We start from the raw sequence: 72,089 nt of genomic DNA on the forward strand, positions 1-72,089 counted from the left end.
ATAATTAACCAAATTGAAAATGATATTATTAAGAACAACAGTTACACCATATGACTTTGACAAAGTGCCATAATAACTTCCTTTTTGAGAGTAACAGAACATTTTGAGTTATTATCATGCGTGAAATGAATCTTAAAAGCTATCTAAGGCGAGAACGCTGTTAAATTTAGCAGAAACGAATGCGGGTGTTTCTGCTGTCGGTGGCGCCATATGACAGCGGGGAGGAATCTGACGTACCATCTCAGACTGATATATAAAAGTTAATAATTATTTTTATTATATTTTCGTTTTATATCATAAAGAAGGCTTATCTAATCTGCGCGTCTATTGCGCCTAATTTCAGATAGAAATGTATAATTTCACAAACTTTTGTTTCAATTGAAAGCTTAAAAATGTATTGGCCTTCAGTGATTGAAAGAAAATAATAGAAGCGTTGAAATGGTTCTCAGGAGGAGACTCGTTTCCTCTCCGCAGGTTAAAGTCAATCACTCCAAAGTTTTGCCCAATTTTCCGGGTGGGCCGCATTTTGGATTAAGTTTCACATTTCTATAAGCGATTCCTAGGATTATAAAGGAACCTTTCTAGTAGCCAACTGATATTAGTTAAATTTATTTTTCAGTTACATTTTCCAAAGTATGTGCAAAATTCAATGATGTACTCGAGATACGGAGAAGATTATTTAACGAAAATCAGCCAAGGAAATAACGCTCTTTTGACTTATGCAAGGATAATTCAAATGGACATTGCAAAACGAAACTTAACTGCAGAGATTTATATGATCCAAGAAAAGATACAAATCAATTTTCCTTGTATCGCTTTTCGAAAAGGATTCCACAATTTCTCCAAATTTAATGAAATGTGTGTTTACTTTCCTTTTTAAGAGTAAAATGATTTCAAGTATATTATTAACTTTTAAAATATATTTACGTTTTAATTCTTAATACATTTTCCATATCAGTCATACTTTGGCAAAGAAATCAAGAACCAATTTTTTACCTTGAATTTTTTAATTTAATTAATTTTTTATTGTTCCGCAGGGTAAATCGTCTACGTGAGACCGGCATATTTGAAAAATTGGATACCGAAATGATGCTTGAATATTTGGTGCAGATAAAACAGATACTCTCTGGAGCCGAAACATCAGGTTACATTAACTGCCACAACATATATCGTCTATTTCTTATTTATTTCACATTTACGATGTCTTATGTTCTGTATTGTGTCTTAACTTTGATGTATAAAAAATACCGAATGAGATAAATTCAAAAAGCATCCTCACTTTTAATATATTATTGATAATTATAAAAATATTGTTAAATGACGCGCTATTTATTTCTTAAAAGATTAGGCTGAATATAGAATATTTCTATGGATGTCGTGTTATAGATTCCACTGTAAGGAAAATGCTGCTACATAAAATAACAAGGTTAATTCTACAAAATAGATATTTAAACTATCAAATGAATATTATTTTTTGATTTTGAAAATGCAATCGGGTATTTACAAGGCCAAATCAAATATGACTTGGAGGCCTTTGGCGAGAGACGTCCAGCTTTAAGACCAACTAGCAAAACTTAAAATTAAATAAAAAAAATAAAAAGACACTATCAACTTATTAAAACAACTCGACAATACAAAAATTTCAAATAATTTAAATAATGTATCTATCTCTTTCGGTGTGATATAAAATAAGCTCCTTCAGGGAAATTAAGAGAAGTTATTTCTAGTTCTAACATTTGATGGTTTGATTTTCTTAGTATTATAACCCTGTGTTGTGTGCGACAGTAGAAAATAATTGTATTTATACAAAGTTAAAATAAAACGTCATTTACTAATTAGCTGGTAAATATTTAAAATATGTAGCGGTAAAAATACAAGTAGCGGCGGCATTAAATTGTTTATTATCAATATTTTAAACTATTCTTTTCGGGAGTGAAATGATTATCAACTAATTAGTTGCTGCAGTGTTTGCCTTAAACATTAGACAGAAAACTTTTCATGAAAAGATTAGAGCATATCAAACATGTAAACATTTATTTATAGTGTGATAAGAACGATTTATTTCATTGTATTAATGTTAACTTGATCTTTTTTCCTTATTCATTAATGTGGGCGTTCCATTTGAGCCTCTTATCCAAAATTAAGCCCAAACACTTAGTTCGTTTACATCTCTTATTTTAATATCGTAAATGTAAATTCCTAAAAATGTAAAATTACAAAATAAAGTTTAAATTCTGTTATATGACTGATATTTTATAACCAATGATAAAAACATTTAGATAAGTCTTTAAATTAACGGAAGTTCTTTATTACCTTGCTTATTATTAGTATTAATTGTTCTTTTTTTAAATTTATAATATATCGGGATTTCGTGTTTTATTTTAATAATTTAGTAGAGGATTTCAAATATTGCAACTTTTATTTTGACCAAAAACTAATACGGCGACCCTTCGGGCCCTTCTGCTTGTCAACGCTATAAAGAGAAAAGACCACCTTCCTTAACATTTTTAACTTATTCATGTCAATTTATTCTTTAAAATTGTTTAATTTATAGATTAAATTAAATATGATTTCATTTAAACGCGGTTGTGGTCAGGAATCGAACCCAACTCCTATTTTTAGCAAGCGGATATGTAACATCTACGTAAGAGGGTTTTAATTATATACAACGATATTGAGACAAGCACCCTTAGATAAATTTCGTGTTCCTTTATGTTTTTTTAAACTTATTAACGTCAAATTATTCTTTAATTTTTTATAAAATAAATAAACATTCTTAGCAGGTGGCTTTTACAGCTGCGCCATTGACTTCCTCGTCTTCAAATTGACAAACCATAAAGGAATAACAGAAGATGTTTAAATTTGCCACGCTATTTAAAACCGTATGACAGGCAGGTGACGCTAGCATCTCCTTTCGAAATAAACTTACATAACCCAAAGGCAGAGTTGTCCCTCCTGTTATTTCTCCATGGACAAACTCTTCCGAGGAGAGGTAATATTACGGCCATGGCCGACTTGTTAAGAAACACATGGTAGTTTTAATTACGTACACATCACCTCAGCGCGGGGGTTGGAAACCCGTGCCGGCGTCACGCGGGGGACACGCTTCGCTGTAAAAATTAGGGTCTTAAACTACTCATAACCCTCAATTTTTATTTTTATTTGAGACCAAAGTAGCTTGAATAACAAAAGAATATCGATAGAAAAGTAATTTTTTTTTGAAAACATATTTTAAATTTAAAACATTATTCAGTAAATGTTTTTAGGAATTTGATCAAGTCTATTGGTTTGGCAGTTTAATACTTTTCTGACGCTACGGTAAGACGCAATCCAGCCTTACAACAAAATAGAAGACTGCTTACCTAATTTTAAAATCTATGGCCGCTTCAGATTTCTATTTCACGAATTTTTACTTTCGAACTCTTAATTTACTTTTACTTATCTTCTCGTCGTCTTTGAACTTAGATATTATTTACAGGGCCAAGTGGTTGAGAAAATGTTACTTTTGGCAACAGATAATTTAAGGTTAATATTGCGCGCTAAATTGAAAATAAACATTTGGTTTTAATTTATCGATAGGGTGATTGAGAAACCGTTTTTTTTTGTGTATTTCTTTACGGTGAAGTTAGTTAAGGATAAGTGCGCTATTTATGTTATCATTGAAAGCTCCTGAAAACTCAGGGCTAAAATTAAATAATACACGATTTTCCTTTGCAAAATAGCGATTCTTCGCCAAATTAACAGAAAGGGGGCGTGGTTTCGGAAAATCGCGAGCTTCACGCCAAATCGGTGTGCAGAGACATCGCGATCGCAAAATAAACAGGAATACGTTCTGTTTATTTTGCAAGAGGTCTACGGCAGTCGCTAGCCGCCGCAAAGCTCGCTAAAACAATGGCGGGTTGTGGTACGCAAAGAACTCGGAAAATAAATTGAGAAGTAAACGCTATTTACCTACTTTAATAAGAAAAATAATACAACAGGGTAGGTCAGAATCTTTTAAATTATTAAAATTTGAGTTACTAGCTCATTATCCCTTTCCAAAAAAATGTTTTTGTTAAATTATTGTCAGAGTCAAGGCCTAATTACAATCATGATGTACGAAACAGAAAAATAAGCCAGCCACTCTTAGCAATTTTACAGGTAAGAATAAATTATAATAGGGAAATTTATCCATTACTACTTTGGGTGTTTTCTAAGCCTTGGTTTATTTATAGATCCTTATTTGCTGGTAGTGTATGCAATGGGTTTTAACTAATTAATGAGTAATGACATGGTGAATTTGTTCAGTGTATCAAAGATCTTTAGCTATCAACCAGCGTTTATACCAATTCATCTACCGAGAAGAAACCTTTCCTCAGGTAGACTAGGAGTTGCGATAAAAGATGTATTGGAATTTCAAGTTTATTTGGCATGCATCAAGAGCTTACCGAGCCAATTTCATGTATTACCCGAGGGGTCGGACACTTGAAATTATTTTGTACAAGAATTTTGTAGAGATTTTGGGATTTCAATGTTAATTTACCATAGAGTTAAAATATTTTGCGATTTTAGACAAAGTACGGGATTTTTGTAAATGTCCGACCCCTCGGTATTACCTTAAAAGTGTTTGTCAGTTAATTCTACACGCTTATATCATTTGTTACAATTTATACCTGGACTAGGCTATGTAAATACCAGATAATTAAAAAACAACTTATATCAAAAAGCAGGACCATTGTTTTACGTGTGATCAATATAGGATATTTCGCTAGAAATTGCTTTAGACAATTACCAATTTTTGTACACTCGTGAAATTGCTGTTTTTTATTTATTGATGTATGTTATAACTAGATTTATTTTATTTGCTATCAGCTAAGTTTTGAAATAAATATTTTCCTAAAAACCAAATGATACGGCTCATTTTCTAACGGAAAATCATTTTCGGAAAATGTTGGCTTATAATAGTAATGAATCTTATTTTCATTCGTTACTTTATTGGTGTACCAACCATATTATAAAAATATATTTTTAAAATGACAAAACCATTAGATTGGTTGCATTTACTACAGTTTAATAAATAATAATAGTAAGGAAATTATATAATCAGAAGGAACCAATTTCTATGCACTATTTTATAGCTTTAAAAAAAATTGGATAACCTCTCATTCTTCAGAAACTGATTTGCTTTCCCTTCGTGGCTATATTATATAAATATATTTTTTAAAATAACGGATTTAACTAAAAAAATTATAAAACCTAATAATATAATTAGAGTAAGAAAATTATTAATTAGAAGAGGCAGGATTTCATCATCAAAATGCAAGCCAACCATAACCACGGGATAGCTTTTTGCGTCAAAAATGAAGCTCTCTTATTGGTCCGTGACTTGGGTATAAAAATTCGAAAAAATAACAGCGTCGCCGATTAACAGGAATCGCTAAAACGTCTCTGCACCGCGATTTCGATTGCGAGGATCTCAAAATTAACAGCTCGCTAAATCTGAATCGCTAAATTGCGATCCTGTTAAAAATAACAGGAATCGCAAAACGCGTCTGCACCGGGCCCTTATTTGTTGTACGTTTAACGTTAATAGGGAAAATAATTATCAGCTAGGCTAATATCCAACTCGTCATCTAGGGACTTTTCAAAGCAAATAATTCAGGTGGCCGGGTTACGATGCGTAGGAGGGTGGTGGCAAACCCTTCATGCCACGCGAGCCCATTTGACACATGAGTATCATTGTACGTCCAAATTTTATACGAATATAGAATATAAAGGGCTTCGTCAGAAATAGTGGGTCGAGGATGAGGACAAGATGCTTGAAGAAAAGGACGGGAGGGGGTTAGGCTTCCGTTTTAGTGTTGTTGAAACTCCGACGGCCTGAACGATAATAGTAAAATTCAGAAGGATCGTTGAATAAGGGATATTAGTGATGAATTTCAAAGCTGGATAAAGAGCACAGTAGTTAGTCACAAACGGGATTAAGTCTTGGCGACTTCGAGAAGCAAACTGTGGAAAGGCCCATAGAACTCCGAGTTGGGACCAGTATAACAAATAAAATACATTAATTCCCTTAAATTTAATTTTTTACGCATTTAAATACCAATAAAAGACCGTAAGGTTTTGTCTTGCAATTTGGGCCTGAAATTGGTATGTATCTATAAAATAGGTTAATTAAAAATTTCCGGTATTACACACGTTTTGTAATAAAATAATTGATTGTTTCTTTTGAAAATAAATTTGCAGAAAACAAACTTAATAAATGTTGTAAAGATAACGGTAATTATAGTTAGTGTTTTGGCTCTTTTTTTTTAGGTCACTCAGATCGTTTCTTTAAATTAAAAAAAAACTATTTAACAAGATTGTTTAAAGTGATCCAGCTAAGAGCCGACTTATTTGAAAAAAGCAGCATTGTATTAACGATATTTCTAACTTTTGTTGTGTCAACCATTCAATTTATTGGACGTACTTAATAAATAAATCGAAAGAAATAAAATTACTTTTCAAGATCTACTGAGCCTTTCGCTCTCGCCGTAAAACTTGGATTAAGAAATGAATAGCAGCCGAAATTGCCAAAAATTGGGGGAATAGGAGGGCATCACGAGGCAGACTAAGACATTGGGGGAAAGTATTTCCGTATGCAAACTTTCCGCTGTTCTGCTCAATTTAACAACCGTTTATTTCAATATTTTGGTATAAACATTTGTTGGTGACTACGTGCGTTTTTGAAACCTAAGCTTAAACTGGGGCCGCTGCACTTTTGCTGCTAGGAATAAAAAAATTGAGATCTTGTGTACTTCTTACTTGTTTTATAGATATGTTCCCTCTGAAATACGGAAAACAATTTTTCTTTTGCCAAATCATAACTAAAAAATTTAAATTTTACAGCAGATTTTCACATGGTCACCTGTTTTCAAAGTGGCTAGCTGAATTAAGATTTTTTTCTTAAGTATTGGTCTAGCTTATTTTTTTAATAATGCACTAGCAAAAATGTGTTCGCATTTTTCGACAATTAAAGTAAGGTACTTTATTTAAAATCCATTAAATGGTATCCAGAGAATTGAAATATTTTTTTTTCCAAAATAGTGAATAAATTTAAGAAGACCGTCCAGCTGTGGATTTTCATGCAGAAAATGTTATTTGGGCAAAACTGTAAAAAGTACATAATAAGGATGGACCAACAGCTTCACCCTCACACATTTAAAGGCACGACAAATCTTATGCAATACAAAGACAAATAGGTCTTCAATAATAAAATAAAAACTAACTTTTCGTACATTTCATTCTCCACCATTATTCCCCTATTTGGATTACTCTGGCTACGAAACGCGTTTTGATTTTTTTATGATAAGGGCTAGCTTCTCTTTTTGGTTAAGTAAGAAGCACGCCAGATTACACGCGTGGTACGGAGGAGCTCCAATTAGAGCGAAATTCTGCTTATTTTAATTCGTTTCTTACGCGAAGATCATTTGGGGCCAAATCTCGCGTTTTCATTTTCTGCATTCCTTCAGTTAAGAATATTATCAAAGATAACTTAGAATCTGGCGGCAATACACTCTTTTCCGTGCCTTTATTTAACCCTTCTTACTTGCCTCCCGCTCGTCGGCCATTGCCTCTGCCCTCAGCGGGGAGTCTAGTATCTGTAATGGAGGATGGGGCTGAAAAGGGGAAAACCAAACATGGACGTGCCCAGGAACATACCTCGAAAAAGACTGTATTGGAATAAAGAAAAATCTTCACATGACATCTTTTTAAGAAAATATTAATATCTACCCCTGCGGAATTTTCTTTGACAAATAAGTTTGAACATGAAAATCAGTTTGGTTCATTTACTTGTTATATTTTACCTTAATATTACTTCCTAAAAATTATATTGCTTATTTTTTTGTTGCCTGTTTGGTTGGCTTGCATTCTCGGAACAATTTATTTAAATTTTTACGTTCGAGTTTAACACAAATTTAAAAATGTGTTCTCTCAGTATTATTTTAAATATTAATATTTTCTAAAATTAATTTTTCTGATTTCTCAAAGTCAAATATTTCCAATACTTTTTGATTATAAATATGGCACCGATAAACTTTCTATTTGATTTATCTGAAACCATGACCATTAATAACTGAAATACCATTTGAGAGAAAATTTATAATCGTAACTGATGGATAAAAAGTGTGCATTTAATCAAAATAATATGTTTGTACACTCTGTTTGAAAAGTCTTCGACAGCTGAAATTTTTGCCCTCTTTTTAATTCTGCTAGAAAACTATAATAGATAGCTCGATGAAACCAATTGCAACTTTTATTTATTTTCCAATATCTTTCGTTATTTATCGGTTTCGTCCGCCAAAAATTAATAGTTTGGCGGGAACCGTCAAAACTCATTTTTGACACCTTTTTAAATATTGGTTCTACGGCACTGACTCGCCCGTTTTTGAATTAACAGTTGTCGGTTCATATTTAGAAAGTGGAAAAATTATCCCTCTACAACCAACGGTCGAGAAGTTATCGCGTTTCCAAACTTTCGTCGAAACTAGGAAACACCTAAAATGCATCAAGCGATTATAAATAACGCAACTTCGACGAAAATTTGGAAACGCGATAACTTCTCAACCGTTGGTTGTAGAGGGATAATTTTTCCACTTTCTAAATATGAACCGACCACTGTGAATTCAAAAACGGGCGAGTCAGTGCCGTAGAACCAATATTTAAAAAGGTGTCAAAAATGAGTTTTGACGGTTCCCGCCAAACTATTAATTTTTGGCGGACGAAACCGATAAATAACGAAAGATATTGGAAAATAAATAAAAGTTGCAATTGGTTTCATCGAGCTATCTATTATAGTTTTCTAGCAGAATTAAAAAGAGGAAAAAATTTCAGCTGTCGAAGACTTTTCAAACAGAGTGTACTTAAATTATCAATTTTCAATAGGCCCATGAGAATAGTGTGGGGGGTCGCAATTTCAAGACTGTAGATGGCAGCCCTGCCCTTGGACGGAACATCCGCTATCTCGCTGCAGACGAAAAAAACAAGGCTTAACAGCGATGCATCTTGCATTGCCTACTTAACAATTTAAAAATATTCTACTAGTTTTAAACTAATGGCATAAATTAAAAGGTATGAGTTGATTAAAGTAAGAAAATTTTCTGAAAGTTAATTACTTATTTGTCATTTTTAGACTGATTTCTAGCTGTGACAAAGAGTCAATATCAAAACAAACCATAACGCCACGTCTAAAGGTTGTTGTATAATTTTTTTGATTTACCACGTGTAAGGTGAATTGTTTTATCTAACGTTATATTTTGGTTGTAAATTTTATAGTTTTATAATGGATCGTCCCAAAGCTTCCACATCGAGACTTAAACTAGTTTCAAGATCTCCGTGCTCACCACTTTCGCAGAATATCCAAAGTGACCCAGGAGATGTCGTTATTTACCCTATAGTCGGTTATTCAAGTACACTAGAAACAGTGCCACGTATAACAGAAGATAATATATTATCGTACAAAGAATCTAAAACAAATAAGCAACGTCCATATAAACGTAGTCTCAAATTTCTGACTGAAGGATACATTGACCCACAGTTTCAAATGTTTGTGGTTTCTCTAACAATGAATTATATAAGTATCTTACTGGTTTTTTCCATTGATACGTAGAAGGCAGAATCTCGCTTTTGTTATGGGTAAATGCTATCGAAGCATGAAAAAAACTGGGAGACCGTACCTTGTAATGGCTGCAATTAAACCAAATGGGGTCATCAAAGAAACAGTTTGCGAATGCAAAGCTGGGAAAGGTTGATGTTGCAATCATGCTATTGCTCAACTCAAATTAATAGCTCTACTGCAAAAATCTGGGTACGAAGTAGCACCTCCTAGTCTGGCTAGCACAGGGTTACCACAAACATGGAAACGTCCCAGAGGTAAAACCATAGCAACATTCATCCCCTAAAGAAGGGAAAAATTGGAAAAAAATGGAATCCAAACTTTTTGAAGCAAGACGTTTTGGTTATCAATCAAAAGATGAAGAAAAACAAGCAATGGAAAGATTGAAAGCTGATCTTTAAAAAGTAGCTGTCACGAATAATGTTCCATAAATGGTGGTGCACGATGATTAACCGTGGGTTTAAACTCAAATGGGCGAAGCTTCACAACGCTCTTATTCGTCGTATCAATTAAGCTTCACTGAAAGTGGATTGAAGTAATTCACTCGCTGTTGCCTGGTGATAAAGAAAATTTAAAAAGCAATGGTGTTATACCAGAAGTATTTATTCCAACTTTTAACTTCGATAAATGTTACAAAGCGAATGGAACATATTTTCCACTATCTATGGCCCAGGATAAAATTTTTCAAAAGGTAGTTTTTTTGATTGAAATGGCCACCTATTATGAGAAAAATCCTCGCTCCCAGAGAAATTGCCAATTATGGCATTCTTTACATGAGAACCGTATCACATCATCTAGTTTCGGAAAGATAGTAAAGAGGAAAAGCGAGTGGAGCGATACAGCTCTTAAGACCTTCCTAAATCCCCCCGATTTGACAAGAGTACGTGCGGTACAATATGGAATTAAAAATAAGGACCTTGCTATTTTAAAATACGAAAAAGCAATGAAAGACCTTGGCCACCACATAGTTACTTCCCATAGTGGAATTTTCATACCACAAACTAAACCTTGGATGGGAACTTCACCAGATCTCTCGGTTTAGTAGAAGTTAAATGCCCTTATTTAAATCTAGGTGATTTACCCAGTCAAGCATGCAACGATCCTGCCTTTTATATCGATCTTTTTGACGGGAAACCCCATTTAAAATTCAACCATGATTACTATCACCAGGTCATCGGTTAGTTGGTGCGACTTTGTAGTCTATTTCCCAAAAGGAATTATTATTAGCAGAATAAAATTTTACCCAATATTCTGGAACAATAATATGGTTTCGAAGTTGGATAATTTCTATTTTAATGAATTACTATTTGCAATAGAAATAAGTCAATCCTGAAATAGAACTATAGTAGATCTCTATATATAGGGTAAATAAAGCTTTATTTTGAAAAGTTTTTTACTTTTTGAAAATTCAAAACTCAATGCACAAACTCTTATTGGTTTAAAAAACTCCATACACAAATTAGCTAAAATAAGTTGTAACTTTTGCAGAAATTTGTTATATATCAACAATATATTTTAACAATTCCACTTATCCTATCCGCAACTTCAAGAAAAAAGTTAAAAAACCAAAAATAGTTTGGCAAATTAGCTATTTTTCTCTGTTTCGCTAAATTAAGTTGTAACTTTTGTAGAAATTATTTATATATCAACTCGTTTAGGTAATTTTTTTTCAATTCCACTCATCCTATCCCCAACTTCAAGAAAAAAAGTTAAAAAACCAAAAATAGTTTGGCAAATTAGCTAGTTGTTGGGCAATACGACAAATCCGGCAAATAACCCAAACACAGTCTATCCAAAATAGCCTAAAAGTTTTAGAACAACCGAAATGGGTTAAAATTAACTTAAATTGGGTCGAAATAAATTTAACCCAACCATTTTTAGCGTGCAGATCCTTAAAAAATTTGGAGTAAAATATTTTGATAGAGGGAGCTGATAAAGCTTACCCAGGGCCTGAAAATCCTAGCGCTGCCCCTGGTTTACACTATCTTAAAAGCTCTGAACCGTGTTTTCTTCGGCATATTTGATATTTGGAGCCTGATAGTTTGATAGAACTGCACATATTGTCCACAATTCGTTGATTACTGGAGAAAGACTAATTGGAATAGTTCGGTCAAATATATGATAACACCTAATTCTTTGAATTCTTCTCTCCACATGAATCCGAAAAGCAGCAATTTTTTGGGTCTCTTCAACCTCTTTCTCAGAAAACTGATCTGTTTGCCAAGAAACGGTGGAATATTAAGTTTTAATCCTTCTGTCGCCAACATTTCTTCAATGAGGAATCCTTTGTTGGCCATTATTGAATCATTTTCAGAAAAGCTTAAATTTAAAAAACCACTGTGCACGTTGAGGTAATTCTTTATCGGATATTGAACCCGTATAAAGATTAGATACTGAAGATACATTTCCACTTGGTGTAATACCAAGGAGATCTTTATACGTAGTTGGAGACTTATAATTTGAGTACGTTCCCGACTGTAAAACTAGCGAACTGGATGTTTGTCACTTGAATTCAGTTGCATCTAGAATCGTCCTCGTAGTTGGATATAGTTTTTCAAATTATTTAGGCATTGTTTTGTCTATGGCTTCTCTTGTAGGCCAAATGTAAAGAGCAAACGCAAGATGATTTTAGGAGTGTCTCTTCAGTTCTAAGAATATTTTTCAGCCAGACCTACATTTTGGGTGGATATAGTATGGTAGCTTACCTGTTGAAATAAAATGTATGTTTACTAACTTTAGTTAAGCCTAGGACTAAAATGGTAAAGTGCCATGGTGTTATATACCTTTTTTCCTTGGCTATCTTTAATTGTTTTCTGATAACATAGTTGTTGGCTTGATAAGAGAAAAAAAGGGAAAAAAACGGAGTGACGTCGACCTCTGTACTATTTGTTTCGTTTATTTTTTATCTACAACATTTTTGTATATATAAATCAAATCTTTTAATCGTTTGATGGTTCAGTTGCTAATAAATCTTTGTCTTGAGTAGTCAGCTTTGGTATTATTATTTCTCCAACAGGTTATGGGCTCAGTACTTGACTAAGTGTTTTATGCTGTTAGGCTTAGCTCAGTTATTAGGTTAGCGCCCCTCCAGTCTTCAAGACGCATTGTCATTCAATGGCTTCAAACGGAGAACCGCGGCTACTGGTTAGCAAGCTCAACAGCATTAATTATCAACTCTGGAAATTCAAGATCAAGATGCTCCTCTCTCGAGACAACCTTTGGGAGGTAGTGGACACCGTCAAACCGGCTACCAATGTTCCAACGGATTGGGATAAAAGAGATCGCCAAGCTCAAGCAGCAATTGCGCTAGCAGTAGAAGACGACCAGCTCGTTCACATTGTCAACAAAACAACGGCGAGAGATATGTGGCTTACTTTGCAGACACTTCATGAACAAGCAAACATGACGAGCAAGCTATTTCTTCTCAGACGACTTCATTCAATGAGGTTGAAGAACGAACAAACAATGCAACAACATATCTCTACTATGCTCGAAATTGTGGAACGTCTTCGAGGAATAGGAGAAAATGTAAAGGATAGCTACGTCGCCTGCATGCTATTGTGTAGCTTACCCGATTCATATGATACGTTGGTTACCGCCCTGGAGGTTCGACCAGAAATTGATCTCACACTTGAATTCGTACGTGCAAAGCTAATTGACGAGTATAACCGGAGGATGGAAAGCTCCCACAAACCAGATGCGAAGCAGGAGGAATCAGCACTGAGTATAGCGGATAACAAACCGAAGACGGACACAGTCGTTTGTTCTAATTGTGGAAAGCTTGGTCATTTTCGTCGCGACTGTTGGTTCTTGATTGGAAAGAAGAACCAACGGCCATCTGGGAAGCGTCAATCAAATCAATCCGGAAAACAAAGACAAAATCAAAGTCAATCTGTTAAGTCTGGTAGAGAGCAACAAAAATCAAAAAATGCCACCGGTAACAGCCGATAATTTTCTGCATTTAAAGTATCGAAGAGGAGTTCATCGGATGCGTGGTACGTTGACTCTGGAGCAACAAGCCACATGTGTAGCGACGAAACATTCTTCGTACACTTGGAGTCTACGACAGAGAAAATATATCTGGCTGACGACTCGGAGATAGTAGCAGAAGGAGTGGGACATGGTATATTACAGTGTATCGGGCCAGAAGGCGATACTCGAGATATCTTAGCCAAGGAGGTCCTGTACGTGCCGTCGCTTGGTGGAAGCCTACTTTCAGTTCATAAGCTAGCGAAATCAGGTCACAAAGTGCTCTTCGAAGGCGACAACTGTACTATTATGGAAGGAAGTCGTATTGTAGCAGTTGCAGAGATGGATGGTCTTCTTTATCGGTTGAAGCACAAGTCAACTGTCAAAGCTGCGGTTGGGCAGATACACGAAGACTGCCTTCATCTTTGGCACCGCAGGCTTGGTCACCGAGATCCAGTCGCAGTAAAGAAGTTGGTTGAAGACAATCTCGCCACTGGTATCAAGATGTGCAAATGTCCAGTTAAAATCCATTGTGAGTGCTGCATCAAAAGTAAAATGGCGGCTAATCCGTACCCAAAAACCACCGACAGCAAGAGTCAAAAACCGATGGATCTTATACATTCCGATGTCTGTGGGCCTATGAAGACAGCGACTGTGAGCGGTAACCGGTATCTACTGACATTCATTGATGATTTCTCCAGATTCACTCACGTCTACCTGATAAAGAAAAAAAGTGACATGCTTACCTGCTTCAAAGAATTCATCGCCTTTACGAGTAATCGATTCCAGAGAAATCCAGTGGTACTCCGGTCTGACAATGGCGGTGAATATGTCGGCCAAGACGTTGAGGACTTTCTCAAGAGAGAAGGCATCCAGCACCAGATGACCATTCCGTACTCCCCACAACAAAATGGTGTTGCGGAACGAAAGAACCGATCTCTGGTGGAAATGGCAAAATGCATGCTTTCAGACGCCAATCTCGACGAACACTATTGGGGAGAAGCCATCATGACTGCCAACTGTCTCCAGAATCGCTTACCTACTTCTGTTTTGGACAAGACACCCTTTGAAATGTGGAATGGTTCAAAACCGAAGATTGGCCATGTTCGTGTTTTTGGAAGCAAGGCTTATGCATACATACCAAAAGAGAAGCGTTCTTAATGGGAAGACCGCGCCGTAGAAGGGATCCTGGTTGGCTATGGTACCGCTTCGAAGGGTTACCGTATTCTCAATCCGGCAACAAGGAAGATTTTCATGAGTCGTAGTGTCAAATTCAATGAGGGAGCTTGCAATAGCGTACCAACGCCAAAGGATGCATTCATGTCTGAACCAGAAGGGGATAAGAGTAGTACCGAAATTCCGACTGATGACCTCGTTGATAGCGCCGAAAAAAACGATTTTGATGAGACGACGAGTCCCGAGTCCAATGACGACAGCGGTCAATCTGATCAAGAACCGCGATGTTCCAAAAGGCGTAACAAGGGCATACCTCCAAAAAGGTTAACTTATAAAGTTACAACGACACTCTCAAGAGAGCCGTCATCCTGGGAGGAAGTGCAAACCATGCCCAACAGTGAAAAATTCAAATGGGTGTCAGCAGCTAAGGAAGAGATTCAATCCTTGCGAGAACGAGAAACATTGAAACTCACTCCCCTACCCCAAGGGCGGAAAGCCGTGGGTTGCAAATGGATCTTTAAGACCAAATTCGATCAACATGGCAACCTCGAAAGGTATAAAGCAAGACTTGTCGCTAAGGGTTACACACAAAAATTTGGAGAGGATTATGACGAAACGTTTGCGCCAGTCGTGAAATATGAAACCGTTCGCACCTTCCTCAGAGTTGCTGCTGCTAGACGAATGCATGTTCGTCAATTTGATGTTAAAACCGCGTTCTTGTATGGAACCATCACGGAAGACTTGTATATGGAACAACCTCCAGGATTTGTGGAAGCTGGGAGTGAAGACTTGGTATGCAAACTTCAGCGAAGTATCTATGGACTCAAACAAGCGGCAAGAGCATGGAATCAAACAGCAAATCGAGTTGTACTTGATCAAGGCTTTAAGAAGAGTAAGGCTGATCCTTGTTTATATAGCAAACAAATGAAGAATGGAACCTGGACGTACATATTATTATATGCCGACGATCTGCTTGTTGCCAATGAATCACCCAAAGTCATCGATGCCCTCCAAAGCAATCTCAACCTTCATTTCGAGATCAAAGACCTGGGCAACGTCTCCTATTACCTTGGTCTACAGGTCGAGAGAGCGGATGACGGGAGTTACAGGATCCACCAGTCTTGCAAGGTCAAACACATGCTTGATGATTTCGGCATGAAAGATGCCAAGCCTTCCAGGACTCCTATGGACCCTGAGTATCTGAAGATGATCGGAGAAGGCGACCTACTGCCGAATAACACGCTCTACAGAAAGGCGATCGGAACCCTGCTACATTTATCAACTATAACCAGACCTGATATTGCCGATGCAGTCGGGGTCCTATGCAGACGAGTATCAAAACCGAGAGAGCGTGATTGGACCGCAGTTAAGCGAATTATGCGATATCTCAAAGGCACAATGGACCTGTCTCTTCACTTATCATCCTCACCGAATCTTGATCTGGTTGGCTACGTCGACGCCGACTGGGCTGGGGACCATACAGATCGGAAGTCAACAAGCGGGTATATTTTCCAACTGGGCAACAGCACCATTCAGTGGAGTAGTCGGAAGCAGAGCACCGTGTCCTTATCATCTACCGAAGTTCTGTGGCTGAAACAGTTACTTGAAGATGTCGGTATACCAGTTACAAAATCAATTGTCCTCTACGAAGATAATCAGGGATGCATCAAGCTGTCCAAATCCGAGAAGATGAACCCTAGAACAAAACACATCGATGTCAAGTACCACTTACTGCGAGATATGCAAGACAATGGTACCATCGACGTTCAGTATTGCCCTACAGACGACATGATTGCAGACGTACTCACCAAGCCTTTGCCTGGGACAAAACTCACCGATCTTGTCGTTCATGGTGGCCTCTCAAGTACCGGACTCCGTCGAGAAGGGGTGTTGGCTTGATAAGAGAAAAAAAGGAAAAAAAACTGAGCGACGTCGACCTCTGTACTATTTGTTTCGTTTATTTTTTACCTACAACATTTTTGTATATATAAATCAAATCTTTTAATCGTTTGATGATTCAGTTGCCAATAAATCTTTGTCTTGAGTAGTCAGCTTTGGTATTATTATTTCTCCAACAATAGTGATACGGCACATAATCGAGGTTTTACTCTTGACGGTGCCATATTGTAGTTTTCAAAAATTAATTTAAGAAATCGCCACTAACTCGCTATAAAAAACCTTTTAAGTAAAGAAAACGCGCATAATCTTTGGAACAAGCAGACTACTAGGTCACGTGGTTCCAAACGTCATGGACAGGATGTTCCGTCCAAGGCTGTCTACTTAGCCTGTATTTGGTTTAACAGTAACAACAGTTCGATATTTCACCCTCAAGATACGCGGGTGGGCAAGCCAATACAAAAGCTGTTGAGGCCATGTGATTTCCTATCGTTTGCTATATAATTTACCATCCTAAGTTAAAGAGTGGCCACAGCCCACCCTCAGGATACCCGGGTGGGCAAACAAATACAAAAGCTGTTCAGGCCATGTGATTTTATATTATCTCGGTGATTAAATTAGTATTTTCTTAGAGGAGATATTTAATATGGATTATTAACAACTGCATAAATCATATTATTGCAAGAATGTATATATGTACTAAGAATATGGCAAGACGGAGATTCTGTCCCCATAATCGCATACTTTTCAGCTTAAGGGCCTGTTGCCAAAGTACTAGCCCATTGAACTTAATATGTTTGATTCTAGCAAAGCAGACTTTTGCAACACGCCCTAAGTTCGACTGCTTTGGATTTTTTGGTCTCACTCTTTCAAGTAGACGATTGCGTAGACGATCCAATCTTTTACTTTTATTGTTCTATGAGACCAAATTGTTTTTTTTCGATCACTCTCCCTTTAAGGGGGTTGGTCGGAGGGGGCGGAAATTAACGGCACTGCGTGCGCGTCTAAGAGCTCTATCGAATGAGACCAACTTTTTTTTTGGTCACTTTCCCTTTAAGGGGGTTATTCGGAGGGGGCGGGAATTAACGGCACTGCGTGCGCGTCAAAGAGTTCTATCGAATGAGACCAAATCTATGGACCAACTATACAAACTATACAAGTTCTCCAAGAAGGCGATAATATTATTTTGTGCCACATATTGAAACGACTGGTTTTAATTCAAAGTATTTATTCGGGATAACTTATTTACAATCAGTTAAACTTTGTAATTCCGCTGGACGGTCCTTGGCCGGAGATGGTACCGTTCATCGGTAGGCGTCGACGGCTGCGGCAGAGCGGGAGCGGAGAGGCGCGGCGGAACAGCAACGGCGGTTGGCGGCGAAGCTGGAACGGCGGCGGACGGCAGAGCGGGAACGACGGCTGACGGCAGAGCGGGAACGACGGCTGACGGCAGAGCGGGACAACGACTGATGGCAGAGCGGGAACGAGTTGTGGTAGAACTGGAACGACGAGAGAGCTCGGCTCGACTTGTCCAATTGTGGCTGTGTCTCTCCTATTTATACCGGCAGCGCGGACTTCAGGGAATTGGCTGCTGCACAATCCTCGCGGCGGTGTGGGCAGGTGGCCGGGAGCGCGGACCTCGGGGAATTGGTTGCTGCACAATCCTCGTGGCGGAGTAGTCGTTACATTACTCCCCCTGTCGTGAATAGCGAAATAATAGACGCGTTCCTTGCCAATAAAACAGTAAACCTTTAATTATAACGGAATTTTATGGAGAATCAAAAATCTACACTTCTTATTTGAAAGAGAAACATTTTGTATCTCTTTTAAAAACTAAAAAACGTTAGCCAAAAATACACGCGATTTTATCCTCGCATTTTTAAAACGTGCGTGATATAAATGTAAGATCGCGCGGTGGATAAAAATACGAAAACTTTAGGTACATGTGGTTGGAGATTATAAGGTTATATATACAATACTAAACATTCCGCCCGCCTTGAAATAATTAATTTCAATTTACAAAAATGTTTAAGAAAAGATTTAGTCTAGGGGCAATTGACATAATTTTACGACGGGCCTTTTTAATATTTTGTCAGCTGTTCTGACTGAAACTACTCGAACGTGGTTGTCTTCTCCGGGATGAAGTTGCGTTATTCTTCCCATTCTCCAATTGGTAGGAGGAAGGTCTTCATCCTTAAGCAGCACTAGTTCATCGACGCGTAGATTTGGCTTAGGTGTTGTCCATTTCGGTCTTTGTTGAAGGCGCGACAAATATTCACTTCTCCAGCGTTTCCAGAAGTGTTGTAGGATTTGTTGGCCCAACTGCCAACGCGAAAGACGATTGACCTTTTCTGAAGTCAAGTCGGGTTCTGGGATGGCGATAAGCGCATCTCCGATTAAGAAATGTCCGGGTGTTAAAGCGGCGAAGTCGGATGGGTCCGAGCTTAACGCCGTCAATGGACGCGAATTTAGGCAAGCTTCTATTTGGCATAGAAGCGTTTGCATTTCTTCAAAGTTAAGAATTGTAGTGCCAAGAACTCGTTTCAAGTGATACTTCACTGACTTCACTCCTGCTTCCCAAAGACCTCCAAAATGGGGAGCGGTAGGCGGGTTGAAGTGCCAGCTCGTACCTTCGTCAGCGAGCCATCTTGACACTTGTTCGTTGTTGTTCGCGGAGACGATGAATTTAATGAATGCTTTCATCTCTCGGTCCGCTCCAACGAAATTTGTTCCGCAGTCGCTGTAGATATCCGAGCATTTCCCTCGTCGAGCGACAAAGCGTTTTAAGGCTGCGAGAAATGCGTCGGTGGTCATGTCGCTGACCAATTCCAAATGAATCGCTCGCGTGGTAAAGCAGACGAAAACCGCAATGTAGCCCTTAAACCGGAGATGGCTTCGTCCTTTCATGAGTTTAAGGGTGAATGGGCCTGCGTAGTCAACGCCGCACTTCAAAAAGGCTCGTGCTGGATTTACCCTGGCCTGGGGTAGATCACCCATTAGTTGTTTCGCCGTGATGGCCTGTTGACGAACGCACGGAATACATCTTCGAATGTGGAAACTTATGGCATCGCGAAGTCCAACGATCCAAAAAACCTTTTGCAAGGTAGTTGCTAGCAACTGAGCACCTCCGTGAAAATGTTTCTCGTGCTCGTGTTGAATTAGGAGGTCGGTCAATTTGCTGTGTCTTGGTAGCATTGCTGGGTGCATTTGTTCATACGATAGGTTGGAGTGACGCAGTCGGCCACCAACACGTAGAATTCCTTTCTCGTTGAGGTATGGTTGTAACGATAGAATTTTGCTTTTCGTTGGTAGTTTCTTGTTTTGTTTGAGGCGGCTTATCTCTTCGCCAAAACTGTTGTTTTGAACGACTCTAATCCAATGAAATAAGGCCTTTTCGTTTTCTTCTCTTGATAGAGCACCAGAAATTCGTTCTTCTTTCACGTGGAAACAATTGAAAATGAACCGCAGTATGTAAGCGGTGACGTGAAGGAGTTTGCTTAGCGACGAATATTTTGTTAGTAAGGTTGATTCCATTTGACAATGCGTCACCAACGCGACTACTCGTCTTTCTTCTGACAAGCAGTTCATTGGCGCTTGTTGGTTATCGTTCTGTTCTCTTGTTGTTAGAAGAGAATCCAAGTCGTCAGGTCCATGCCACCACAACTCATTTTGAGCAAGCTCGTTAGCGGAGATTCCTCGTGAGGCACAGTCAGCTGGGTTTTTGTCTCCGGCAATGTGATGCCATTGAGCCTTCGGTAGCTTTTCGTGTATTTCGGAAACCCGATTAGCCACGAATGTTTTCCAACGTTGAGGTGCAGACTTCAACCATGCTAGGACGATTGTTGAGTCCGACCAACAATGAACGTCAGTAATTTCCATTTTCAGAGACTCTCTGACAAGTTGCATCAGAGAGGCGAGAAGTGATGCTCCACAAAGTTCCAACCTCGGCAGGGTGATTTGTTTTAACGGAACGACCTTTGTTTTTGCAGCGATTATTTGCACCTTGACGCTTCCTTGGGCGTTTAAGGTCTTCAGATAAACCGTCGCTGCGTAGGCCTTCTCCGAAGCGTCACAAAATCCATGTAAGCTAGCTTGTGTAGCGTTCGCTTGTGAAATGTGTCGTTGTACGGTTATGTTTTCGATTTTTGGTAAATCTGTTCGAAATGACCTCCATTTATTTTCGAGTGATTGGGGAAGAGGTTCGTCCCAATTTAATTTGATCTGCCACATTTCCTGTAGGAGAAGTTTGGCTCGAATTGTAACTGGAGTGAGTAGTCCCAGAGGATCAAATACTCTGGCCGTATCCGATAGAATTGTTCGCTTGGTGATTGAACTTCTTGATTGAGGAGAAGTAACCACGAACGAAAAGTGGTCAGTAGAAGGAGTCCAAAAGAGACCAAGGGTCTTCACTGATTCGTCGTTCTCGATTGATAGTGGTTTTTGAAGCTCTTTTAGGTTTGCGGGGAATGGATCCAATAATGCCGCTTCATTGGATGCCCATTTACGTATCTCAAAACCACCTTGAGACGTAGCTTGAATGATTTCAGCTTGAAGTTTCAAGGCCTTTTGCATTGTTTCTTCACCGGACATCAAATCATCCATGTAAAAGTCATTTTCCAAAGCTGAAGACGCCAGTGGGAGTTCGTCCTTAATGTACTGACTGAGTTGCTTTAAGACTTTCGTTGCCAAGTATGGCGCTGATGTGGTTCCATATGTGACTGTTAGCAACCGATAATCTTGCAAAGGTTCGTTGGGGTTAGTTCGCCATACAATTCTCTGGTAATCCGTGTCATCCGGGTGTACCCAAATTTGCCGAAACATCTTGGTAAGATCCGCTTTCATGACAATACGATGTTGACGAAATCGAATAAGCAGATTGACCAGGTCATCTTGAAGTTTCGGTCCTACCAGAAGCGTGTCGTTTAATGAAACGCCCGATGTAGATTTGGCTGATGCGTCGAACACGACTCGGACTTTTGTGGTGGTACTATCTTCTTTGAATACCGCGTGATGTGGTAAGTAGTACGGTTGATTTGTGATTCTGTTTTTGACATCGTCTGGAATGATTTCCATGTGTCCCAGAGCCAGGTATTCTCCCATGAACTTGCGGTACTCATCATAGAGGCCTGCGTTGAATTGTAAACGTCGTTCTGTTTGTAAGAACCGACGAACGGCCATGTGCCTGGATTCCCCAAGAATTGGAGGGTTCTTCTTCATTGGCAATCGTACGGTGAATCTTCCTGTCGAGTCACGCGTATGCGATTCTTCGAAATGCTGTTCGCATTGGGTTTCAGTTGGTGTTAACATTCTTCGAGGGTGGATGTCTTCCAGCTCCCAAAGATTCTTCAATTCATCTTCCAATTTGCAATGGTGGACCTTTATCGTCGGACTTCTTCCTTTTATGAGTAGTGGACCGGAAATTGCCCATCCAAAACGAGTGTTAAAGGCACCGGGAAGATCTTCTTTGCCCTTGCAAATTCCATCTTGCAAGAGACTTAGGTACACGTCCGCACCTAGTAGAATATCCACGTGTCCGGGGATATGAAACGTCGGGTCTGCGAGATTCAAGCCCTTTAAATGCTCGCAGGTTCTCGGGTCGAACGGACTGTTCGGTAGCTTGTCCGTGATCTTGTTCAGAATGATTGCCTCGACCGTCACCTCCGATGTGTTGCTGAGGTTTGAGCTGATGTTCAATATGACACTGCCTCGAGAGGTGTTCACTCCGGTTGCACCAATTCCGTCAACTGAAGCGTTGAAGCGTTTTCGTTTCAGCTGTAGTTGCTGCGTGAATTGTTCCGTTGTGAAACTGGCTTGCGATCCTGAGTCCAGCAATGCTCGGGCTGGAAATAGTTGATCACCGAAACCCTTGACTTGGACTATTGCCGTTGCCAAAATCACTTGAGAGGTTCCGTTTAGGTCTCGAGAAGGGCATGAAACGATGCCAGAGATAGCCTTCGTTTTTGGCGGTTCCTTCTCTTGTACGTCTGGATGTAAAAGCGTATTATGTCTGAATTTACATTTTCTACAATGGCCAGATTGGCATTCGTTGCTTTGATGGTCAGTTCGTAAGCAGTTGAAACACATGGAATTCTTCTTGACCATGTTCCAGCGCTCGGCTGAAGATGCGTTCAGAAATTTTGTACATCGGTACGTTGAATGGTTTTCGTTACAAAAGTTGCAAGACTCACTCAGAGTAACATGATGAGCTTTTGTACTCGGCCTCTGATGTATTGGATTTGGTGATTGCGATATTCGTAGGTGCTGGCGGGGCTGCTGCCAACGCTCTGGCCCGTTGATCCAGGAATGTTACGAGTTCATCGAAATTTGGCATTCCGTTCCCCCTCAGGGATAGTTCCCATTGTCGGCGAGATTTTGAATCGAGTTTTTCTTTTATAAGGTGTAGTAGGATGCCTCCCAATGTTGAACTGGTTCTTGTAGAACCTTGAGTGCTCTTATGCATTCGGCTGTGGTGTCAATGAGTGTTCTCAAGGCTGACGATGATTCTTGTGAGACGTTAGGTTGATTGAAAAGACGTCTTACGTGTGCGTCGATGATTTCTCGTTTGTTGTTAAAACGATTGTCCAAGATATCCCAAGCTTCCAAGTAATTAGCGTCAGTTACCGGGATAGATTGAATGAGGAGTGCTGCTTCGTTTCGTAATGATGACTTCAAGTATTGAAACTTCTGAGCTCCCGTTAGCGATTCGTTGTTGTGTACGGTTGCCGTAAAAAGATCGTGGAACGGTAACCAATCGATGAAACCTCCGCTGAAGGTAGGAAGCTCCAACTTCGGTAATCGAACTTCGCTAACTGGCCTGCCTGGCCTAACTGGTGCATTGGCTGCTCTTGTGTTGGCTTCAGTGACCAACAAGACATTTAATTGCTCAACCCGAGCGACAATGGCGTTGTACTCGGTTTCGTGAGGATCGAAGTCACCTGCTGGATCAATGGTTTTAGCTATGCCTTCGTGAGATTCGTCCAAATCTTTCGAAAACTTCTCCACTCTATCCACGTACAGCTTCAATGCAACATCAGATAAATGGTCCGCTGTTTGACCTACTGCATTCTCAATTCTTGTGACTTGACCTTTGACAGCTTGTCTTTTTCTCGGAGTAGTCGTTACATTACTCCCCCTGTCGTGAATAGCGAAATAATAGACGCGTTCCTTGCCAATAAAACAGTAAACCTTTAATTATAACGGAATTTTATGGAGAATCAAAAATCTACACTTCTTATTTGAAAGAGAAACATTTTGTATCTCTTTTAAAAACTAAAAAACGTTAGCCAAAAATACACGCGATTTTATCCTCGCATTTTTAAAACGTGCGTGATATAAATGTAAGATCGCGCGGTGGATAAAAATACGAAAACTTTAGGTACATGTGGTTGGAGATTATAAGGTTATATATACAATACTAAACATTCCGCCCGCCTTGAAATAATTGATTTCAATTTACAAAAATGTTTAAGAAAAGATTTAGTCTAGGGGCAATTGACATAATTTTACGACGGGCCTTTTTAATATTTTGTCAGCTGTTCTGACTGAAACTACTCGAACGTGGTTGTCTTCTCCGGGATGAAGTTGCGTTATTCTTCCCATTCTCCAATTGGTAGGAGGAAGGTCTTCATCCTTAAGCAGCACTAGTTCATCGACGCGTAGATTTGGCTTAGGTGTTGTCCATTTCGGTCTTTGTTGAAGGCGCGACAAATATTCACTTCTCCAGCGTTTCCAGAAGTGTTGTAGGATTTGTTGGCCCAACTGCCAACGCGAAAGACGATTGACCTTTTCTGAAGTCAAGTCGGGTTCTGGGATGGCGATAAGCGCATCTCCGATTAAGAAATGTCCGGGTGTTAAAGCGGCGAAGTCGGATGGGTCCGAGCTTAACGCCGTCAATGGACGCGAATTTAGGCAAGCTTCTATTTGGCATAGAAGCGTTTGCATTTCTTCAAAGTTAAGAATTGTAGTGCCAAGAACTCGTTTCAAGTGATACTTCACTGACTTCACTCCTGCTTCCCAAAGACCTCCAAAATGGGGAGCGGTAGGCGGGTTGAAGTGCCAGCTCGTACCTTCGTCAGCGAGCCATCTTGACACTTGTTCGTTGTTGTTCGCGGAGACGATGAATTTAATGAATGCTTTCATCTCTCGGTCCGCTCCAACGAAATTTGTTCCGCAGTCGCTGTAGATATCCGAGCATTTCCCTCGTCGAGCGACAAAGCGTTTTAAGGCTGCGAGAAATGCGTCGGTGGTCATGTCGCTGACCAATTCCAAATGAATCGCTCGCGTGGTAAAGCAGACGAAAAGCGCAATGTAGCCCTTAAACCGGAGATGGCTTCGTCCTTTCATGAGTTTAAGGGTGAATGGGCCTGCGTAGTCAACGCCGCACTTCAAAAAGGCTCGTGCTGGATTTACCCTGGCCTGGGGTAGATCACCCATTAGTTGTTTCGCCGTGATGGCCTGTTGACGAACGCACGGAATACATCTTCGAATGTGGAAACTTATGGCATCGCGAAGTCCAACGATCCAAAAAACCTTTTGCAAGGTAGTTGCTAGCAACTGAGCACCTCCGTGAAAATGTTTCTCGTGCTCGTGTTGAATTAGGAGGTCGGTCAATTTGCTGTGTCTTGGTAGCATTGCTGGGTGCATTTGTTCATACGATAGGTTGGAGTGACGCAGTCGGCCACCAACACGTAGAATTCCTTTCTCGTTGAGGTATGGTTGTAACGATAGAATTTTGCTTTTCGTTGGTAGTTTCTTGTTTTGTTTGAGGCGGCTTATCTCTTCGCCAAAACTGTTGTTTTGAACGACTCTAATCCAATGAAATAAGGCCTTTTCGTTTTCTTCTCTTGATAGAGCACCAGAAATTCGTTCTTCTTTCACGTGGAAACAATTGAAAATGAACCGCAGTATGTAAGCGGTGACGTGAAGGAGTTTGCTTAGCGACGAATATTTTGTTAGTAAGGTTGATTCCATTTGACAATGCGTCACCAACGCGACTACTCGTCTTTCTTCTGACAAGCAGTTCATTGGCGCTTGTTGGTTATCGTTCTGTTCTCTTGTTGTTAGAAGAGAATCCAAGTCGTCAGGTCCATGCCACCACAACTCATTTTGAGCAAGCTCGTTAGCGGAGATTCCTCGTGAGGCACAGTCAGCTGGGTTTTTGTCTCCGGCAATGTGATGCCATTGAGCCTTCGGTAGCTTTTCGTGTATTTCGGAAACCCGATTAGCCACGAATGTTTTCCAACGTTGAGGTGCAGACTTCAACCATGCTAGGACGATTGTTGAGTCCGACCAACAATGAACGTCAGTAATTTCCATTTTCAGAGACTCTCTGACAAGTTGCATCAGAGAGGCGAGAAGTGATGCTCCACAAAGTTCCAACCTCGGCAGGGTGATTTGTTTTAACGGAACGACCTTTGTTTTTGCAGCGATTATTTGCACCTTGACGCTTCCTTGGGCGTTTAAGGTCTTCAGATAAACCGTCGCTGCGTAGGCCTTCTCCGAAGCGTCACAAAATCCATGTAAGCTAGCTTGTGTAGCGTTCGCTTGTGAAATGTGTCGTTGTACGGTTATGTTTTCGATTTTTGGTAAATCTGTTCGAAATGACCTCCATTTATTTTCGAGTGATTGGGGAAGAGGTTCGTCCCAATTTAATTTGATCTGCCACATTTCCTGTAGGAGAAGTTTGGCTCGAATTGTAACTGGAGTGAGTAGTCCCAGAGGATCAAATACTCTGGCCGTATCCGATAGAATTGTTCGCTTGGTGATTGAACTTCTTGATTGAGGAGAAGTAACCACGAACGAAAAGTGGTCAGTAGAAGGAGTCCAAAAGAGACCAAGGGTCTTCACTGATTCGTCGTTCTCGATTGATAGTGGTTTTTGAAGCTCTTTTAGGTTTGCGGGGAATGGATCCAATAATGCCGCTTCATTGGATGCCCATTTACGTATCTCAAAACCACCTTGAGACGTAGCTTGAATGATTTCAGCTTGAAGTTTCAAGGCCTTTTGCATTGTTTCTTCACCGGACATCAAATCATCCATGTAAAAGTCATTTTCCAAAGCTGAAGACGCCAGTGGGAGTTCGTCCTTAATGTACTGACTGAGTTGCTTTAAGACTTTCGTTGCCAAGTATGGCGCTGATGTGGTTCCATATGTGACTGTTAGCAACCGATAATCTTGCAAAGGTTCGTTGGGGTTAGTTCGCCATACAATTCTCTGGTAATCCGTGTCATCCGGGTGTACCCAAATTTGCCGAAACATCTTGGTAAGATCCGCTTTCATGACAATACGATGTTGACGAAATCGAATAAGCAGATTGACCAGGTCATCTTGAAGTTTCGGTCCTACCAGAAGCGTGTCGTTTAATGAAACGCCCGATGTAGATTTGGCTGATGCGTCGAACACGACTCGGACTTTTGTGGTGGTACTATCTTCTTTGAATACCGCGTGATGTGGTAAGTAGTACGGTTGATTTGTGATTCTGTTTTTGACATCGTCTGGAATGATTTCCATGTGTCCCAGAGCCAGGTATTCTCCCATGAACTTGCGGTACTCATCATAGAGGCCTGCGTTGAATTGTAAACGTCGTTCTGTTTGTAAGAACCGACGAACGGCCATGTGCCTGGATTCCCCAAGAATTGGAGGGTTCTTCTTCATTGGCAATCGTACGGTGAATCTTCCTGTCGAGTCACGCGTATGCGATTCTTCGAAATGCTGTTCGCATTGGGTTTCAGTTGGTGTTAACATTCTTCGAGGGTGGATGTCTTCCAGCTCCCAAAGATTCTTCAATTCATCTTCCAATTTGCAATGGTGGACCTTTATCGTCGGACTTCTTCCTTTTATGAGTAGTGGACCGGAAATTGCCCATCCAAAACGAGTGTTAAAGGCACCGGGAAGATCTTCTTTGCCCTTGCAAATTCCATCTTGCAAGAGACTTAGGTACACGTCCGCACCTAGTAGAATATCCACGTGTCCGGGGATATGAAACGTCGGGTCTGCGAGATTCAAGCCCTTTAAATGCTCGCAGGTTCTCGGGTCGAACGGACTGTTCGGTAGCTTGTCCGTGATCTTGTTCAGAATGATTGCCTCGACCGTCACCTCCGATGTGTTGCTGAGGTTTGAGCTGATGTTCAATATGACACTGCCTCGAGAGGTGTTCACTCCGGTTGCACCAATTCCGTCAACTGAAGCGTTGAAGCGTTTTCGTTTCAGCTGTAGTTGCTGCGTGAATTGTTCCGTTGTGAAACTGGCTTGCGATCCTGAGTCCAGCAATGCTCGGGCTGGAAATAGTTGATCACCGAAACCCTTGACTTGGACTATTGCCGTTGCCAAAATCACTTGAGAGGTTCCGTTTAGGTCTCGAGAAGGGCATGAAACGATGCCAGAGATAGCCTTCGTTTTTGGCGGTTCCTTCTCTTGTACGTCTGGATGTAAAAGCGTATTATGTCTGAATTTACATTTTCTACAATGGCCAGATTGGCATTCGTTGCTTTGATGGTCAGTTCGTAAGCAGTTGAAACACATGAAATTATTCTTGACCATGTTCCAGCGCTCGGCTGAAGATGCGTTCAGAAATTTTGTACATCGGTACGTTGAATGGTTTTCGTTACAAAAGTTGCAAGACTCACTCAGAGTACCATGATGAGCTTTTGTACTCGGCTTCTGATGTATTGGAGCCTTGGATTTGGTGATTGCGATATTCGTAGGTGCTGGCGGGGCTGCTGCCAACGCTCTGGCCCGTTGATCCAGGAATGTTACGAGTTCATCGAAATTTGGCATTCCGTTCCCCCTCAGGGATAGTTCCCATTGTCGGCGAGATTCTGAATCGAGTTTTTCTTTTATAAGGTGTAGTAGGATGGCGTCCCAATGTTGAACTGGTTCTTGTAGAACCTTGAGTGCTCTTATGCATTCGGCTGTGGTGTCAATGAGTGTTCTCAAGGCTGACGATGATTCTTGTGAGACGTTAGGTTGATTGAAAAGACGTCTTACGTGTGCGTCGATGATTTCTCGTTTGTTGTTAAAACGATTGTCCAAGATATCCCAAGCTTCCAAGTAATTAGCGTCAGTTACCGGGATAGATTGAATGAGGAGTGCTGCTTCGTTTCGTAATGATGACTTCAAGTATTGAAACTTCTGAGCTCCCGTTAGCGATTCGTTGTTGTGTACGGTTGCCGTAAAAAGATCGTGGAACGGTAACCAATCGATGAAACCTCCGCTGAAGGTAGGAAGCTCCAACTTCGGTAATCGAACTTCGCTAACTGGCCTGCCTGGCCTAACTGGTGCATTGGCTGCTCTTGTGTTGGCTTCAGTGACCAACAAGACATTTAATTGCTCAACCCGAGCGACAATGGCGTTGTACTCGGTTTCGTGAGGATCGAAGTCACCTGCTGGATCAATGGTTTTAGCTATGCCTTCGTGAGATTCGTCCAAATCTTTCGAAAACTTCTCCACTCTATCCACGTACAGCTTCAATGCAACATCAGATAAATGGTCCGCTGTTTGACCTACTGCATTCTCAATTCTTGTGACTTGACCTTTGACAGCTTGTCTTTTTCTCACATAAGCATCCATAATGTTGAAACTCCAAAAAAATCGTTATTTACGTTGTTGGTTTTAGAGAGCTTGAAAGGCGAATCCTCGTCCGTACTTCACTATAGCCCACGGAAATGTTTTGCCGATTCGACGATTAGTTCGATAGTGTAAACTAGTTGGCGACGATCCGGCTCGACGGACCAAAAAATGTCGTGAATAGCGAAATAATAGACGCGTTCCTTGCCAATAAAACAGTAAACCTTTAATTATAACGGAATTTTATGGAGAATCAAAAATCTACACTTCTTATTTGAAAGAGAAACATTTTGTATCTCTTTTAAAAACTAAAAAACGTAAGCCAAAAATACACGCGATTTTATCCTCGCATGGATGGTTTCGATGGGACGGCGGCGACCAGGATTAGTTTCGACACAACGTCGGATAATTTGATACGGTCCGTGGAATTGATGTAGGAGCTTCTCGGCACGGCCTCTCTTCCTAGTCGGCTTCTGTACGTAAACCCATTGCCCTGGAGTGAAGGCGTCGTCATGTCGGCGGTCGTCTTAATGGGCGGCTTGGCGTATTTGCGCTGCTTCGGCGTTAATGCGTGCGATGTCTCGAACTTCTTGAACGGTAGTTTCAACGGATGGAAGAACTTCGGCTATAGGTAAAGTGCGATCTAATGGGGTGAACGGGTCGCGACCGTAGACGAGTGAAAATGGGCTGGCTCTCGTTGACTCTTGAACTGCTGTGTTGTAGGCGAACGTGACGCCAGGTATCGCATCATCCCAATTACGGTGATCTTCGTCGACGTACATGGACAGCATGTCGGCCAACGTTTTGTTCAGGCGTTCAGTGAGTCCATTCGTCTGTGGGTGATACGCGGTGGTGCGAAGGTGCCGAGTCCCAACCTGCCGGAGAATTTCTGCCGTCAACTTTGCCATGAACTGAGTTCCTCTGTCTGTTAAAAGTTCTTTCGGGCAACCATGGCGAAAAACGACTTGGTCTATGAAAAATGTGGCGGCTTCAGCGGCGGTAGCTTCGGGAACAGCTCTGATTTCGGCCCACTTCGTTAGGTAGTCTGTGCAGACCAATATGAAGGTGTTGCCTTGTCGTGATTGCGGGAAAGGCCCCAGAAAGTCCATCCCGACTCGTTCGAATGGTTGTCCTATCGGGCCGGTTGTTGGAGATTTACGGCTCTGACAAAGTGCACATGTGCGGACGTAGCGTTCGACGGACTTCTGTAACTTCGGCCAGTAATAGCGTTCTGATATTCGCCGGAACGTCTTGAAAAATCCCATATGGCCGGCTGAAGGCTGATCGTGAGCCGCGTGGAGGACATCAGTGCGCAGAGTTTCTGGAACAGCCAGTAAAGGTCGTTTCTGGGCTTTGCGATAGAGGACGTCGTCAGTCAGAATATATTTAGCCGCCCGACGCTGGAGTGCGACCGAGACTGACGAAGAAGGATCTTGAAGATGTGTAATTATAGGACCATAAACTGGATCATCTTTTTGCAAGGAAGGTACATCGGGCAGATCGACCAAGGAGTTTATTGGACCGGCATCCTTCGTCTCATCAGCGGCAGTGTCAACTACAAGTCGGCTGAGACAATCGGCATAGGAGTGGCGTCGACTAAGGACTTGGCGGAGGCGGTCTATATGGGTGTCGAATGTCTCTGAGAATACCACGATGTCGTCAAGATAAACTAGACAAGTATTCCATTTCAACCCGGCGAGGACGACATCCATAGTACGTTGAAATGTAGCGGCAGCATTTGCAAGACCCATCGGCAAGACATTGAATTCAAAGAGACCATCCGGCGTGCAGAAAGCCGTTTTCTCCTTGTCCGTTTCGGCGAGGGGGATTTGCCAGTATCCCTTGGCGAGGTCCATTGTGCTGAAATATTTAGCACCGTGTAGTCTATCAAGAGCATCGTCAATCCTTGGCAGCGGGTACACGTTTCGTTTCGTCAGGTCGTTAAGGCGGCGAAAGTCGATACAAAATCAGGGAGAACCATCTTTCTTGGCGACTAGGCGGACCCGAGCAGACCAGGGACTGGAGGATGGTCGAATGATTTTGTCGTGCATCATCTTACGGACGCAAATAATGTCCCGCTCCGCGAAGGACGTGCGCCTCGGTGGTAAATGAACAGGGAGGTGGCCCTGCGTGTCGATGATATGCGGTGGTAATCGAGAACGGCGGAGAGGGTCTTCGGCTTTCTTGAAACAATGTCCGAATTCTTTCAGGACTGATTGGACGCTGGTTAGTTCGGTGTTTCGCAATGTATCGCTTATGGTGGAACGTTGCCATGCATCAGGATCGGAAACAGTTATGTGATTTACTTGCGAAACGGCAGCGACAGATCGGCAAAAATTTTCAATTGTGCCAATTTTCATCTTTGGCTGAATAATCTTATCTTCGAAAGAAAGATTTCCGACGGCGGTGACGATATCAGCTTTTAACGGAAGAATGGCATAAGGTGCGGAGAGGCCAGTTTTGCGACTTAGTTCGCGGCTAGGCGTAAGTAGAGCATCATCGTAGTCGACGGACTTCGAGAGTTTGATAGGGAGAAGTATCTCGGACCAAGGCTTCAGCGTCATGGGTGAATCGATATCCAGGAAGGCCACGACAGGAGCATCTTCGAAGTTGGGTTGATTGCCTGGTAGATCTTCGAGGAAAGTTGCATCTGGATAAACAGGCTCTGGCGTTGCGGGCGGAAAATGCAAAACATCGTCAGAACCGAAGTCTAAAACGAGTTTAGTGTGCTGGCACCAGTCAATACCCAGCAGAACATCCGCTGGTAAATTGGGTAGAATGAGAGCTGAAGTAGTTGTCGTATTGCCGTCGAGAATGATCTCCGCTTGTACCCGACCCGACGAGAAAGTTACGTGACCACTGGCAGACTTTATCGGCATATGATAAGACTGCACCGGCATGGGACGCGCGTCGATGAACTGCTGGCTGATGGCGGAAACGGCAGCTCCAAGATCAATTAACGCTGTGGCTGGAAAACCATGATAAATGGTCAGCGGGCGTGCCCTCTTCGTCTACGGCCGCTGGGAGTAGTTTCCCGGAACCGCAGAGTGGAACGGCAAGGCTTGTGGGATCACGCAGTATTTGGCAACATGGCCGATCTGGTTACAGTTGAAGCACACCGGACGACCTTCTGGAGTGCGCATCTGATCGGAGCGTCGCAGTGGCGTCGGTACGGAATGCTGCTGCTGTGGCTGTCGGCGTGGCATCAAAGCAAGACGTTGAGAATACGAAGCGGCGGGTCGTGGCTGGTATTGAACAGGTAAAGCAGCGTGATACGGTAAAGCGGGGCCCGTTTGTTGTAAAGCCGGCATTTGAACGTTTCTCGGCTGGAAATTGAGCATCCGGGTGGCATCAGGACGTTCCGCCGATGCTTGGGCTTGCTTCGCGGCAGCCCGACTGCGGTCAGCGGCGTCTCTAGCGGTGATGAGCAACTTGATGGTAGCATTGAGTTCGTCGACGGTCGCCGGCTCGGACTGGATCGCCCCTTGAACAAGATCAGGAATAAGTCCACGAAGTAAGCAACGGATTTTCTCCTGTTCATCGACGACACGGCCAAGTTTGCTGCGACGAGTGAAGAGACGCCTTTCAATCTCGGCAACATCGACGGGTTTCCCGAACGTGGCCGAAAGAAGGGCCTTGGCGGCGTCCCATGTTGCAGGTGGATTAGTATCGAGAATATTCTCCCAGTAGATAGATGCGATGCCGTCGAGGTTGAGGGCAAGATACGTTGGCCAACTAGCAGCTTCCCATTTAGATAATGTAGCGATGCGACTAAATCTTTTTAACCAGGCGTCGATATCGTCGGACGGTTCTCCCTTGAACGGCGGCAGCGGGAGCGACATGGTTACACTGGTTTCGAGCCGGCGCCTCCACCAGTGAAACGACTGGTTTTAATTCAAAGTATTTATTCGGGATAACTTATTTACAATCAGTTAAACTTTGTAATTCGACTGGACGGTCCTTGGCCGGAGATGGTACCGTTCATCGGTAGGCGTCGACGGCTGCGGCAGAGCGGGAGCGGAGAGGCGCGGCGGAACAGCAACGGCGGTTGGCGGCGAAGCTGGAACGGCGGCGGACGGCAGAGCGGGAACGACGGCTGACGGCAGAGCGGGAACGACGGCTGACGGCAGAGCGGGAACGACGGCTGACGGCAGAGCGGGAACGACGGCTGATGGCAGAGCGGGAACGAGTTGTGGTAGAACTGGAACGGCGAGAGAGCTCGGCTCGACTTGTCCAATTGTGGCGGTGTCTCTCCTATTTATACCGGCAGCGCGGACTTCAGGGAATTGGCTGTTGCACAATCCTCGCGGCGGTGTGGGCAGGTGGCCGGGAGCGCGGACCTCGGGGAATTGGTTGCTGCACAATCCTCGTGGCGGAGTAGTCGATACAATATAAACGACTTCGATAAGAAAGTACCACACTTATTTATTACTTCTGACCATACACGGTTTCGATAAGAAAGTGCCACACTTACTTATTACTTCTGACCATACACGGTTTCGATAAGAAAGTGCCACACTTATTTGTTACTTCTGACCACACACGGTTTCGATAAGAAAGTGCCACACTTATTTGTTACTTCTGACCATACACGTTTTCGATAAGAAAGTGCCACACTTATTTATTACTTCTGACCATACACGTTTTCGATAAGAAAGTGCCACACTTATTTGTTACTTCTGACCACACACGTTTTCGATAAGAAAGAGCCACACTTATTTATTACTTCTGACCATACACGGTTTCGATAAGAAAGTGCCACACTTATTTGTTACTTCTGACCACACACGGTTTCGATAAGAAAGTGCCACACTTACTTATTACTTCTGACCATACACGGTTTCGATAAGAAAGTGCCACACTTATTTGTTACTTCTGACCACACACGGTTTCGATAAGAAAGAGCCACACTTATTTATTACTTCTGACCATACACGGTTTCGATAAGAAAGTGCCACACTTACTTATTACTTCTGACCATACACGGTTTCGATAAGAAAGTGCCACACTTATTTATTACTTCTGACCATACACGTTTTCGATAAGAAAGTGCCACACTTATTTCGATAAGAAAGTGCCACACTTATTTGTTACTTCTGACCATACACGTTTTCGATAAGAAAGTGCCACACTTATTTATTACTTCTGACCATACACGTTTTCGATAAGAAAGTGCCACACTTATTTGTTACTTCTGACCACACTTGTTTTCGATAAGAAAGAGCCACACTTATTTATTACTTCTGACCACACACGGTTTCGATAAGAAAGTGCCACACTTACTTATTACTTCTGACCATACACGGTTTCGATAAGAAAGTGCCACACTTATTTGTTACTTCTGACCGCACACGGTTTCGATAAGAAAGAGCCACACTTATTTATTACTTCTGACCATACACGGTTTCGATAAGAAAGTGCCACACTTACTTATTACTTCTGACCATACACGGTTTCGATAAGAAAGTGCCACACTTATTTATTACTTCTGACCATACACGTTTTCGATAAGAAAGTGCCACACTTATTTCGATAAGAAAGTGCCACACTTATTTGTTACTTCTGACCATACACGTTTTCGATAAGAAAGTGCCACACTTATTTATTACTTCTGACCATACACGTTTTCGATAAGAAAGTGCCACACTTATTTGTTACTTCTGACCACACACGTTTTCGATAAGAAAGAGCCACACTTATTTATTACTTCTGACCATACACGGTTTCGATAAGAAAGTGCCACACTTATTTGTTACTTCTGACCACACACGGTTTCGATAAGAAAGTGCCACACTTACTTATTACTTCTGACCATACTAGGTTTCGATAAGAAAGTGCCACACTTATTTGTTACTTCTGACCACACACGGTTTCGATAAGAAAGAGCCACACTTATTTATTACTTCTGACCATACACGGTTTCGATAAGAAAGTGCCACACTTACTTATTACTTCTGACCATACACGGTTTCGATAAGAAAGTGCCACACTTATTTATTACTTCTGACCATACACGTTTTCAATAAGAAAGTGCCACACTTATTTGTTACTTCTGACCACACACGGTTTCGATAAGAAAGTGCCACACTTATTTGTTACTTCTGACCATACACGGTTTCGATAAGAAAGTGCCACACTTATTTGTTACTTCTGACCATACACGGTTTCGATAAGAAAGTGCCACCCTTATTTTTTACTTCTGACCATACACGGTTTCGATAAGAAAGTGCCACACTTATTTGTTACTTCTGACCACAAACGGTTTCAATAAGGGGGTCGAAACTGGGGCGGGGGGAGGCGAAGTTTGAGGTTAACTTGACCCTAAAATCACCCGGAAAAAGGAACGGGAATTGCGACAACTTAACTTGACAAATCCCCCCGCGTTGCAAAGAAAGACTAGAAGTTCCGAGTAAAATTTGTACAGGGCGGTGTAACTTGGTTGGTAGAGGCGTCGGGTTTTGGAGATTACGCGGCCCGGAGCTATCTGTGTTAGTCTCGGTGAGGCCACTAATATAAATTATATTAATAAATTAGTTTTCGCAGCTCCATCTACCGTGTCGTTGCTTTTCCACGACAAACAAACAAACACTTAACGACAATCCGTCCATAGCATTAGTCCCACTTCGATATATATACCTCGATGTGGAACTAAAAAGTCGTATTTGAAGGTCATGAAAGTCATAAGACCTCTTAATTTACGAATATAAAGCGCAAATAGAATCTTGCTAGATACAATAAGGTATTTTAACATTGTATAATACAAGTAAATAAAAACCATCGTAAATTCGATCTAACTTGTTACGGTAAAGGTTATGCATAAAATTTTTTAATGCACAGAATAAAAATTAGGGTTTTCAGTCAAGCTTTACACTTCGTTTAATTATTCAAATTCCATTCAAAGGTAGGAATTTTATATTTCAGGAAATTACGGTTTCAGATTTTCAAAGCATGAAATTGTGTTCCAAAACTTTTTTCCTTTTTTACGTTCAAATTACAAAAATACAATTTTAATCGATCGGTAAATATTTGTAATAAGGAAACTCCAAAAACCAGCTGAAGATATATTTTTTTATTATCTATTGCCCTTATTTTCAATCCACGTCGATGAAGGTAATAACAACAATATAAATTAAGTAAAACAGTTAAACGTCCACAAAACCTCGGGTATAGAAAATACACTAACAACGCCCATTACGAAAATCACATGATGACATGTTTAAATTTTGATCCATCTGTTTGGACATTTGGTTTGATCATATCGGAATATGTTTAACATCTCGTTAAAAAATTTATAAACGATTTCCGTAATTAGTTTATGAAAACAATGTTTTGCGCTTTCCCCTGGAAAACTCACATGATGCACATTCGGTATTATTGGCACAACATTATATTAACGGCCTGAAAAAACAAGTTGTTAGAATTGTTAGTTAAGTTTTAGTAAGAAAGAGTTTATTTATCGTAAAAAAATTATGTTTAACTAGGTCCAATCCCAATGTCCTTAATTACTTGTCTAATGATAAATATAATAGAAACAATTGAGTTTACGATTACCTCTTAAACTCTTCCTCTGCTTAAAAACTGATTGGCCAATATCTTGTTAATTTATTGATCTGTATTCATTTACCACTAACTCCATGTTTAATTTTTGATTTTCGTTAGTAACATTACTTGACAAAAATTAACTAAGCTGTTGAGCGATTAACGCAAACACGTTTCACCGTTAAACGCCTTAATAATAATCATGATACATTAGCAAAATAGAGTTACACGATTTAACAACTTAAGCCGTTAGAGCCTAAGTGCTTATTGTTCTCACACAATTAAAGTTTTCACGTATTCAGTAAACCGATAACAGGTTGAGGTGTGAGCTATTTCAAGAGTCAGATATTGACCCTTAATCACGATAAGTACTATGGAGCTTCTTGCTGGCAGCAGTGCTGCCAGTCAATACCGCTATTACAAGGACAAGATTTACTTCATAAAACGGAGTCCCGTACCCTTTTACAACGCAATTAGAAGATTTATATTCTTTGCTTTATTTTAATTTTGCCGGTGATGCATTGAATTTACGTTTCTACAGATTATTTTTAAACCATTGAAGCTAAGTTCGGTTAGTAATTTATAAATATGTTTGTGGTTCTTCCGTTTTTCGTATGAGAGGGCTTTAGTAAGCAATTATTAAGCGATTGTAACAAAAGTTTTGAAAGCCAAGGCTTAATGAAAAATCTTTTTACCTCTCCGAGGGGACAAAGTCCCCTAGGAGGGGTTATACAACGACCGTGTCTGTCTGTGGGTCTGTGGGTGGGTCTGTGGGTGTGTCTGTCTGTCAGGACTGCGAACGCGTTCGCATTTTCGGTGCAAAGTGTAATCACTGCGTACGCAGTTTCTCAAAGGGTTGGCAAAACCACCGTGTGACGGTGAGCGTTAACGGATGCATTTGCGGTTTGGTTTGGATGGTGTTTTTTCGCTCACCGTCGTGACGGTTTGGTGTATTATGGTTTTTGTAATGTTTATGCGTAGGTTGTGAGTGTTGAATTTGTTGTGTTTGTGTTCTGATGGATGTGCATGTTGAGTCTGTTGTGTTTATATGGGCGTTTTCTCTCCAACTTCTTCTTAATGACTTTGGGACGGACCGAGTGCTGAGTGTAATGCTACCTCTCAACGTCCAATGGCAGGGTTTCCACCAGTTGTACACGGTATTCGTCTTAGTATCAATTTGCGATCGCATCGGGCGGGATTTGAACCCGAGACCTCCTGATTGACAGGCGGACGTTCTACCACAGAACCACCGACACTTGTTACGCCTTATTGAAAATTAGACCTTCAGCTTTATCGGAAGCGTATTTAATAGAGTACGAAATTTTGGTTTAATTGAAATAGAATTGAAATTGAAATTATTGCATCGAAGAAATTCTAATTTAGCGTTTCTCTATTGATTAAAAACAAATGCGCCACCCAAGTTTCGAACCCAGACCATTCGGCTTGGCAGTCGAGCGCTCTACCACAGAACCACCGATAGCTGCTTAGATTCACTGAAATTAAGACAGGCATCGTAAGCATAATAGGTAATAAAGTCTTTTTTTATTAATGAATTTATGAAGGCCTAATCTGGTATTTTTTAAAGGTTAAATCTTGTTTTAGCGCAGTCAGCCGAGATTAGAGGGTTAAAGGGTAGACCCTGTGGGTGGTCCACTTTCTTAACGACCTATATATAGTTCTGTTAATTCAAAGGAGATAATTTAACGTTAATTGCTTTAAGAGGTGGCGGTTAGTCAAGTGGCTCTCTGTGCTTTGTTGATGGTAAGGTTTTTGCTTCTTGTAAATACATTTGGTGTGGATATTTGGATATCTACGATTTCTAACGCAGTCAATGATTTCTTGGGTGTGCGAGTCATTATATGATATTGGAAATTGGACGGCATTGGTCTTTTTCATGTGGTATGCGTCACAACGTCAACAGGAAGTGAACGAGTCGTCCACTACCAGATAACTACGGTATCTTCATCAAGGGCGAGTGTTGAAATAAAATGAGCGTTAAAGATGCGGCAAGTATTTCGTAAGCGAGTAATTCCAAAAAGCCTCTGTAGATATTTCTTTCATTAAAATTTGCTTCGTATTATATTTAACTGATAAACTTGTTCTGTAAAAGGGTTTAATTCAATTGTGCATTGTTATAGTACGTCTAACTTACTGTTGTAACTACTTAACTTATGATATTCTGAATAAATTAAAATTGGTCGTTTCGTCTCAATTATTTTAATTATAATTAAAATTTTATACCGGGCGGGATAGAAATGGGTTAATATTTTTAACAAATAACTCTAAATTGCGGAGATATATCTTTAAGGGTTATCTCGAGAAATTAATACCACTAGGGACAATTCTACCGAGGAGAGGTATATTTTGGCTTGCCAACTTGTTTATATAATACAATATAATTTTGGGTACAGTAGAACTCGCGACGAACTAAAACACGAAAAGAAATATCTAGGTTAATTATTTTGGTTATTAATACCTGTAGGTGAAATTATCAAATAGTTACCTTTGAATTAAAATTCAACTTATTATATTATATCATAGATTAACACTCATACTTTTTCTATATAAAAGTTTCAGCTTAATAAGGCCAAATCTAAGGAGTGATGATATTGATTGGGGGAAATTCATCCGTTTAATAACGTGTACCGTAATTTTAAAAAAAAAGCATGTTTGAATTTGAATCGAGAGTGAGTTTCAAACCACCGCGTAGGTTATGTTCGATTAAAAATGTATTTATTGCTATTTAGGGAGAATGCTACCCCCTTTATGCCAATCAGATTGGTGAGGTATCTCATTGGTTCCCTAGTAGCGATTTCCACTTGTGCGCTCTGAAAGCGCTCAGATTATTATCTTTCACTGGGAAGTCGAGAGCAGTTCTCGTTGAGATACACATTTCCCACTGGCGAGCGCTGGAAAATTGACCTCGGGCAATATGAATATGAACCAGGTTTTCAAGCGGAAGCTGCTTAGAAACTATTCCCAAAGCTACGGATCCCCTGGGGGAGATTTTATAGTGCTCTCAAGTCATCTCCAGACAGGATGGGTTTCATACGCTAGGCGGGATGGGTTTCATACGCTAGGCGGGATGAGTTTCATACGCTAGGCGGGATGGGTTTCATACGCTAGGCGGGATGGGTTTCATACGCTAGGCGGGATGGGTTTCATACGCTAGGCGGGATGAGTTTCATACGCTAGGCGGGATGGGTTTCATGCGCTAGGCGGGATGGGTTTCATGCGCTAAGCGGGATGAGTTTCATAGGCTAAGCGGGATGAGTTTCATACGTTAAGTGGGATGAGTTTCATACCCTAAGCGGGATGAGTTTAGGTCAGAGCTATAATAGTTTGGAGGAAATGGAAAGAAATATTCTTTCCCCACGGTTCAAGTCTATGCAATTTCGTAAAATGTTTTAGCCCAATTTCAATAAAATGTTTTTAGTGGTTTCAGGTTCAAGTTGCTTGTATTTTAAGCGATTAACTAGAGACTTGTTGAATAGAAATATAACATAGCTTTTGTCAAAATTAATACACCATCACGATGGTGTATTAATTTTCACAAAACCTATGTTTAGCTATTTCTAATCTAACAAGTCACACCAAGAAATATATATTACAACATCCGAATTTCACCTGGGAATAGGTTACAATTCTTGGTAAATTAGATTTGTCTTCAACTTTTGCTAAGCGTATATCTTTCTCGCCTGTAGTCAATTTGAAATCACCCTTCACGAGTCTAGTAGAAACTGGATATACTTTGGTGGAAGTCTCAGTATTTAGAAAGAATGCTGCATACTGAACTGATGGGATAAGTTTCGAAGTTAGTTGCTTAGTTGTCACAGTGTTATATTATTATTATTATTATAATTATAAAGATGACTGGCTTTATTTGGTAAAAATTTACAAAATTATTTTCAAAAATAGCATGGAAAACCTGGATAAGTTAGTGATGCCCAAAATAAAGGGAAAAGATCATAAGTCAGAGTGAAGGATTTTATTTCGTTGATCATTCCATGTATCCTTACATATTTTTTTCCAAAGAATATAAAAATGGCTAGGAATATTACACACTTAATAGTCAGGGATACTGTCAAAAATTGGTCGGGGATAACCTGGAAAAGTGAGATTTTATATTAAACTTTTGTATGAATCCTAAAAAAATTTAAATTTGGTGGGACTGCATATTGGATTTAACACTGATAATGGACGAAACTAAAACTATGAAAAATGTTAAATGTTTGAATAAAAAATAAATTTTTGTGAGTGATAGAACAGTCGCAAATTAACAAATTGATTTGGTTAAGCTGGGAAAAGCATTAAAATGATTTATTTTAGTGAAAATCAGTGCATATGCAATACTAATTTTGGAGAAAACGATTGCAGACCACATAATTTTATTTTTCTTCCCACCAAATATTTTTCTTCCAAGTACAAATGAAAATTTAGTATATATAAGGAATCAAAGCATAATTAATATTTACTGTGCATGATTATATAAAAGGGCATCTAAAGCAGTTGTGCACTATAGCGCATGGTTTAGGGTAGTAAGGCAAAAGTAGAGATTTATTACTTCAACATCTAGTTATCATTGGGGAAACCTATTAAATTACGTAGGGGTGGATGAATGGGAAAAGAAGCTCTTTAAACTATTTATTGTCACAAAGAAAGGTTACCAATCACACGACCCCAAAATAGAAAGTCCTTAACCAACACTGTAGCATGAAACCTCTTGAAAACACTTCAATAAGTTAAGAATCAACTTAATAAATCTTATCTCACACCTTGTTATAATGCCACTTGTCTTGGCTTGGTCTTGAACTTTCACACCAATTATCAGTCTCATAGGAAGTACGAAGTATGTTTTTATCAATTTTGAAAAACCATTCAAGATTTTGTTAGTTAAATTTGTTTGTAAACCTTGTTAACATTAAAACATGCCCCTTCTAAGATGGGAAAGGGACGGAGGGATGATATCAATATCATACTCAAGGTTTAATTTTTCAAAATATACATACTGTAAGAGTTCTTCAAAGTTTATTACAAAATATACGTACTGTAAGAGTTCTTCTATATAGAAATGTTGAGTTTTAACAACCAACTCTGTTTGGTATAGCAATTATCGCCAAAGTTTTATCATTTCAAAGACAGAACTACGTATTATAGGCTTAAATTTTGGATAGATTTGTTGAGGACTTACAGATTGGTTTTAAACTGAAGGAATGATATCAACTCATCCAAAATCCTCAGACCCGATACTTTTCTCAGCCTAAAAGTTTTTTGCTCTCTCCTGCGTTTAATTCTTATACAGTGGCTATATTTTGAATGATTAAAGGTTAATAATAATCTTATTGAATTATAAAATTGATAAAGTATGCTAATTTTACTTTCATTCTGATCAACCCTAATTTTTTTTTACCAGAATTTTCATTTTTGACTTCATCAACACCATGAAGGATTGTAATACTACTAATTACACCAGGAATAATTGTATTTGTCATTCTGTAATTTTTAATATTTGCTTTGGTTTAATAAAGATGAAGCCAATTCATAGTAGTTTAAAAATTATTTTATTATCAATATTTACTTCACACAGGTGTAAACTACTTAGGTGGTCATACAATAATTATTGAAAAACATTCTGATTATCAGGCTATACATTTATTTTTACATGCGAGCTTGACAAGATCATATAAAAAAATTACATTGCATACCATTAAATTTGCAATAAAAAGTTATTTTTCACAAAGGTTTTAATTTAAGATATTTGACTAATTAGTTTTTTCTTCTTTTCTTCATTGATAATCCACATATATAATTTGGCATGGGCCATGAAATTAGATTCAGTCATGTAAGACAATGAATTTTTAATTTTTTGTAAATTTGAGTTTATTTGTTCGTTGATTTGTGAATTTATTTTCTTGTATTGCGGATATTTATCCAAGCAATATCCACTGGAGCAACCTGTTATAAAAATCAAAACATTATTAAATAACCAGATGCATTTGACACTTAAAATTAACTTCAAATATTCTTTATCATAGTATCCCAAGCTTTGGTGGCTGGAAACGGTAATCTTTATGTAGTGGCTGAAAGCAAGTAGTGATATTGTCCCACACAGGTGCCAGTTGGGCAGTTTTCAATGGTTGTTTGGGGTAAATAAACCAGGATGGAAAGTGGGTTTTGGAGAAAATCATTTCAATTTGAAAACTGACAATTTACCATATTTCAAGCGTTAAAATTCTGTTTTGAAATGCTTACGATATTGTAACTAGACATTTTTCATGTTAACAAGGAAAATGACAGCTTGGGAATTTGGATATCACCAATTAACCAATCATTTTTAGGAATATATAATGTTGGATTTGTGTTTAACGAATAATTAGAAAAGAATTTACTCCCCAGAGCCAAAAAAACTAAATTTTACACCAAACGGTTTCAATAATTTATAGAAATTTGTATTGAAATGCAATCACATCAAATTTTTTAGGCGGGAAATTGGACTGTTTTTCTATATTTTTGGCAGGCAACCTTGTTTCCCAATACTATGCACTGTCAAAGAAGTGCAACACCCACCCTTCGCAAGGAGAGTGGTAGCAGTCGCTTTCTACTAATAAAGAATGTAAGGACAGCCAATGATATTGTACCAGAAAAGTATCATAGCTAGAGAATTCACTTTGATTTAGTCTGGTACATTTTCATTGGCTGTCCTTACAAAGCCTAGCTCTCTCCCTTACATCTTTGTAGATTGTAACAGCCACTCTGAATTTATCTACAGCATCTGCTTAGAAACTATCATTAACCTGCACATTCCATGTTAGATCTCCTTTTCATTATAAAAAGAGCAATATAAAATTATTTAACTTCATGGTCAACTTTCTGATGAACTTCTTAGTGAAAACTATTCCCCATTTAGTGCATCTTCATGTCCCAACTGTAAAAATTTTCTAGCTTAATTAAAATATATATATTTTTTTTAAACGTCATCGTAACTATAGTCAATGCTTACTTTTTTATCTTAATATGATTTGTTAAGAAATACTTCTAATAATAATTTTTTTGAATTAAATAAAAGCTAAGAACATTACCAAAAGCACTGTAAGACTCAACGGTATATGATTTAATGAGAGCTGGCTTTAAAGTGAAAAAGACAAAATTAGTCAACAAAATCTGACATTTCCAACACTTCAGCATTTTAGAAAATCTCTACGGGCAAGTAAAAAATAAAATAACACCAAGTCATAGCCCTAGTATTTTGCCATCTAGTAGGCTATGTAGTCAATGGTGAGACTAGCTAGCTCTCAGTAAATGTTTTAAAAAGTGCATAGAGTTGACAAACCTTTGGGTCTTATTTGGCTTGCGACATTACTTACTTTTAATTTAAAATTTGAAAGGTTTTACCTGCCATGGCTTTAGAATTTAAAATAAAATAAAATTACGTAATAAAAAGACTGGATACTTCATGGCTCTATGTATCCAGTCTTTTTATTACGTAATTTTATTTTTACTTACTTTAGTTTTGAAATACTAAGGGCTTGTTGCAAAAGTTCATTCGGCTAGGATTCTATGTCACGATTCTAGCTAAATGGGGCGTGTTTAGCCAGTTGGCGATCCTAGCTGAAAAACGCGTTGCAAAAGTATAATTTCAATTTGGCTAGCGAGAATTTTTCCTAGCCGATTGGAGACTGCTCCTACGCAGCCGCCGATCGGCTAGAGCGGGAAAAATGGCTGAATTTATCGCGTTGCTTGATTCAAATGAATTGAATAATCGCAGTAATGAAGCTGCAGAACCTGATTTTAGGCGCGAAAGAGTACGGCATGAACGTCCAAATCCATTAGAGCTATCTGAGAAGGAATTTTTACAAAATTATCGTCTTCCGAAACCCGTATTTATTAAATTGTGGGCTGAGCTTAGGCTACATCTTGAGCATTACATATTGCGCAGTCGTCCACCGTTGCATTCTGCAACTCAGACTGTCTTTTCTCTTAAGAAACTCGATAGCTTAGAATAAGAGAAGGGTATTTGTTGCGTATATTATTGCTTATTGATAATATGTATTGTCTGAGATCTTTCGCACGCGTGTATTGACAATGCCCAGCTAACCGTCATTTTAGGAAAGGCGTTTTCCCAGGGACTTCATCTTAATTTTTTGACCCAAAAGAGTTCATGAACAAATTTGCATTTAGCTACATTAGAAATTTACTGTTTAATTGGTGCAAATAACTATTTCGATTAATATTGAAAAATATTAAATTTGACGCGTTTTTCCCCCTCCTAAAAACTCCTTAAACGACGGCCTTGCGTTTGCCGCGTAATAATAATAATAATAATCAGCTAGGCTAATACCCAAGGCACTAAGAATGCATTTATTTAAACGCATTTATAAATATAAATAAATACATTATCGCGTTGATGGAGTGCGACTAGTTCTGAAATTACGGTAATTTTGAAAATCGGTGAATTACGCGGTAATTTACCATTTTGCAGTAATTTACCGTAATTTTCTTTAATTAAATATGACTTTTTTACGATTTAAACAAGGACAACATTGAAGTAATGCTTTTATTGGGTATTTTAATTTACGTTTTAAAATTACCACAAAAGTTAACAAGTGTGCCCAAAACTTTGCAATTTTCTTAAATTTCACTATATTTATAACGCAATATAAATACTATTTACTTCTCCTGTTACTAACCTGCGTTTTAAGAAAACTATCGAAATTTGGGTTGGTATCCTTCTCTTGGTGCCATTATTCTTTTAAACTTTTAAAGTTATATTTAAAACAGAACTAAACAATCTACACTTAAAATTGGAGAATTGCCGTCTGCTTAAAAACGTACTATTTCCCCGCGTAAATAGCATCTTCTGATTGGTTAAACAATGCACGTGGTAAAAAATAAAAAGTAGACGAGTCTGCTAAGATCTCGTTTGGCTAGATGGTCAATCGGCTAGATTTTTCCGAATGACTTTTGCAACGGGCCCTTAAAATGCAAACAAAACTCCTTAAATAGGTGAGATTGTAGATCCTGCCACCTCTTTTCTCGTAGTGGGGAAAATTGCATTTTCAATATGATAAATTTCAAGATCAACACTTGATATTTTCTTAAGCACTGACAATTTATTTAAATATGCATTCATACTTACCAGTGTGATTTTTCCAGTGAAGTCTGTCAATTAAGAACCTGGTGTACTTAAAAAGTTTGGGCTCTCTGTTGAGGCAGTAAGAATGGAGTGCACAGGCATGGTCATATATAATACAGTCTGGAACTATGTAAAATTTATTTATTACATTTGGTAATGACATACAGCTTTCCAGACTCATATTGCGGTTTCAAAATTAATAAGCACTGTTTTATAATTATAAAAATATTACATATTTAGCCTTTGAATTGAACTTTAAAATTAAAAGGTTAGTGTTTGAATTGCAGTTACAGACGCTAATTTAAATTACCAATTGTATCATTTTAGTATAGAGCATTATCAGTGTCACAACGTCACCCATGCTTTTTTTTTCGGAGAAAAAAACGTGTCTAAAATGGCAGCCATGAGCAAAGCTATGAAGTGATATTACTCTATTATTACCCTAGTAGCCCCTACACCTACCACTCTGATATGATCATACTAAAACATTTTCTGAACAAGTAAAATAATTTTTAATAATTAAACTGATAAACATAATTTTTAGCAATCGTACCTTAAAAAATCAGTGTGCAAATTTGTGTTACAAACCTTTTTTGAAACGTGTTGTTAGTATAGTAAATGGTACATTGACAGATTCACACGATGGCATCACTTGGAACCCATAGCATATATCTTAAGAAAATATTACATCATTAACTATATACAGAGCTACTCCCCATAACTGTCATGATAATACCCGTATAATCACCCATAAGTATGCACCTCTGTACAACATTTCCATAGAAAACATTTAAATTTAAACTTGTTTTACTCAGAACATTCAATTAGTAAACTATAAAGGAAAACATTCTTACATTCCATGTGCTTTTGAAAATCTTACAATAGAAACAAAATCTAGCCTTCACGAGGCACAAGTTAAAACTTTAGATTATCCAAATAAAATAGAGAAATAGCAGAAAAACTTGATATAAACTCTTGTCTATTCATGTCAGGTAATGTTCTAAAACGCCTCACTTGGCAGCGCTGAAGTAGCTTAAATTTTAAATTTTTAAGACATGCTTCTCACCTTTCTTTAAAAAATTAGGTGTTCTGACAGACGTTTGGGTTTTTTGTTAACAGAAATAACTGGCTGGTTCCTTGGGTATTAGCTTAGCTTATTATAATTATCATTATAACTGACTAAGAAGGAGGATTTCTAATAGAGATTTCTAAAGTTGATTAGGGGTAGTCTAAGATAGAGGATGACTGATGTAGATAAAGAGACTGATTGCTCTACGGATCTAGAAGGATTTTTCTGAAAAAATTATTTTGGGGAGATTTTGACTTTAGGGGATATTGTCTATTTTCCTGTTTCCACACAGTAAAACTAACAAGTAATAATAAACTTAGTATGTCGATATAGCACTTCCTGAATAGATTTTAAATATGCATGATTGATTAATTACCCATCGGAAAAAGTGAATCAACCACAACTATCAACCACAACTATCAGCTAGGCTAATACCCAACAACATTAACCTTGGGTATTGAAAGATTACTAACCAGACGTGCAAACAGGAAGATAGTTCAAATTCCAGTAGACTATACAATTGCTATTTCTAGATCTTTACTAATCAAAAGAATTAGAATATAAAAGCCAGAAATGCACATGGAAATCTGAATGTTTTTAAGTTTCAGGGGCGTAGGAACGTTCTAGAAGTTGGTGGGGGCAAAGAGAAACGAAAAATGGTCTGGAGAATGGTTTTGAATTTTTAATGGGGTGTAGCTTCTCCGAATGCATGTGTACTGTTTACTAAATGTAAATTGGCGGGAAAAGACTGAAATTTAAACACAGTTGAGGTTCTATAAACTGTATATGCTTTTAAATTGATAATTTGAGCCTTTTGAAAATTTCACCTGACCAAAATGTTGGAGGGGGCAATAACATTAGTTGCCCCTCCCAACAAAATTCTAGGGAGGGGCATTGTCCCCTCTGTCCCTCCCGGTTCCTACGCCCCTGTTAAGTTTAAGCGTATTTTGACAAGTTGGAAGTTACATAATTTATGGGGTACTGTGCTTATGCTACCCTAATAAATAAATTATTCATCAACTTTCAACTTAAAAATTGACCTTCTTACTTAAATAATTTTTACAATGAGGTTTCAGAATAGCTGTTTCATGCTTAAAATTTGTATTGTTGCACAAGGTATGCTTTGAATTTTATTTTACTAATAGTTTCAGAAGAAGGAATTGTAAACAGGGCATAATCTGAAATATAGCTTTTTTGGTGCTTTATTGCCATGCGGGCATCAAATTCTCGTATGTCTCACGACTGCAGCGCCCAGCAATAACAGATTTTAATTTCAATAAATCCAACAAATAATTGCATTCAGGACTGGGTGAAATAAAAATATCCCATAATAGGCTGATGATGGGATGCATTTATATCCCCTTACATAGTTCTTGGAACACTAACTTACCATGTTCACAATAGAGCGTAAATACTCCAGGTAGCAAAACTGGGTGTCCACTAAAAGTCTTGTTACAAGAGGAACTTGCTCTGGTTTTTTTGTCCGCTTGATATGGCCCACGTCCACAGATAAGTTTCAAAGAGGGCATATATGAAATTTTGTCAAGATTCAAATCATAATTTGTTATATTATATTCTAGTCTGTTTTGAGATAATGTTTCGCCAATTGGTTTTTCAACAAATTCAACAAGTTCTTTTAATAATGGAAGTAGTGAGGTTGGAAAGTAGTCAGTTTGTGAATTTTGGAGGAGTTCTGCAAGAACCGGAGCATCTTCCATTAATTTGCTTAAGTATTCTGCCTTTCGTTTTATAGCAACTCCATCACACGCTTCTTTTAAAATTTTAATGCATTCAACACTTGGGAAAATTGTGGAACAAATCGGTGATGTTTTTGAAATGAAATTTAGAATGTTTTTATACATTTCAGTGCAAAAGTTTCCTGCACTGTTTCTTTTAGTGATATGAAGGACAAAATTAAGTATTGTTACTGTTGGAAGAGCTTTTAGAGCTATAATCATGAAGTCGTATTCCTTCATTGGTGACAGTGGTGACGTATTAGAAAATTCATTTAGAAACTTCTTAGCTGTAGGATTTTGGATAAATAGTCTGTCACTATACCTAGTATAAAAGAAAAAAAAGATAAAAACTATTAAAATTAAAAAATGTATTTAAATTTTTTCAACATTCAGGAGAAGTACGAATGCACAAAGCGCCGTCTGTCTATGAAAGCCATAAATGGAAAAAAATATTTCAGGGTGCATGTAAATTGCAAAACATAAATTATTGTACTAGTTTTTTGGTTCAACTGATTGAAAAATACAAAATTGCAATATAAGTGTATCTAAATATCAAAGTAATTGGCTACATTAACATTATTGCTATGAAATATACCTCTCATGCGAAGTTAAAAAATTTTCTCGAAGTATTTCATACACTTTTAGGCTTTTTTTTTAAATCAAAATAAATATTAATTTAATTAAGAGAATTGAAGGTAATTAGTACTGTCTAATGGTAACCATCCATGAACTAACACCATCAATATTAAGATTCTGATAATTTTGTTACTGCACTAGAAACTAATGCAGTATGAGCTAAAATGTTTAAGTATACCAATCAAATTGCTTAAGCATGAATCAAAAATGACAGAAAACTTCATTTTGTTGAGGTTTTCTCCTTAAATACTTATCTTCCTGAAATCAGATTTGAATCGTTTTTTTCCAAAGCTTTATCATCTAGAAATGACTCCCTACGGAAGGACACGCTTGTTCCATCACATAAAATGATGTTTGGCTCCAGCTGGCAGATTGGACATGTAAATCCTAAATCATAGTTGATATCTAGTAAAGATAAAAAATGCATCCATCCAGCCCTGTATTTTCCATACGACAACAGCGTTCCAATGTCAAGGCCACCTAAATCACTTAATGTGTGTACATAGGACATATAAGATCCATAAAGAGAAGCCCTGTGAAAGAAAGAAAAAATATAATGAAGTATAAATAAGTGGCACTGGTTAGAATTGTTGCCTCTAAGAAACTCTAAGAATGAAGGTTCAGTCCCACCATGTGGTTTAACTCCGATTACAGTGTCCCCTTTCCATTAAAACTTACAAAGGTTAACAAACCGTATAGAGTAAGTGCCGGAACAATAATATTTTTCGTAAGCTATTGATGGGGAAATGTACTTTTGATAGAGTCCCTATTTTCCATGTTCCTCAATATCATTCCAGGGTGTTGTTTATGGCTTGTATTCAAAACAGTAAACTCACTACTTATATTTTGAAGTCTACTTTTGGGCTTTCATCTAATCTGTTGGTGCAACTTATACACCCAAAATTACAATAGCTGGTCATACCCGCATTTGCAAGACGTTCATTCTTAATAAGTTCGGTTTAATTTGAAGAAAAAATAATAATGAAGGGATAAATGTTTTTAAACTATTGGGGAAACCAGAATTTAAAGTTGTCCACCCTGACCTGATCAGAATTTAAAATGAAAACCTGCACATCAGTGACTTACTGGATGACAATTACGATCTATGTACAGTCCGAAAATCAAATGCCACCTTTATAATGATCAATACTTACCTGTAGCTTTATTACAGAGGGTTAGTATGAAACCTTTCTTCATATTTTTAAATATTAACTGTGACCTCCTTCAAGATATTTTAAAACCCAATTTTGTACACATTTCGAAAGCTAATTTAAAATTCTAATGGCAGTACTAATGTCAGATTAAATGTACAAAAAACTCATTGTCAAAGCACTGATGTGCAATTCTAATGCGCACAGTGAGTGTCCATTGTTGAAGCAAAAAATTACTTCTACACAAACTTTAGGAATAATCTATTACAGCTTACCTACAATGTTGAAAATCCTTGATATACTTCCTATAGACCAAATGGCTCACACAGAATGATCCCATGTTAATAATGGCAAGTTCTTGACCGTCAAATTCATTGGAGCATCCACATTGACAAATCATTACTAGCACTTTGAGAAAAAAAGTTATTATTAAAATAAAGGCACTTTAAAAATATTACATAGTCATACCATGAAAAAAGTGGAGGATTAACAGTATAATTGGTAAACCTGACCTAACTATTATCACCAGGAAATTCCACACTAGCATACTTGGAATGTCTAATGCTCCATTGCAACAGCAAATGGAAAAACAGGCATGGATGTAAGACGAAACACGCACTTTAAAATTCATTGGTTTGTCATCTGCCACTAAACATTTATCATTATGTAAACAACACCCTTGCACCTTAAAATCGATTTAAGAGCTCCTGACTTCAATGGGTAGCGACTGCTTTCCCAAGGGTATAGTTATAGTACTAACGTTGTAAGTGATAGTACCCTGTTATGGGTTAGGACCAGGTCTAGTAGTAAGATGGTAGTATCCTGGTTTAAATGAGTAGTGACCTAATTTCCCTGGTTTCCGGTTTACAACTTACAATGGCATAGTTTATTATTAATGGTCTAGTATGTAATAATCAGCTAGTCTAATACCCAAGGCACCACCTTAGACCTTAATCATCGAGCAACTTTTAAAGCTATTTCATTCAGGTGGCTGGTGTGAAGGAGGGTGGTGGCTAGCCCTGCAAGCCAACAGCTCCCTACACTAACTATTGCCTTTAACCCCAACAAGTTTTTATGGAAGGGGAAACTGAAGAGCTCGGGGGAAACCCCTTAAACCAGATTAAATCATTGACTAAAATTATAATGGTATGAACCTGGTTATGAAAGGTTGCATTTCTATAGCATTAATATGTCGTTTGAGACAAGTACAAGGTTAAAATTAGGTATTAACATGGTTAAATTATAACTTATATTGTCATGGTATTCAGCAGGCACTGAAGTTTAAAAAAACCAGCTTATTTTTGTATGGGATACAGAAAATCTAAATATATTTGCAAAAAAAACCTATTTTTTTTAAAGAAATTAAGGTTTTGATACCAAACAATTACCAATGGATTTAAAGGATTTCAGTTTTTCAATTATTATAAGTTTAAAGGTTCTGTTTTGGGAAGTGGAAAAACAGACTGATGATTTAGATCAAGATGTTGTTCGTGCCACTTTTACAGCACTTTGCTAAAAACTAACCTCAGTGTTCCGAGGTGGAAAAGGCCAGTGGCCAATAATGGTGGTAAATAATGGTTTTTAAACTCCATTTGGTGGCCAATAGTAGCTAATAATGGCTAATATAATTTTTACTGAAAAAAAAATCATTTTTATCATTGCAAAAATGTAAAATAGCTAAATTGGGTTACTATGTTATTTCATTCTAAAATGTTTCTTTTGATTGTTGTTACGTACGCTTACTAATTAGAAATTAGGTTTAATAGTATTAAACTATTATTTAATATTTTTTAAACTAAAATCTAAAATTTATAGAATTTTTGGGGTTGTAATAGTAATACTACCAAACTAGTCATTTTTAACATTTTAAATGCAATATCTCCCCTCTGGCCATTATTAACCATATTAGGCATTAATAACCTGCACTGGCTAGAAGTTTTATTTCAAAAGGTGGGTTTTTAGGAACACTGACTAACCTGATAGATCAACTACAGCTGATAACATGAAAAATTTGAGTGGTTTCTCCTTCAGTTGTTTAAAATCTGTTTTATGATAAATTTACAATTAGTTTTTACCTTCCGAGGTTGTGAGTCATGCTCATAGGTAAAAGCATTCTACAGAATATAAGAAAAATTACCATAAATTAAAGAGATAGTGTCAGAATTTGAGATGTTAATTATAACACTGATTTTAGTGGAAAAGTAACGATTCACCATTGCAAAGAACTTCATGCAAACAAGTTGGCAAGCCAAAATATACCTCTCCTCGGAAGAATTGTCCCTAGTGGTATTAATTTCTCGAGATAACCCTTAAAGATATATCTCCGCAATTTAGAGTTATTTGTTAAAAATATTAACCCATTTCTATCCCGCCCGGTATAAAATTTTAATTATAATTAAAATAATTGAGACGAAACGACCAATTTTAATTTATTCAGAATATCATAAGTTAAGTAGTTACAACAGTAAGTTAGACGTACTATAACAATGCACAATTGAATTAAACCCTTTTACAGAACAAGTTTATCAGTTAAATATAATACGAAGCAAATTTTAATGAAACAAATATCTACAGAGGCTTTTTGGAATTACTCGCTTACGAAATACTTGCCGCATCTTTAACGCTCATTTTATTTCAACACTCGCCCTTGATGAAGATACCGTAGATATCTGGTAGTGGACGACTCGTTCACTTCCTGTTGACGTTGTGACGCATACCACATGAAAAAGACCAATGCCGTCCAATTTCCAATATCATATAATGACTCGCACACCCAAGAAATCATTGACTGCGTTAGAAATCGTAGATATCCAAATATCCACACCAAATGTATTTACAAGAAGCAAAAACCTTACCATCAACAAAGCACAGAGAGCCACTTGACAAACCGCCAGCTCTTAAAGCAATTAACGTTAAATTATCTCCTTTGAATTAACAGAACTATATATAGGTCGTTAAGAAAGTGGACCACCCACAGGGTCTACCCTTTAACCCTCTAATCTCGGCTGACTGCGCTAAAACAAGATTTAACCTTTAAAAAATACCAGATTAGGCCTTCATAAATTCATTAATAAAAAAAGACTTTATTACCTATTATGCTTACGATGCCTGTCTTAATTTCAGTGAATCTAAGCAGCTATCGGTGGTTCTGTGGTAGAGCGCTCGAGTGCCAAGCCGAATGGTCTGGGTTCGAAACCTGGGTGGCGCATTTGTTTTTAATCAATAGAGAAACGCTAAATTAGAATTTCTTCGATGCAATAATTTCAATTTCAATTCTATTTCAATTGAACCAAAATTTCCTACTCTATTAAATACGCTTCCGATAAAGCTGAAGGTCTAATTTTCGATAAGGCGTAACAAGTGTCGGTGGTTCTGTGGTAGAACGTCCGCCTGTCAATCAGGAGGTCTCGGGTTCAAATCCCGCCCGATGCGATCGCAAATTGATACTAAGACGAATACCGTGTACAACTGGTGGAAACCCTGCCATTGGACGTTGAGAGGTAGCATTACACTCAGCACTCGGTCCGTCCCAAAGTCATTAAGAAGAAGTTGGAGAGAAAACGCCCATATAAACACAACAGACTCAACATGCACATCCATCAGAACACAAACACAACAAATTCAACACTCACAACCTACGCATAAACATTACAAAAACCGTAATACACCAAACCGTCACGACGGTGAGCGAAAAAACACCATCCAAACCAAACCGCAAATGCATCCGTTAACGCTCACCGTCACACGGTGGTTTTGCCAACCCTTTGAGAAACTGCGTACGCAGTGATTACACTTTGCGCCGAAAATGCGAACGCGTTCGCAGTCCTGACAGACAGACACACCCACAGACCCACCCACAGACAGACACGGTCGTTGTATAACCCCTCCTAGGTAAAAATTAGCGAGGCCATTTATATTGATATATTACTGAGCATGCTCGAAGAATTGACACTTTTATACATGTATTTGTGTTATAGAAATGGCTGATGACGTAGACAATAGGCAAAATATGCGTGGAAGCCATTATTACACAAATGCGTAAAAATTAATTTTCTTGAATACTTTTTTTAATGTACATTTGTGGGTTCTAGACACAAATATTTATCTTATAATGTACAACAAATTGCGAAACTAGAAATTTGCCTCAGTTGAGACTATCTCTTTAATAAACATTCATTTGAAATAAAAATAATCAACACCACTTTATTTACGTAATAAAAGTTTTAATGAAAAATTAAAAACACGACTAGTTTCGCACTCTGTACAGAGTGCGAAACTAGTCGTGTTTTGGTAGGAAGGTCCCTCTATTTGGGTATGGAATTTCCTCCACAAAAACGAGATGTTTTACTACTAGGAGCGGCCCTATTTGGGTACGACTTTTCTTCCAACAAAATAAATGTTTTGAGGGAGAACACGCATTTTGAATTGACTTTTTTCTGAAAATAATATTTTAATTGGTATTGAATTGCTTCCATGAAAGGAATGTTTCGGTCAGAGTTGCCCCAACTCCTCTTTTACTGCTGAGGGCACCGCACTCTCCAACGGTCCTAAACTTAGGGTAAAACCTTCCTAAAACTCTTTACTATCTTTGCAAAACACTAAATGGCCCAGATAAGCGAATATTTTAGACATATTTAGCCATTTAGCACAAATTAAGACATTGCTTTTTGGTTTGTTTTATATTTTAGCAGGGTTAAGTTCATTGTTAAAACAGATTCTGTCACAGTCATCGGTCACAAAGCTGGTGTGTATTCTAAATTATTATTAAAATGTCCAAAATTTCCGTTATTTTAGAACATTTTAAAAATGAGTTTACTTAACAAAAATACTGCAAGATTCGTACGGTGGAAAAATATTTTCCAATGAAACATTCTTCTACGAAAGGGGTTTTGGAGTTGGACCACAAAATCCACTCACTATAGTTTTTCCAATTTTTAAATATTAGCCAACTCCATCCAATTTTTAGGGTTATTATTCAACCTTATTAAATTTCACCACATACAATCGCTACCTTGCTATATGATTAGTTAAGAAACGGTTACTTTATGGTACTTACTTGAACTTTGGCTAAGGTCTGAACCGCAATCGACGCATTTATTTGGATGTGGTATTACTAATGTTCCATTTTTTTCACTTAAAATTTTACTATAATACAATTTCCCTTCCAAAAATATTCCCTTTTCGTTATTTGGCACAAGGTATGCAACTTTTTTTTTTTGAAACAGGTTTTCGACAATATTTGGTAGGATGATCTTCTACTGACAATTCTTCCGCTTCTATCAGAGAAACACATACATCATTCCCAGATTCAGCATTTGATCGCAGACATGAGACATGATCACAAGAATGTTCCCCATGACGACAAACCAAACATGTGACTCGATTGTTCCTAAGAACCAATACTGCATAGTTCTTAATAGGGGCAGTAATACACACACCTTGGCAAAAGGGCACGGGCATAATGCACGGTTCAAGTGCAAGTTCATCTAGACCTAAAAAATACAAAAGATTATACACTAATTTTCAAGGCCAGCCTTTCTCAGATTACAGCCCAGAGTATGGAAATTCTTACTCTTTTTTGGGATTATTTTTAAAGATATCATTGAACCGTTAAAAAAATGCTCTACAACTTCGCTCCAGAGGGAAAATATGCTACCTCCTTCGGTTAAGTAAATACAAGACAAAGTATCATACTTGAGGTTTTGCCATATTATCCTAAAATCTTTATTTTAAATGAAAATTAAACGCCAATATTTAGCATTTTAAATATCAATTGCAAAAGTAATTTTATGTAATTTCAATAATTAAGTTAAGGAAATAATTTTTCTATGAAGCTTAAAAATTTATCCATTGCAAATTTTCTTAGCAAATAAATTGAAGGGCCCCACAGGCGTTCAAATTTTCCTAACAAACTCCGGAAATAGAACTGGAAAAATCTCATAATATTACTGGGCATTCTACTATCATTTGGTACGGATTTCACCCAACTTTTTTCCAACGCCAGTGGGGCCCTTTCACTGATTATCATCGTCATAATCATCTACCTTTACATTGGTTTTTATTTTTACCAAAATTTAAGTAGTTTAAACATAAGGAGCTGTTATTTCAAAAATTTAGCATTTCTTTTAGCCTTATTCATGGTTAATGTTTAACCTTATGCCATTTTATACCTCAAACATTTTCCTTCCCCCCGTACCAAGCCACTTTTATCTTCAAAATGAATAGCCATGGAACCAACAGATATAAGCTTTATCCTATCTTAAAATTTTCCAAAGTAGAAATTTCTACGTGGCCAAAAGTGGAAAATTCTGGACTTGCAATAAAACTGAATTTAGCAGTCAATTTGGCAAAAAGTTGATAATTATATTTAATAAAGATAATTTTAAAATATTTAAAAAAACGTATTTAAATACATAAATGCAAGATTTTGGTTGCCAGATTTTGTGCTAGTTTGGTGATAAAAATGTCTGGGCAGTTTTTCCAAAGACCACATAGAATGAAAATGTGATGTAAAATGCGAAACATTATAACTGATGCAGGACTTTGGGTTATGTACCGATCTAAAATCCCCTAATTTTTTAGGTTATCTAACATTTTTGGCCAATATCCCCGACTTTTTTGGTAACATAACTTTTGAGGTGAAAGTACAAGGTAAGACTACAAAAGGTTAAATATCACAGGAGTATTTGAGACCATTACAGGATGGCATTAACTGTTAACTTTATTTAAAAGCAGTGTCCCAAAATTATTTGAGTGACTAAATAATTTGTCCCTGAATTTTAAGAAATTTATTATATTAAAGTATTGATGACTTTTATTTTCAGAACTTTAAAATAAGAGTGTGCAGTCTCAATCTGGTCCACCTCATAAACAATCTCCTCCAATAAAAATATTTGGAAGTTACTCATCATATTCAGGGTTTAATATTGGCATATTGTTATTAGAGAAAAAAGTAATTTACTCTAGAGTAAATAATTTAGAAATTTAATTAAAATTATTTGCTTTAATGTATTTTTGTGTGAATACCAACACACCAACGCACTTCCAATTATATATTTTTTGGAAAGATTAGACAATACTGAACATTTGTGTCAAAATTACTTGCAGAAACAAAAATACGCAGAGAATTGAACTTACCAGGCACTGTAGTTTGAAAGAAATTCTTGATATATCTTTCATCAAGGTATTGTAAGATCAGAGGTTTAGCAGCTTTAATATGAATGCAATATGAAACCATATCAAGGAACTCTAGTTGGAAAAGATATTTTGATGAATTCCCAAAAAAAAGCATTCACTAAGGTGTAGTTAAATATGCTATTATCATAAATAACATGATAGACATAAGTATGCCACTTCCTATTCATCCAATGCAAAAATATTTTTATGATAGTCTGTTTCACCTTTGACAACTTAAATAATTATGTACCGACAAACTGGCAACTTAAATAGTTAATAACAACTCTCCGTAAACTACTCCCGAGTACTTGGACCACCCAAAGTCTGTTTAAAATAGAAATACTTTCAAAAGTATAAATAATGCTTGAGATTAAAAAAAAACTAATATAAACACCGACTAAATTTCAGAAGCTAGTTATTCTCGAATTTCAAACCTAAGCACGTATACTCTTGTATTTCTCACATCAAACTAACCAATTATTTTGCCAACGGAAAGAGTAGGAAGGAAAATGTTTCCTGTTTGGACTATGACAGACTATCATTAACTGAAATCGTTGTGCCATACTTATGTTTATCATGTTAATTATGCTATTATGAAAGTAAAAAAATAAAATACCGTACATCGGGCTTTGTACAAAAACATTAATTTTACTAGACATTTTGGCCTAATGTTTGTTCATAATAGGATGCTGAAGAACTCAGAAAGCACATTTTCATCTTTCGAAAAATGATTTCAATGGCCTATTTCCAAATATTATTACTTTTCCCTGACATTTTGGGCCCATTTTCAAATTTACTGACTTTTCCAAGTTACCTTTGAAATTGCTATCTATTACTGTCGAAGTGCTTCTCACAAGGTTGACTTTATCTTGGCAGGAGCAGGTGCATATAAGAAATGCCCCATCATGGAAAATCTTAGAAACCAATTCTATGAATATTGGTTTATTTTCCTATTGGAAATGAAAAGTGAAATAAAAACTATTTATTACCTAATGACAGTTGTTATTAATGAATATGCATTTAATCCTTATTAAGGGGGAAGTCAGCAATAACTCTAGAAATGAGACGTTCTTACGACACTCCCTACAATAATTAAGATATTAAACCTCAGTTGTTTGCACAATTTTGTTAGAAACCTTAACTAGTCAATGATTGAAGATTTATATTCGAATTTCTTTTTAATATTAAATTTTAAATATTTTACAAACTATAGTACTTGGAAACTGGCGGCCTTGAAAAAATCTAAAAACTAGTGGACCGATTTTTAAAATTAAAACTGCTCTCCATAGGTTTGACATAAATCTAGTTAACGATTGAAAATGACACCGCTAGCCCAAGGAACTAATTTTATATTAAATTAAAACTGTATTTTTGAGTAGTTAGCCCAACTGACGCGAAAAGTCGCTGCGTTCTTGGTAAGCGACTTTCTTTAAAAATAGTAAAATTCAAATGTAACGAGCTAAAGTATCATTTTATTCTGCAAGCTAATATTTCAGCGCGAGTAAGTTTTTAAAATGCGCGCCCGCTGCTCTTAACTTTAACAGTACAATGAGTTCATTAAATAAAAATATTTTTCTGATAACACCAGCAAGAGAAGTGTTTCAGCGCCATCTCTTATTTTTTCCCAGAAACACAAAACCACTTACTTTGATGAAAGTTTAGTTATACTACGAACACTTGTAATCTGGAATCAGAAGTATGAGAAGTACGCCCGTCTTATGGCTTTGGCTATAGTAGCAGATGGATTTGACAAAATAGATAAATCTATAATTTTGGCGTTTAAACAATTGTTAAACAATAAAAGTACAATTTTATTATTTTAATCTGCTTAGTACATTTTTTTCCCCCGGATACAATTTGTTTTCCTTTGAAAAGATTCTTAAATACTAAAGTTTTTGATGTTTTAGACAGTTTTCCAATTTAAAAGTTAGTTCGCACTGGGAAGCTTCACCAAGCTCTTTTGAAATTGTAGGTCTCTAAGGCTTGAAGCGGAAAGTGTGAACAAGAATAAATATTGAAAAAAGCGCGGGAAAGCTAACAAATTCGATTAGTTCAACTTCGTGTGCAAATTCTTCAGATTAGGATAATTCAATAAGTAATTATACAATTAATGGTTTATTCTCTTTGGGATATAACAATTAATGGTTTATTTTCTTTTTGATATAACAATTAATGGTTTATTCTCTTTGCGATATAAATTTTGATTTATAGTTCTTTCTTTGGTTTTCCCCTCTATGGTCAAAGCAAAAGTAATATCCTGGATGAATTATAGTAGGAACTTGGTTTAATTATTTAGGCCTAGTCCTAGAAAATTTTGTGTTAAGTTATAAAGTGATAAATCAGTTAATTTTCTAATTTTAATACGACCACAGGTTTACAATATATCTCTGAGATATATATTATAAAATTCTGATACGGCCAACCATTGAGATGTACAATATTTAGAATGTTTTAAAATATACCTTATAATCTGAAAAGCTAATTACTGGGGTAATTAAGCTGGGGTCATATGTTGTACCTGCCTGCCCTATACGATGTTGCGCCATAAACATTTTTGAAAATATCAAGCCATTTTTCCATTTAGATTGGTTTTTGGAAACTGAAACACATGAGTGACATGAATTTTAGCTTTGGTTAATTATTATTCTAAGCAGAAACTCCAGCCCTGGAGAAACACCCATTGCTTGTGGTTGAGATTTTCTTGCTAAAGCGGATTAACTTGGTGTCTTAAATTACTTTGTTTGCTCTTTTTAACCAACTAAATATACTTGAATTTAGATGTAACAGGACCATTTAAGTTAAATAAAAATTAAATTAAAATTTCTCCAAGAGAACGATTCTGTGTTTCTAAAATCCATTTTCTGGTAAGAATATTTTCTGAGTTAGCGACTTTCATTTTGCTTGGGCGGTGGATATTTCTTAGCAATGGCAACTAACCTATTGACCTTTTAAGAAATTGATTTGAAATACAACGGTTCAAGAGTATAGATCAGTGCTGATAGGAAGGGATAATCTTATTTTCTTGGAAAAATGTAAAGAAATATACCTGAACCACATGGCACGATTTAACTTCTCGGAGCTTTAATGCATCTTGGTTTAAGTGAGAGTGCCTGTGATAAGTGGTGTGTCAGATCGAGGGGCAGGTCACTTCCTTGATTAACGACGCACCCCTCAAGAGAATAAATCCGTTTTAATCGTGATTATTTTGATTATATTCAATTTATCACAATTAAGTTGATTAAATCACATTTAATCACGATTAAATTGATTAAATCACATTTAATCATGATTATAATGATTAAAATGATTCAATCCTGATTAAAAAAATTATATAGTGATTAGTATGATTAAATTGTACTTTAGTTTTGATTTTAATGATAAATTCTCGATTCGACCGATTATATTCATTAAATCTAATTAAAATGATTAAATCTAATTTAAAAGATTAGATCATGATTAGAATGATTAAATCTTGTTTAAATGATTAAATCCTGATTAAAAAGATTAGATCATTATTAGAATGATTAAATCTCGTTTAAATGATTAAATCCTGATTAAAAAGATTAGTTAATAACCCGATCCTGGATCATCAGATCTCTTCGACCAAATCTTGATACTCTTACACTCACGATGCTTTACAACTCAATTATACAGCCCCTACTCGACTACAGGGATATTCTCTACGGTGCGGCAACTGCTATAAAACTTGACAAACTTCAAACTCAACAAAATGCTATCTGTAAGTCCATTCTTAGTCAACCAAGGCGTTCCTCTGCTACCACTGCTCGTAACAGTATTTCGGTTCTCCCTCTCAAACTGCGACGAGACAACCACATGGCAATCTTTATGCACCTTGTTACAATTGCTCGAACTCCTGATTATACTACCGAACTTTTTCGAATACCTGCTTCACTTCATACCCACTACACAAGAGGATGTCAGAACACCTTCCATGTTGAAAGTCTAGAGACTAACCTACGTACTCTATCGATCAAATGCAGAGGCTTAAAACTGTGGAACAATCTTCCCTTTTCTATACGCACTATTACTAATACTAGTGAAATTCAAGAATGCCATCCGCGAAAACGGTGTTAACTAATTAATTTAATTTTTAATCCGCATACAATGTAGGACTTTACTAATTTATTGTTTTTAATTATCTGTCTTCTTATTTACAGACTTTGTATATTTTAACCGGGACCCCTTGAAAATCGGCTTTGCTGAAGGGGATATCCCTTAATAAAAACCATATTATTATTATTATTATTATTATTATTATTATCATGATTAGAATGATTAAATCTCGTTTAAATTGTGATTAGATTTTTTAATCTTGATTACCCTGATTTAATGTATTAGAAATTGTGGTCTTATTAAATTGTTCTATACATAATTACATATTACAAGAATAATGGTGATAAGTTCTATACAAGAACTACAGAAAGTTTTTATTAGGAAGTGGCCTAAATTAAGTTGCGATTTAGTGCTGATATTAGTTTGTTTTTGTCTTTTTATTTTTGTACTGACAAATTAATTTAATTTAGCTGATAGTTTTATATATATATATATATATATATATATATATATATATATATATATATATAGGTATTTCTAAAAATTGTGCATCGCTATAGCAATAAAAAATCATTGTGCCTAGAAAACTCATGAAATTGAGTCAAAATGTGTATTGTTGGACAATAAGTGGTTTTTGTAATAAAGTATACTATTCACAAAACGTTACAAGTTTTTTTAGAAATTTGTTATATTGAACTCTAGTCTTAATTACTAACAACTGCATTGAGAGTTAAGTAATTAGCCACATAGTTACCACCTTGACTTCTGTGATACTGCCTGCCAGCGAGTCCCTATCTTCTGCATGTCATCAGTATTTTTTAGGGGATGTAATTTGTTTCAGGGGATGTAATTTGTTTCAAAAGTAATTTGTCACCAAATCAGTCAGGCTTTCAGACCAGGACATTCTTTAATTGATAGTGTTATTAACTTACGGTGTTTGAATTATTGGAGTTGCATTCTTAGATCTCTCGAAAAACCTTTGATTTGTTGATCCTATATCGGTAATTCGGATTGTTAAAAACTCTGGTATCAGTGTTGGAGCCACCAATTGGTTTGATTCATATTTCAATGAGCGTTCACAAATGGTGTACTTACTAATGACTGTCTTAACTAAAAAAATTGTAAATTCTACAAAACTCTACAGCTAGTATGATAACTCAGGCTAAAAAGATATCGTCTGCTACAGAAGCTCGTACTAAGGAGGAAATGAAAACCCTTCAAGAGCACTACCTAATCAATCTTCTCATGTTAATGTATAAAATCAAATATAACAGGAATCCAGATATAAACAAAGAATTGTGCTGTGAATATGATGCAGACCCGCAGTCTATGAAACAAGGTCTACCGGACTAAATTTCCGGAGATAGAATAACACAATTAAGAAAAGTGTGAATGCAGGTATGTCAAAATGAAATAACTTGCCCCTTGAACTTAAACAACGTGATAACCCCCAAACCTTTAAGAATAGTGTTTTAGAAAACCTGATAAACATAATGCAAAACCTCAATAATTTGTATATTCTATGTTCTAAAAATCTTGTATTTTTTCCAGTTTTAAATTTTCTGTCATTACGTCTTTTTTTAATAGTCAGCCTAATTTTAATTATAATTCTAATTTTAATTTAACCAGACCCTACTGTAAATCAGCTCTAGCTGAGTTGGTGTTTCCAAATAAAAGCTTTTTATTATTATTATTATTATTATTATATTATTACTATCTAGGACCTTAATTATTCAATATTTCATATTTCAGTGAGAACTATTTATGTTAAATAATAATAATAATAAAAAGGCTTTATTTGGAACATCTTTTAAGATAAATCTTATTTACAAAAGAGTCCATTTGTTTAAAATAAATAAATTTGGTTTTATTCTTGCTTAGACAAAAACCTTTGGTTTTTTGTTTGTCTGCTAAGCTATATAAGTCTTCTTCAGATGTTGCAATTAATTTATTTTTCCCGTTTGAGTGATGAAGTGCTTGATGGAGATCTGCTGTATACACATTGTAGAGAGTGAGCCCCAGGACACTGCCTTGTGGTATTCCGTGTTTAACGTATTCAAGTGTAGATAAGTGCCCATTATGTGTGACACATTGCTATCTTTTTTCTAAGTATGAGGTCATCCAGTTTAAAACTTTACCTTCTATCCCCATGTCGTTCAAAGACTGTATTAATATATTATGTTGTACAGTATCATAAGCCTTGGAAAGATCAATAAATGTTATAATGACGTAATTTCCCTTATCGAGATTAGATAAAATCGTTTCATAGACGTTAAAAATACACGTAGTTGTTGAGTCTTCAGCAACTTTTACAAAGTATTCATTTAAACTGTTTAAAATGTCTAGTGGATTGTCATATACTTTATCTTTCTACTTAATGGTGTTGATAACACACATGTCAATTTTTGGCTTCAATACTGACACATACATGTACTATATAACCTAAAATTTATAATTGGTCAAAAAACATGTCATTGGAATGTTTTGCCCTAAAACATTTGGGTCAAACAGTCATTTAGTAGGTAGATTCATATAAGTATCTTGGTATATATTTGGACGAGAACCTATCTTGGTATGCAATGAACCAAATTAATAGAAGGAAATGGCAATTCTAGATGAGTTTTCAAATAGGCTTTTAAACAACTATTATATATTTTCTATATTGATGTGAAAAAATTACAAGTGGTACATAATAAATGTGCAAAATATATTTAGCAAAGGAAAGCATGATTCATAACCACACAAGCTAGAAAGGAATTAGTTATTTTAAAGCTATATTATTATTATTCTAGCTAATCATGGTAGGAAATTGAAACTATAGTACCTTGTGAAATTGCACCTATTCAAAAACAATGCAAACCACTTGAAACTATAGCATAATTATTATGAAATTTAACCTAAATCAACGTTTTAAGAACTAATACAACCATGAAACAGTGTTACTAAAAGACCACATTTTTCTATAAAAGACCAGATCAGTGGTAAATAGTGGAAACATGTGGATATTAATGGCTAATATAATATAGTGTATGAAAAAAGCTAAACACTAGTTTATTTGAAATGTCTAATCTCTAGAGCAGTCATGCTATGCTTCATTTAGCAAGAACAACAAAAATATTACAAGTTGGAATTACAATAAGTCTTAATCTGAATGGCAGTCTCGCAACCAACTCCCTCCTGCGCATATATACCATATGTGCAAAGTGAAATGGCCATTGATTATAAGCCCTATCTGCATGTATGTCTCCCTAAATTAGCCTAAAATGCAATTAGGCTCTGGTATAGTTATGATTTTTGAGTTTTTTCAAAATTGGCCAGTAAGTTCATTATTGTCCAAGCTTGGAAAATCCACTATTTCCCACCTGGTTTTTTCCACCTTCGAACACTGTCAAGAAAAAATTGAACTTGTAATTGACATAAATTGCCATCCAATTTATGTTTTACATTGAAACCGAATACTTTATTGCAACTATTGTAACACAAACACTTTATTTTCAGAAAAATAGAATAGAAGAATTGAACTGACATTCCGTTGATCACCTCAGTACCACCCCAACTAGAAAAAATACTATTTTCCATAATTCAGATCACTTAAAATTACTCAATGGACCAATGGGTTGTTATTAGTAGCTTAACGTTAGAGTATTGTTAGTTAAATAATTGTGGTCCAGGGCATTCCTAAAATTAAATTGCGTAAACCTAGCAACACTACAAATAATATAAATCAATAGTCAAATAGTCGATGGGTTATAATAATTCATTGTAATTAATACAAAGCAGATCGACTTTTAAAATCATAATTGACCAAAACGAATCAAATAAACGATGTACGTGTTGTATGTCTTCCTTAGCTGGGCCATAGAGACGACAATGAAGGGGACCTGCAAAACAGCTCAGATTGCCTGCCTGTGGCGGGTCAAGAGTAATCTCATCTTGGCCTCACATGAATGGCCATTACTCTTATGTCCTTTGTAGGATATCCTGATCATAGGTTTGTCCTTTGTAAAGTAAATTCCCAGGCTGCATTTTGATTTCACCTCAGTCACTCACCTCAGCGTGTCCAATCACTCCCTTGTGTCCAGCTCCTTCGATTCCTTATAAATTGAAAAATTCTTTCAGTGCCAGTATACCAAATGGAGCACTTGGTTAGTGGGAATGTCATGTTTTCATCTCTGCTTGTCGCACTTTTTACACATAGTTTGCTTAGTAGTTGCATGAGGGCTCTCAAATATTGGAGTTCCACCGCACATGTCTATAATTCCACTCTTTACTTTTACGTGCTATAGTTAAGTTTCATTGTTTTGCTAAATTTGACTAATAAAACTGGGCTTTCATTTAAAAAAATTATCAGCATAAAAGGTTGATGCTGTTATAAATGCAATGTCCTAGTAATACAAATTATTTATTTCAGGCTTCTCTCATAATGCAAAGTACGTGTAAAGTAACAAAGAAATATGTGAAAAGAAGACTGCTTTCAATTAAAGAATCAGTAAGTGAACCAGTCTTCTGATTAAAAATATGATTTAGAAATGAACCTGAGCTTTCATCTAAGCACTTATTTCTGGTTCTGGCTGTAAGATTATATTTTATTCAAAAGTGACATAATTACCAAAAGTGTGTCAGTCGGACCTATTTCTTAATGAAAGTTACGAGCGAAGTACAAGTTGGGAGGGGAGAAGATAAAGTATACCTTAGGGAGGGAAGAAGTTAAAACAAAGAATTACCCCTCGTAGTAAGGAACGGAGGAACTAAGTAGCTAGTGTATTTTATGATATTTTGTCATTCTGTGGAGACGTTATCGCCATCTACCTACGATATAATACCATAGACTGAAAAAAAGAGCCAGGAAGGGTGACAATAAATAGTCTTTTATGTGTTCAATCTCAAGTCGAGCAATTATTAAACCTTTAGCTTACGAGAGTACAGGGATTGTCACACTTTAAGTATAATTATGTCACTTTTGCGATAAGGTGAAAATTTAAATGTAGCTAAACCAGAAGTCTATAATGAATCGCTTTAGGGAAAGTATGAAAGCCTTTACACCTGCCTTGTTAAAAAGTGCCAACAACATAGTTGCACCATAAAGTAATCTTGGTAAATGCAGTGTCGTTCTTTCAATGCAGTAGTGACATCTCAAATGACATAACTAACATGGAATCTCTTTTGCAGCAGAATGGCTCACGTTCAAATCGCAACGCCTAACTGAGCATTTTTATTACAGAAAGAAAAATTGCAACTAAAAAAAAGTTAAATTTAAAACACATTATACAGTATTTTGCACTTAATTTGACCTTAGTTACAACGTTATAAATATTTTGGAACTGATGAACTTTATATTTTAAATTTGCCGAGTTTTTGTGATCATTTCCCTACCTTATGTTATCAATAAAAGCAGTTGGGTGAATATTTAACTGTTCTAAATTTTAATTTATAGACCCTTTTGAATGTTTTATGAATATTGTTAATAAGTGTGAAGGTTAGGGTTTGTGTGTATTTAATATTTTATTTCTTATAAAATTCTTTAAATTGGGATGTTTAATATTCTAATAAGATTTAAAAAATAATGCCGAGTTTACTATTCACAGATTTTGTCCTATTTTTCCTACCATATTGTGTAACATAATGAGAAATTGTTAGGTTGCGTTAATGGATTTTTCATTTTGGTTAAATTATTTTAACAGATGAGAAAAATTCATGACAGAAATGGATTGCCAATGATCCTAATTTACCCAGAGAAAGGTGAAGTTAAATTCTTCTGTAAGTAACCAATTTGGTGTAATTCTGTTAAATATAGCTAGAAATATCAATGAGTTAAACTGTATATTATAATTATAATTAATGACCAAAAATAAAATACTCCTAAAATATTTGTGGGTATATTTCTTTATAAAGCCCATTTTATCCTAAAATCATTTGAAAACAGCATTATGTATTTAAAAATTATATCTATAATTATATTATAATTAAGATTTATATGTTTTGCAAAGTGTCAGCCCTATTTTGTATGGAACTTTTCATTTGACAATTTCTACTCAGAGCTATGTGCTTCAAAACATCAAAAACTGGATGTTTCAATCAAAAGTCGCTAATAAGCCTCATATAGTGAGCCCCATTTGACTACATACATTTATCATTAACCAAAAATGTTAGGAATTATAGAAAATTTAACATAATCAAGGTGACCTTAGTGTGAAGTCCAATGTGTTTTCGCCCCCTCTTGAACCCTCCTCAAATTCCATTTCCAATTTTTTTTGTGGGTGTTCATGACCGCTAAAACTGCCATCTTATCCTTTAAATTTTTTTAGCCAAGGAAATGATTTAACTGTAATTAGTACTTTTTCTCTAATTACTCTTTAATTTTTATAGGTAAAGGAACAGATATTGGTGACAACACCAAGCTCAAAGTTAAGGAGGAATTTATGGATGGAGTATCCTTCCCACCTACAGAGGCAGTTAAATCAAATTTATATACAGGTTTAAATCCATCTAAACTTATTCTGCATGCATGATTGGTTTCAGTGGTGTAGCGAGGATATTTACCGAGTGCAAAACACCTAAATTTCCACCCTCCCGGCTGCCCCCATCCAACAAATCCATTTTAATTCTTTGGGCGCCACCAGTGCTCAGAGTAGTCCCCCCCCCCCCCCTGGCTACGCCTCTTTATCTTCAAAAATGATAATGAGCCAAAATTTTATTTAGATGAAGAGAAAGTAGTGAAATTGTGTAATTTGCCAGAGGGAAATTCCTTATCAGTTGGTCAAATCAAAGAAATCATTACTTTAGTTGTGAAGCCATACATTAAGTTACCAAATTTTTTGGTTTTGACATTTCCACCTTTATTTGGAGTTCTGTTATGATCAATTCTGTACCAAAGTTATGTGGAGTTGGTAATTCAAGGCCAAAATGAAGTTTACACTGATCTTGAGTTTGGAAGTCCTAAAGTATCCCACTCCTCAAGTTTCAACACCAAAAGCCTCATCCAGCATCCCCGCTGAGTTTCAATTTGCAATTAAGCTTTCACTAGCACCCACCTCAGCTTGAGCTGGTCATGAAAATTTTGGGTAAATAGCTCTCCCCCAGTACGACCCAAATTTTAATACATAAAGAGCCTTAAGCGCAGGTGCCAGATTTTTATCAATATTTTTAATTGATTGAATTTACTGTGAGGTGGCAAAATGTTTTAAAAATGGGGATTCGTAGTGCTAGGAATTATTCAAATAGGTTAAGCTCATGCGTGAGCTTCTGGGTAATATTTAACATCACAAACTATTTATATGGCTTCTGTCCAGGAGTATTTAGTCTATAGATAATAAGATTCCTCAATTAAAATTGTTTAAGGCTTAAGGTGAAGTTATTTTTAATTAAAATTGCCTTCACCACTTTTTTTATAACCCTAGGTAATGAGTTTGACATAATTAGTCGTCTACTATATCAGTGCTTATTTGTTGATGTAGTTACATTAAAAGTAACTTATTTCTTGCAAAATATTAAAATCCACAAGAACTCTTAAATGTATTTTGGGTGAAGTCATCTAAACTCAAATTTAAATGGATACTTGGATTCATTCATACATTTACAATAAATTCAAGTTCGTGTAAAGTACTTGAAAAATTTACTTAGTTTTGATAATTCGAGGGGTAGTCACTTAAATAATCAGGTGTACAAATCGTAGGTAATTACGAAAAATCACCGACAAGCCCAGAAAAATTGTGAGAAATCAATGGAAATCACAGAACATCTTTCAAAAATCAGTAATCAGGTGTATAAACATTTTACGAGTGACTACCCCCTCGTATAAATTGTTTTCTTAACTAAGCGTAGTTATCGAAACTCAAGCTTTAACTCTTAAATTGAAAAGTACTGGCATTTACATTGTAATTTATATGAGTATAACTTTAATGCATTTCTGGAAAAATGCGAGATAGAAATCTACGAGCTAAAGTAGAATAAGGAATTCATAATGACTTTATAATGAAACATAGCTGTAATGATATATGAAACTACCTTGTGAAATTGTTATTCATAACTATATGATTAAATTTGATCATTCAAATTTTTAATATTAGTAGGTAGGGCTAAAAAATGGATATAAGTATTGAAGTCTTTAGGGCTTTTAACTTTTCCATACTCAATACTTCAAATTTGCAATAATTGTAGAACAAGGTGTTTAAAAAAAAATTTAATATAATCATACTTACAAAAATTTAAAGAACGTTTTAACAACTGGATAAATTAATGAAATATGTGGTCTGTTAACATTGTAAGAGCTTAACTTGCAACCGCCATACGAAAATTAAAAGCTTTCGGTCCCTTTTGGTAATTTTAACCACGACTCGCTTAGTGGTTAATAGCCAATTAATGTGGAAACCTCGCCTTGACTACATTGTCAAGAAGGCAAAGATGTTATTTGGAAAAATTAGGGGTACAGTTAGTAAATCCTGTGGTCTTAACTCCGAAGGGGTTAACTGGCTGTACACCATGATCATCAGACCAATGTTATTCTATTCAGCTGTGATCTTGGTATGCACCAACTAGAATTATTCGTTTCAAGGTGGAAATTAGAGTTTTTAAGTGTTAAGATTGGGGCTGCACATTTGACCTTAGGTTGAAGTACATCGGTTGGGTGTAAATACTGACCCTCCTTCCCTCTCAATAATAGCAATACCCACGGCTCCGCTACTCAGTCAGTAATCTATCCAGCGCATGATTTAAAATGTCGAATGTATAGTATTGCTCTATTACTTTTGACCAATGGAAAAGGGATTTCGAAAAGCCTACTTATGGAAAATACAATTTTACTTAACTCAATTTTGGATCAAAAGTAGATTTAACATAAAATATTCAATACTTTAGTTAATAAGATTAAAACTGCCTAATGTTTATTTTGCTCCTAATATTGAGTATGGGCTTTTAAGTATTTATTAATTAAGGCTTAATATCATCATACTATCATAAGTATTAATGTATTATAACCAGTTTAATGTTACTAAATTTTACATAGGGATGGCTGCCAGTTATTTCTACAAAGAAGTTGCCACACCTGATTGGTGGCCCAAAGAGCTACCATACTGCTCAGTAAATAACAAATGTAAGTTGAAAGACTTCATTATGTTAATTTTCAACTTTTATTTAAAAAAATGGCTAAGTATTTCACAAGATATGTAAACTAAAATTACCATTCAGCCCTTTTTCATGCCAAGCATTTTCCCAGAGCGGCAGAAGATGGTAAAAAAACATCAAGGAATTCCATATCTAGTGAGAGTTTTTAACCTCTGGTCTTAGGCATGACATTCCGCAAGTACAAGTGGGAAACCATTAGTCTGGTGACATTTTCAAATTACCATGCTGTAGATTGAGAGGGGAGGGAATATGATATCCCTGCCTTCAATGTTAGACCAAAAGATCTCTGATCATTTGGGTTTAGGCATTTCTGATAGATCCTAATTCAAAAATTCCTCAATTAAAAAAACATTATGTTGTCATGTAATTAAGGGCTTAAAAATTTGTTCACCAGTTTCTGTAACTCGATTTTAACACATTTTGTTATAGACTTAAAATGACAATTGTTTGAGAAATTTGACCCTATAACTACAGATTCTATTGAAATATAATATAAAAGTCTTTATTTACTGAGATATATATTATCAACAAAGCACCCATGTTCTTACATGTATGTTTTGAAAAGCTTTCAAAATATCTATTACTATTTAGGTCAAAATGCTTCGGGAACAACAATATTGTGGAAACGAGAAGATCTGTTGAAAGTGTATGAAAGTGCTCGTTCTTTTTTTAAAGAGACCAACTGTCAGGTATAACCTTTTTAAACAAATTTAAATTATTACTAACTTGTATAAATTTTTAGCACCTTTTAGGGTCCAGTTGCGAATGAAATTTATGTAAAAACGTTTAATTTTTATTAAAAAAAGCATTAATTCTAGTCATAAATTTGTATTTCTGTCACTTAATATTTTGATTAAAACATGATAATCTTCATTATTTCTGTGGTTGTTAATAAATTAAAGTAGTGGCAATTAAACACTTAGTCCTTTATGAATAGTGATAGAAATACTTAATAATATGGTCTTAAATATGCTATAATCTTATATTTAGATTATCTTTTTATTCATGTTTAAAAACTGCACTATAGTTAGTTTAAATGCAATAACATTTTTGGTAACCATTACTGTGGGAATTATGCTAACACATGTATTATGGGTTTTTAAATATTTCATAAAGTATGTCAATCTAATCCAATCAGATGACACAAATCAGTATATGGGCCAATGTGTCAATTTTTAAAGTGCTTGAACTTTCTCTCGATCAGAGTGACTTTAGA

The 72,089-nt window shown here is 37.1% G+C and overlaps 3 protein-coding genes across 3 annotated transcripts; all 3 read right to left on the reverse strand.

The window, feature by feature from the left end:
• Positions 1 to 18,715: 18,715 nt before the first annotated feature.
• On the reverse strand, positions 18,716 to 22,777 carry LOC149943339 (uncharacterized). Its single transcript, XM_090175710.1, has 2 exons — positions 19,306 to 22,777; positions 18,716 to 19,182 (listed from the first exon to the last, which is right to left on the reverse strand). The coding sequence occupies exons 1-2, from the start codon at positions 22,775 to 22,777 to the stop codon at positions 18,716 to 18,718; spliced, it is 3,939 nt and encodes a 1,312-aa protein (XP_090031836.1).
• Positions 22,778 to 23,065: 288 nt separating this feature from the next.
• LOC149943340 (uncharacterized) lies at positions 23,066 to 29,242 on the reverse strand. Its single transcript, XM_090175711.1, has 5 exons — positions 28,838 to 29,242; positions 24,742 to 28,786; positions 24,218 to 24,618; positions 23,393 to 23,860; positions 23,066 to 23,341 (listed from the first exon to the last, which is right to left on the reverse strand). The coding sequence occupies exons 1-5, from the start codon at positions 29,240 to 29,242 to the stop codon at positions 23,066 to 23,068; spliced, it is 5,595 nt and encodes a 1,864-aa protein (XP_090031837.1).
• A 1,964-nt stretch (positions 29,243 to 31,206) lies between these two features.
• On the reverse strand, positions 31,207 to 32,139 carry LOC149943341 (uncharacterized). The gene has a single exon (XM_090175712.1). The coding sequence runs from the start codon at positions 32,137 to 32,139 to the stop codon at positions 31,207 to 31,209; it is 933 nt and encodes a 310-aa protein (XP_090031838.1).
• Positions 32,140 to 72,089: the final 39,950 nt, after the last annotated feature.

The sequence above is a fragment of the Leiobunum rupestre genome, chromosome 5 (assembly GCF_980474605.1).
Source record: "Leiobunum rupestre chromosome 5, qqLeiRupe1.1.hap1, whole genome shotgun sequence".
NCBI lineage: Eukaryota > Metazoa > Arthropoda > Arachnida > Opiliones > Sclerosomatidae > Leiobunum > Leiobunum rupestre.

Coding starts and splice junctions, on each gene's coding strand:
- LOC149943339 (XM_090175710.1), bottom strand. CDS start 22,777: ATGGTCAAGAAGAATTCCATGTGTTTCAACTGCTTACGAACTGACCAT. Junction 19,183..19,305: donor AAGATGGCTCGCTGACGAAG/GTACGAGCTGGC, acceptor TTAACTTTGAAG/AAATGCAAACGCTTCTATGC.
- LOC149943340 (XM_090175711.1), bottom strand. CDS start 29,242: ATGGATGCTTATGTGAGAAAAAGACAAGCTGTCAAAGGTCAAGTCACA. Junction 28,787..28,837: donor ACGATCTTTTTACGGCAACC/GTACACAACAAC, acceptor CAATACTTGAAG/TCATCATTACGAAACGAAGC. Junction 24,619..24,741: donor AAGATGGCTCGCTGACGAAG/GTACGAGCTGGC, acceptor TTAACTTTGAAG/AAATGCAAACGCTTCTATGC.
- LOC149943341 (XM_090175712.1), bottom strand. CDS start 32,139: ATGCCGGTGCAGTCTTATCATATGCCGATAAAGTCTGCCAGTGGTCAC.